This window comes from Saccostrea echinata, unplaced genomic scaffold, assembly GCF_033153115.1.
Source record: "Saccostrea echinata isolate AGI-Se365-2 ecotype Australia unplaced genomic scaffold, CSIRO_AGI_Sech_v1 ptg000047l, whole genome shotgun sequence".
NCBI classification, from domain to species: Eukaryota; Metazoa; Mollusca; class Bivalvia; order Ostreida; family Ostreidae; genus Saccostrea; species Saccostrea echinata.
Genome location: NW_026889796.1, coordinates 14,107,745 through 14,179,833, shown reverse-complemented (window position 1 = coordinate 14,179,833; position 72,089 = coordinate 14,107,745). Strand labels below are relative to the sequence as shown.

Sequence of the window (72,089 nt, the reverse complement as noted above, 5' to 3'; positions counted from 1 at the left end):
ACTATCCGTAAGCTAATTTTGTAGGAGGAAGCCTAGCTATGAAAGGGGGTGGTGGGTGGCTATATAGTAAAGCTTCCCCAGAGGAAGTCTATGGATTTGCCTATGGATTAGAAAATCAAATAGAATATTTGCTTTTAGTATTTTGCGCTATAAATATCATTTATATTACATTTTACAATTTTTTGAAAAATCATTTTCTCATTAAAAAATTATACATGCAATTATCCAGAATTAACATAGATTGAAATGATAATCCTTTGTAAGTGGAAATAGCTAATTTGCCTATAATTATTGTGACTGTATATGAATGATTTCTTTGCATTTGATTTAGTTTTAGCATACTAAGGAGATTTTAGTATTTACATTTTTTGAATATTGCAATATAATGGAACATTGCAGATAAAATCTATAATTAACATTCATAAATTTATAACTTTGTTGATTTCATGAGAGAGAGAGAGAGAGAGAGAGAGAGAGAGAGAACTGAGACTTATTTTTCAGTTTATTTGCCATGTTGCTGAGCTATACAAACTTTAAGGTGCTGTTTGAAATCGGGTATTTTGTAAAAGAGTTATGTGTTGTTTACATCAAAAGAAATAAAGTATAAATGCTCACAGTAAGGAGAGACCTTTGCTTTTTTAAGTAGTTTGTTACATCACGGTCACTTAAACGGAGATTCTTAGTAGATCCTACTTGATTTGACGTTCATAATTGAAACGAAGGATGTCATAACTGCTTTATATGACGTTTATTATTGGTAAAAGGGCGTGTTCTTTGAAAAATCATAAACTTTTTTTGTCAAGTATAAGAGCTTTGATTGATTCCTATATAAAGCCCATATCTATAAATCCCACAAACTCAATTTTCAGACAGCTAAGATGCATTTCTTCACTGTAAGTTGTTAGAAACACAGATTATGTATCCACTTATAGAACGGATAAATTAATTTCTTATTTTGTCATTCGAGTATCACAGGATTTGGAGCAGGTTAAGCACATAAACTGCACCAAACAATGTGATATTTTAATATCAAATTTAATTTTAATATTCTAATAATACCTATATAAATATTGCACAATTTCATTACAACTTGCTGTTGAATTTTTGTGTTCTACTGTTTCAGTTTTAAATTTTACTTCAGTCAGGAGTGCAACAAAACTGTTTTATAATTATCAATGAACTTTTTTAAAGAATAAATTGTAGAAAATGTTTGATACTATTTGTAGTTCAAATTACTATGTCTTTCAAAATATTACAGTGATTGTTTGGACAATTAACTGTTAATTAATAGAATATTTATCGTCACAAAACATATATTTTTAAATATTTTTAAATTTATACATTACACAAGCAAACAATCATATTTCGAAGTCTAGAAAATATGAAAAGTTGCCAGAAATGACAAATAAATATCAAAACGATGAGCTGTTTTACGAACTTTGAATGAGTTATTGTTTGCTATAATTTTTAAAACATGTTTAATAAAATACATTTCAGATGCTAGAAGTGCAACAAAATACGGTAAAATATGCTCACTTCAAAATCTAGTATTTTTTTGTAAAAAAAAACAAACAAACAAACAAAATAAAACAAAACAAAACAAAACAAAAAAAAAAAAAAAAAAAAAAAAAACCTTGTACATCAAAATTCTTTTTTTTTTTGGCTTGGATTTAAAGAATTGACTAAACTGGAAAAAATTGTAAGTTTCGTGGAATACATTGTTTTATAGCGTTTAAAAAAATTTAATTTCTTTAGATAATATACTTTAGAAAGTCTTTTTGGATTATATTTTCTATTTTCATTTCAAAATCTAGTATTTTATGTAAAAAAAATTGTATATCAAATTCTTTTTTGTGGCTTTTATGGTTTGGATTTAAAGAATTAAGTTTAATGGACAAAAAAGTAATTTTTGGGAATGCATGGTTTCATATTTTTTTTCGTATTAAAACTTTTCAAACCGAAATTGAAAAAAGTAAAATAACAATAAAAAGCCAATTTCTATCACATATACAAGAGAAGAAACTCAATCAATGTAAAGTTCTAATCATTTATATCCTAGATGCCATTTTAAAGCATAAAAAAATATAATTTCTTTTGATTATGTACTTTAGAAAATCCTTTTTTTATTTTAAGTTTAACTAAAAGAATTCTGAAACTTTTCATGCAATTGTCAATTATATTGCCACTTCCATAATTTAACTATGAACAGTATTAAGTTCAAAACATGTTATGGGTAGTTGAATTTTTTTTTTAAAATTGAATAAGGTGGTCATTATTTTTTAATTCACTCATATTTTTATATAAATAGATAATGAAGAGCTTATTTTGGTCTTTTAATGCCGGCCAAATTGTCAATGGAACTACATTTAACTGCCATTATATAAACTTTGGTGTGGAAGCTTCTTTAATGAGCACCAAAACTTTGGCTACAGAAAAAAATGCATACAAAAAATGTTGGCTACATTTTTTAACATTTTGGGTGAAATTAAAAAAATGACATTTCTTTGAAATGATCGCTGTATGAATAGAATAAACTGTGATGTTTTCTAAAAATAAATGGCGCTCATTAGTATTAGTTTTGGACGACACATCTCCGTTGCATCTTACAACAACGCAAAGGCAAAAAGAAGCAGTTTGGTACAAAACGTTAGATTTGTAAAAACATTTTTTCCATAAAAATTTGCTATCCCTGGGTCATTTCGTCATAATTTTAAAACGTTATTTGTGCAAATTTTAAATTAAAGAAACGAGCATTTTTTTATAAGATAGAGAGAAGACCCTGAGACCATAAAAATTAACTTTTTCAAAAAAAAAAAAAATCTGATAGTGTTAATGCAAAGCTTCATTGACGTTTTAAAATCCTTATTGTCTGTGTAGCGATGATAGCTCAGTAATATGCGTTTTCAGTCCAATGCACTCTGAAATCGAGCTTTTCGAAGTTTTTTGATCAATCCTCGAATGGAGCGTTAAATTTATTTTACGCAAACGATCAATTCGTTCCTCATTCAATCGAGCGGAACCACGTCTTCCAACCTACTGAAACTTCAACATTCATGTAATTGCATTTAACTATACCCTATTATGTTATTGGTGTTAATTATTTATGCGAAATGTAACAATGTCATCGTTACTATAAAGATAAGCGCACTTAAAGATTACAATTAAACATGGTATTTGAAAGAAAAAGTCAACAATGATTTGTGTAAGAGTTTGTCAGGGAATGCAAAATTTATGAAAATTTCCTTTTCCTCTCCATTATCTGACAAAGAAATTGCAATGCTTATTATTATTGTAAATCAAGCTTATAAGGACTTATGGTCTTTCTCCTGAAGGAAAATAGTTCATTATGAAATCTTGCTATGTAGTGCATAAACTATTTTAAGTGTGACTAACATACAAAAAATAGTCATTTTAGTTTTTCCCAATTTTTGTTAGAGAACTATATTAACCTATCTTTTTTCAGTACTGGCGAAGGAAAAATATGTAATTGAGTCAGATAATAGTCATTTTAGTTTTTCCCGAATTTAAGTTTGATTTTTATTATAGAACTATATTAACTTATAGTTTTTTGTAGTACTGACAAAGAACAAAAATATGTACATAAAAAATTTTGGTGTTTTTCTTTAAATAGTAAACTCTCGCAACCCCCATGAAGAACAAAATCCAGACTGGTAAACTATAACAATTGCAATAATCTCTATTTTTAAAAAGGAATTCCCAAGAATACAAGAATTGAAAGAAATGATATTTTAGTTTTCATTTTATATTATAAACAAATTGCATTATTTAAGGAAACTGTAAACACTAAAAAGATTACCGATACCTGCAAAATTTCTCCAGGAAAAAGTTCAAAGACAAAGGTGTATTAGTGAACAGAAATTACTGTTGGTTACTTACACTTGAAAAATGCATGAAAATAATATTTCAAGTTATCTCATCTAGATCTAGATCTTATATATTGATGAGAATACCTTATTCTACTTCACTTCGTGTTATTTTCTGTAGATTCAGATGCAGCTTTTTTAAATAGCGTCAATTTTCAAAATACTAGAACAAAAAAATGAGAACCGAAACTTTTGATAGACCTTTTGTACCTGAACGAGGTGGATCAGAAACCAACAAAAGAAAAGTATTAAAAAGACCATATTTTCGCATATTATAAAGTCGTCTTTTTGTTTGTGACTTCCAATTGATGTGTGTCAAATTAACAATAGCGTAAAATAATTAGTTTTTACTCGAATGAATCAAAACATCTGTTTTACCAAAAAATTATATTATTCAACGTATCATTTCCATTACGTTTTTCCCTTTTTTTGGAACAGTATATATCTAAAATTTTAAAAATATTTTCCGGTCCATTAGATTGGGTCTCGTTAAATGGAGAAAAAAATCTTAGTAATATGGAATTGAAATTCAACGTCCCATTGACTTTCTGATAACCGCGTTTTAGTGTATTCGGAAACAGCTTTTGAAGGGAAATCCTCGATTTGAAAAGGAGGAGAGGCTAGCTATATAGTGAGACTTCCACGAGGGGAGGACTATAAATTTTGCGTATGGATTCAAAAAGCAAATATAATTTTTTTGCATTCAGTGTTTTAACACAGTATACAAGGCATTCATATTAAACTTTTACTTTTTTCGACTTTGTTCGCAAAGTCATTTTTTGATGATAATCTATGAATGAAATTGGGCGGAAATTAGCTCATATAGAAATATTACTCTATAATAAGTGGAAATAGAACTTTGTCTATTATTATGGTGAATGTATGAATGCAATATTATAGAATTACTTTTTACATTTGAATCAGGTTTTAGCATACCAAGGCGATTTGAATATTGCAATATATCAAAATACATCACTGATAATATTTGTATTTAACATTCATCATTTATAAGAGGAACTTTAACTTATTTTTTAATTTTACAAGAGAGAGAGAGAGAGAGAGAGAGAGAGAGAGAGAGAGAGAGAGAGTTTTACAGTTATAAAATATTTTCAGTTTATTTGCCATGTTGTTAACATATACAATGGTGTTGTTTGAAACCGAGTACTAATTTTCTTAAATACATGTAGTAATTTGTTGTTTACATTTAAAATGAAAAGTATATATGCTGTCTTTTTTAATTATTCTGTCAAATCATGGTAACTAAAAAGTACATTCCTCGTAGATTCTACTTAATATGACGTTCATAATTGGAACAAAGGATGTCTAGAGTATTATATATGACGTTTATTATTTAAAAAAAGGCCCGTTCCTTGAAAAATCATAAAATTTATGTTAAGTGTAAGCACTTTGTTTGGTTCCAATTCTTGAAATAAAGTCCTTTACAAATAATTCTCCACAAACGCAACTTTCAGACAGCCAAGATGCATTTTATCACTGTAAGTTATCAGATGCATTTATAAAATATTCACTTGCAGAACGAATTAATTTGTTTCTTATTATTAGAGTGTTACAGGATTTAAGCAGGTTTAGCAATTAAATTGCGCCAAACAATTTGATATTCTAATATCAAATTTTATTTGTTTTATTTTTGGATTCTATCTAAAACCATAAATCGTTTATATATATTTTCAGGTATTCATTCTGGCGTGAACCTTATTTCTTGATGTTTCCTGCTTTTATGGTTGGTTCTTTGATAATTCTGACAATTGATGCCCATATCGAGTTTGGTGATTAAAACAAAAAACAAAAACAAAAAAACAAAACAAACAAAAAAAAAAAGCTTTATCAAAAATGTCAAACTTAAAGATTGAGCTTTTGTCTTTAAAGGAAAACCGAGGTAAATTTTACTGGTATCAAGAGGAAGCTGAAAAATTTTGGTTTGCAAATATAATATTTCGTGTGTTGATGTATTGATGTGTGTATTATCATTAACGCTTGGTTGCAAATCTCTCACCTGATGTTGTCTTCGACGAGGGCCAAAAGCCTTACACTGGAACTGTTTAAGAGGTTGTGTCCCAATCTTTGTTGAATTTCATGTCTACAAATGACAATAGTATTGGTATTTTGTTTCCTCAAATTTGGAAACAAATATTGTCAAATACCTGTAATTTTGTTTCAGTGCCCATTTATTTAAATGCACCTTTACGGTGATAATTTAAATTTGCATCTAAAAGGGTGGTATGCCACACCAAAGGTTTATTTGATGGATTCTTAAAGTTTCCTTTTTTAACAATTGAACTCAGAATTACTAGTGAAAGATCATTATAAGCTCTAGTTTTATATGATTTTATTTTTTTCAGTGAAAATTAAAAAAATTATTTCGATCGCAGATAAGAAACAGGAGCTTAAAATTTTCAGTTAATTAATGATAATTTAGTTTATGTAATAAAAAACTATTTATAACTATGTCAATCAGTATTAATTGATATTCTTAAAATTAAAATCTTAAAAAGAACTGTTTTATTATAGTGAGGAAATACTAGAAAACCATATTTTGAAATGAAATAGTGAAATTTAAAACAAAAGTCAATTTAAAATTTAAACCTTTCCCGATTGAAATTATACTGATTTCGACTTCAGTATATTTAAGGTGAAAAAGTTAACCAATTTCACAAAAATTTTAAATTCCATGCTTGTAATGTAGTTTTGAAATCAATTGAACATAAACTGGTCTTCCCCTGGCTATTGGATCGGACGGTAATTTGTTGATATTTTATTTTGCATTAATATTTATTGGGATCGATTTAATTCTCAGTCGGGCTTAGTGCAAATTTTATGATAAGCCTTTTTTCCCATTAAATTTCAATATTCCATTTTTTTAATCATCAAATTTTCTTTCTCTAAAAGTAAAAAAAGGGTCTTTTAATTCTATCGATAGAATTTAAATAAATATTAACGAATACTGATTATACTGATAAAGAATTTGTATTAAATAAAGTAAAATGTCGACCTACCTCCTGTTGCAATTTTTCATTAAATATTTATATTATGCATTAATCAACAGCAAGATTTAAAAAATGTCTTACTTTCAATCAAAACAATACTAATTATTTTTCTAAAAATACACACACACCCCACCCCACCCCCCCGCAAAAAAAAAAAATCATACAAAAATTATGAAGAGCTGATATTGGTCTTATAATGCCGAAACCATATGTCAAAGGAACTACATTTAATTGCCATTAAAGAAGTTTGGGTGTGGAAACTTACTTGATAATCACAAAAACTTTGACTACAGAAGAAAAAAAATCCATACAAAAAATTTTGACTATATTTCTTTCACATTCAAATTTAAAAAATAGAGTGTTTGATTAGATTGATTGATTGATTGTTCATTGCTTAAGTCCTAGTCGGCCATATTTCAGCCATATTTCGGCGGAATAAAAATGATAGCTATGCGTCAAAAAATCATTTCTTTCTCTTTTTTTTTGAGTTGACCATTGATTATTTAGGCAAATTCTTCACACAATTTTAGTACAATGTACATGTTTTCTAAAAATAGATGGCGCTCACCGGTATTATTTTGGGACGACACATCTCCGTTGCATCTACCAACATAGCAAAGGCAAACGAAGTGCATCTTCGAGATGGACTTATAGCCCCACTCACCGATTAATACAGAATACAAAGGATACTATTATGATTTTCAAAGTAAGTACGTATGAACAATGTCCATTTGTTAAAAATATTTTTATTTACTTTATCAAGGTAACTAGTTTATTTGTCGATCGTAAAAATATTTTTTTTAAATGATTCATTTCGTGAAGCTTTGTGTAAATTAAATCTTAATGCAGATCTATATAATTTATAGCTAAAATAATTTCATATATATACTTGTAATGAATTTTGTGAAAACTATTCAAAAGAGAGAGAGAGAGAGAGAGAGAGAGAGAGAGAGAGAGAGAATGCTAAGTTATTTTTTTTTAAATGAAAACAGAAAGAAAACTCAAATTTTCATTGTGAAGATAAAAAGATAAATGAAAATTAAAAAAATCTTAATGTTGGATTTCTTTTTCAATTCAGCAAATTAGAAAGTATCAATTACTAAGAGTCGGTTAAGCGGAAATGTGTGTCCCGGGGCAAAGAAAAAATCCCCAACAGGATACAGCGAATTAAGCTTCGACTGTATTGAGGGTTGTGCCAAAATTACAGATGTACGTATGGTAATTACAGTCTCTTGTCTAACAACTGTCACAAATTTGCTAACCGGCTGTCAGAAGTTCTATGTAGAAGAGGCACAACGTGACCTGATTGGTGTAAAGGAAGCTGTGATTATGTGGAATATAATTAGTTTTGAAAAAAATGAAGATGTTTACAAAACTTGATACATCAACAATACCGAAATATCATCTAGATGAATAGTTTATTTGTAAATTGCACAAATGTTATGTACATTTATTTTAGTAAAAATTGTGAAAAAGTGAAATTTGAAACACCAACTATCAAATAAAAATGAAAAAAAAAATCTTCATAAAGTTTCGTCTTCTTTGTTTTACAAATACATGTATATGATCCATGAAGTAATGTCTTATTTGATGCAAATCATACATAATAGATGGATGACTAAAATGTGCATTTTTTGCTTGTTGTGGGAGAATGGCCGGACAAGGCGCGATAATTATTCACCTATTCCATTTCAGGATAGACAGTACAATTTGCCCCCCTTAATCTTATTCAAGAAAATTTGGCTCTTTCAGAGAGGTACACTTCCGTGCTTTAGTGTATAATCTGATATTTAGAAATTGCGTAAAGGAATTCTGGTATAGTTTATAGTTTATGGTGAAACAGAGGCACCAATTAATGGAAGTACTTCCGTTTAACCACAAACCTGCCCCGCGCATGCGATGTGTCAGCCTCCGGAAATACTTCTGAGTTTCACTCTTTCTCCTAAATCACTTCATCTAACTGTTTACTTAATTATTTTTTTACCAAAATAATAAATACATTGCACTTAAGGTCAAACGTGGTGTTTAATGCTTGTTCTTTTTTGCATAATTGGGAAATATAAGTGGATAATTTGTGAAGTCTTTAACACCCAGATACTCTCTCTCTCTCTTTCCAGATAACATCTTTGATTAAAAAGTAAAATGTCATTGTAGAAAAATACTTTTCCCCCATAACTTAGACCTTTTGCTTACATAATAAACGGTCTGTTGCATAAACGCACATGTAAGAAGACTACGCACTATAAGTATACTATACAGTACATGTAAACACGAACATTTTACTGTAATGATTTTTTTTTTACCAACTGCAGCATCTTTTACTTGTTGGTGTTTTTTTTTGAAAATCAAAATATGTCTCGTGATCCTAAAAAAAATTTAAAAAAATAATAAAAAAAAACCCCGCAATGTTTAAGAGGAAAAATTTAATCGTTAAGTGACTGTGTCGTTTTAGACTTAAAACATTATTATGACAACATCAACTTTTGTTCTTTTAATACTTTCTTGTTCTTGAAAGGCACAAGATAGACCATTGAGTTACATGTAACTGTCCAGTAAGTTAAAAAAGAAATCTGTCCATTATTAGAAATCATGGAGTATATTTAATAACTTTTTGGATAGTTACAGGTAAGTTACTGGATTAAGAAAACACATCAAAGATTCAATAATTTTTTCAAGCAATGAATCTAACATGTTTCACAATGAAATATGTATTCCTAGTCACAGAAACATAGACTGAAACTTTGTATTTTTTCCAATAGATATTGAAATGTATACTCCAACTCAAAATGAATGTCATAACTTAAATTTGAAGGAAATATCTCCGAATTCGAGTAAAATGTAACTTGCAACAACATCATAAGCGGGAAAAATTACTTCTCATTTTAATGCCTTCCTGGCAAGGATCAGTATCTTCATCTTCCTTATAACTAGCTCTTTGGATAACTTTGCTTACTTTCTTTAGGAGCATATCCTTCTTTTCTTCTATTAAAGGAATGCAAGGGGAGTTTGGTCAATAGTCTTTGGCTCTTTTTCCGATTCGTTTTTGACTAGCGACAAAAAACTAATAAATTTGTTGATTTCTTTATCACTCAACACCTTAACGTCCTTTAGCATGAAAACATCAACATTGGGGACTGTGGTTATTGTAGTTACATTCCCTCTGTCAGTTAAAGAACACAGTCACTGCCCATTTACAGTTCTGCTCCGTTTTCTGCGATAAGTCTTTTCTAAATCATTTAAATTTTGTTGATTTAATTACGGAAATCTTTCTACTTTTCCTTCGTTTTTTCCTGCATCTTTGAATAACTTTGACCAAAAGTTAAGGAAAAAAACAGTCCTTTTTGAGTTCAAAGTTCATTTTCTTAACAATCTAACCTCAAAATCAAAAATATCACTTGAGAATGACATCTGTATTATAACTTTATTGCATCATCATATATAAATTTGTTTTGCATCAAACAATGATTTCTCCCTTGTAAGAAGACATGCTTTCAACATTCACAAGAATATAATGCTAAAATCTCAGGCCCTGTGGTTAAATATTCTTTTTTCCCCTGAAATATTTTAATTTCAAATTAGACCTATTTTAAACTTCCTCTTCCAAAAGGACAGAAAAAGACTCATGATTACAATATATCACATATTGTTGGTATAAAATGGTTATAAATCTCCCAAGATAATTCGGGAATGTTACACAGGTTAGAAATTATATATAAATTAAAACCACACTTGCATCAAATGTATGAAAAACCACTTTTCATTAGACGAAAAATTTCGACGTTCATTTGAAAAAAATAATCAATAAATAATAATTTTCAAGATTTATTATTAAGTTTGTCGATTCGAACATCGTCTCTGCAATTTTACCCAAGTTGGTGTAAGAAATCGTAGCTAGAAGAAAATGATATTGCATGAAAGGTTTGAAATAATAAGCTTGTATTCTTATAACATTTTAAAGTCGTAAATTTTGGCTGCTTTTTGTTCTTAGAAATTTTCAAAAGATAAGCTGAAGACCGGGAAATTTCTTATCATTAAAATACTAATAGATTCTTTATTTTGAATAAAACGCACGCATGATGCAGACAGTATTCCCTGCATTCCTTGGCCTCTTCACTGTCGTACAGAACTCTTGTAGCGTTTTTATCCTGAAGGCACTTCATTCCACACGCCATCATTGGGGTAATCAGTTGCATATAGCATAGTGCTGAAAGAAGAGAACGAACTAAACATCAAGAGTAATTTAAGATTTGTACATAAGTGTGTAGAAATGATTAAAAGGTACATTTTAATCTGATGATAACTCAAAATGATCTGTTATTGGAGATGATCCATCTATATACAGTACCGACCGGACACAACCTAACACCAGAGCGAATCCAAAGCACACCCCGGGTTCGCTTCCTGGGTTCGCTCGGGGTCCGCTGCGGGTCCGCTTTCAGAAAATTTGGGACCGCTCTAGGTGCGCTTCGGGTTCGCTCTGCGTTCGCTCGGGGTCAGCTCTGGGTCCGCTAGAGTGAACCCGGCGTTCGCTTTCCGGGTTCGCTTTACGCACTCATGCGTGAAGCGGACCCCGCTTTAATCTTACCGCCAGTAAGCCCCGCCCCTTGTATATTCCAAATACAGTAGTGAAATCGATCATTACTGTTTTTGTGGCGATCGAAACATGTACATGTAAGTGACAATATGGAGAACGTTGATAAATTTTCAAGAATTTCACCGTACATTCGACGTAGAATTATCACTTTTATTTCTCTTAACTTACAAGCTAAGTATATCTCGAAAGAAAAAGAAGAAAAGGTGTTAAATTTATTTTCGATGTATCGGATGAAGTGAAATTGATAAGAGTATCTTAATAAAAAAAGCTTTCAAATTCATTTGTTTCCATTATTCATGCGTTTCAAAATAAGTTGGAACTTCCAATTGTAATTGCAATTGCTAAATCGTAATTTAAATGTTTGAAAGACAAACAACTGAATTATGATCTTATCTTTGAAATAGCTGAGACATACTGTACACGTAAAATGGTAAGTTTTCATATTTAGCACTTTACATTTAAGCTAGGTTGTCGTCCATTACATGTATATGTAGGTCGTGATAATCACTAAAAATTCTCATACAGTGTAAAAAATTATTTTAATTTTTATTGAGTTTCGTTTTACAGATCATTTATAATTCACTTCCATGCTATAAATCATTTTTATAAGGCGAGTTTAACGGAAGACTTATTAAAAAAAAACAACAATCGAAAAAACAAAACAAACAAACAAACAAGAACTAATAACTGGTCCACTGATAAGAATATATTATTTTTTAAAGTTGTTTTCAAATATATGTAAATGATCATTTGAATAGTTTGTGTTCCTTACTGGTTCATGATCCCCCCTCCCCCCGCCCCACTACATACATGTACATACTGGAGCGGCAAGTTAACAAACAAAATTCTAAATGTTTAAAAATAAATAAAAACAAAAAGAAAACAAACAAAATAAGAATTCAATAACTGTAAACTCGCATGATTAAGTAGATGAAATTAAGATAATAACGCCCGATTTTTTTTTATTGTTTTATTTCGATGAGCCCCCCCCCCCCCCACCCCTCTCCGTACTCGAATTGTTTTCTATAGGCCGGTTGTAGCGATTTTAATTTCAAATAATATACAGTGCTCTCTCTCTCTCTCTCTCTCTCTCTCTCTCTCTCTCGTAAACCTGTTTTACTGATTTTCAGCATTAAGGTGGCAGCAAATTACATGCAACGTACTAAAGAACTATGACGTTTCCAAATTAAAAAAAAATAAGAATAATAATTGAATTTCTCATTGATAACGTGCCCAGACGAGGTACATGTAACTTAAGGGGCATCGAATGTAGGGGGAAAATATACTCAGGTATACCGTGACCATGGAGACAGTATACATCCAGCTAGCAAGTGTCAATTAAAAAAACCCCACCGCAATTGCTCTTAGCACCCGCAATATATTCGAAACAGGTGGATGATTACCGACACTTGATGACCTTGGCTTCACTTTGAAACTATAATTATTAAAGTGTTACATGTAAAATTAAATAATTATGACAATTTCAAAGTTAAAATACAGATACCTATGTAATGAAAAAAATATATGTACGTTTCGTATTAAGGTATCATTGCAAGTTCAATTTACAAATGTTGGAATTACGTGTACTTTTCATGCACAAGTACAAAACGTACACGTCAAGTATTTTTTTTTTATATCCATATAAAGTCTTTCGAAAATTACATGTTGTACATGTAAGAGGTTCGTGAACATGTAAACCTGTATATATATATATATATATATATATATATATATATATATATATATATATATATATATATATATATATATATATATATATATATATATATATATATATATATATATGGACGCGAAGGAAAATGATAAGCATTTTTGCGTTTTTGTTTGCTTGTTTGTTTGTTTGTTTTTTTTTTTTTGACTTGCAAGTAGTTACAAAAATTCAAAAACATACAATGTAAGGTCTACATGTAGGATAATTAGAATTGACAAAATAATCTTTCCCTATATACATATACATGTATTTAAATCAAGCTATTTACTAAATTTTGGTAAAAGATTAATTAAAAAATATCACAGTAGTTAAAAAATGAGATTTTATTCTCCAATTTACGTATTGACATAATGCACATTTATACTGTACAATGTACATTTATTTTTATTTTTTTTTTATGATCAATTATTAAGATCGATAATTTCGATGTTGATCTGGATAAATTAAAACGTGCATGTAAATTGAAATAATAAATAAAAAATAATTAAATTAAAGCACGTACATATTCTTATACTGTATCTTGAAATAATAAAATTCTATAATTTATCGAAGACCAGTTTTTTTTAATTCTTTTTTTTTTTTTAGTAACAATTGTTATAACCATTATTATCTTCTTTTTTCTATTATGAATTAAAGTACTTATTGTCTGATAAATTTATGCAATGTATATTTATACATGTATATTAATGGATTTTAAAAATATAAAGAAAATAAATGTGTAACGATACATGTAACATGCTACCTGGATAATAAAATATATAAGGTATTAATAGATTTTAAAGATAAAAAATAATGAAAATAGATGTGTAAATATTGCATTTTGTCTGGAGAATTAAAATATATAAATGTAAAATCATGTTTAAAAATCATATTAATAATATTTTTACATTGTACATTCACACGCTTTGCTTGTACAATGTTTAGATTACAAACTGGCATGTTGTCTGTTCGATGCGCTGATGGTCAACGCATTTTATCACTTATCCTGATTGACAGACCTGTTCGGCATGTTGATTGGTGGACGCGCTGATGATTTAATCGCTAATCCTGATTGACAGCTCTGTTACGCAACACCGAACGCGCGTTCGCTTTCTGGGACCGCTACTGAATTTGGGGTTCGCTTTCAGCGTTCGCTCTGGGTCCGCTCTGGGTTCGCTGCGGGTTCGCTACGGGTGCGCTCCGGGTTCGCTCGGGGTCAGCACTAGCGGACCCCAAGCGAACCCGAAGCGAACCCAGAGAGCGAACCCGGGGTGCGCTCTGGGTTCGCTTTCTGTTAGGTTGTGTCTGGTCGGTACTGTACATGTACTAATCATATGCAGGCATATATATTATGCTTTAGATTTAATACCTGATTTGTGATGACATGATATAGAGTAAAATTACTTGTGACTTGTGACATTTATTTCTCCGTAGGAGTAATACCACATGATCACTTTTTGAGAGATCTATTGTTATGAGTTGATATCTTTCCTAATAATTTTGCTCATACTTTCGTAAGAACACATTTCTTTCATGCTAAGATAGATACCTCAAGTAAATTATGAATACATTGCTAACGTGCTAAATTTTCTTCACCAATGATTTCTTTCAAATAATTATCCACTTTTTCTGTTGAATTTGCTAAATATTTATTTTTTCTTTCTTTTTCTGATAGCAAAGTAAATGACATATTAGGGCGTACACATAAAATGTGGATTTTAATTGATATTTTACTTATTTGATTTAAAAATGAAATATTTTTCAAAGACAGATGTAACCTATCATTTTAACACTAAAGAAGAAAGCAATACTCAACATTTGCATATATTTAACGGTTTTTAGGTCACCTGAGTCACTCAGGTGACCTATTGCTATCTCTTTTCGTCCGTCGTCGTGTGTCGTCCGTCGTCCGTCGGTCGTAAACTTTTGAACATTTTCAGCTTCTTCTCTGGAACCAGCAAACCAATTTCAACCAATTTTGGCATATAGCATCTATGGGTGAAGGGGAACAAAAATTGTAAAATTCGTGGCCCCTGCCCCCCTGGGGCCTGAGGGGTGGGGCCAAAACCATCAAAATTAATGCAATCTTTAAAAATCTTCTTCTTTACTCCTGGACATCAAGCAGTCAAACTGTTGGCATGATTGTAATAAGCATTGAGCCCTCTACCAAAATTGTGAAATTCATGGCCCCAGGGTCAGGGGTTCTGGTGCTAGGGAGGGGCTATATAGATCATATAGTGAAAGTGCATTATTTCTTTGAAAATCTTTTTCTCTACTCCTGGGTATTATTGAAACAAATTGAATACATAGTTATGATAAGCAAGAGTGACTCTACCAAAATTGTGAAATTCATAGCCCCAGGGTCAGGGGTTCTGGTGCTAGGGCGGGGCTATATAGATCATATAATGAAAGTGTATTATTTCTTAAAAAATCTTCTTCTCTACTCCTGGGTATTATTGATACAAATTGAAGACATAGTTATGATAAGCAAGAGTGACTCTACCAAAATTGTGAAATTCACGGCCCCAGGGTCAGGGGTTCTGGTGCTAGAGCGGGGCTATATAGATCATATAATGAAAGTGCATTATTTCTTTGAAAATCTTCTTCTCTACTCCTGGGTACAATTGAAACAAATTGAATACATAGTTATAATAAGCAAGAGTGACTCTACCAAAATTGTGAAATTCATAGCCCCAGGGTCAGGAGTTCTGATGCTAGGGCGGGGCTATATAGATCATATAGTGAAAGTGCATTATTTCTTTGAAAAACTTCTTCTCTACTCCTGGGTATTATTGAAACAATTAAATACATAGTAATGATAAACAAGAGTGACTCTACCAAAATTGTGAAATTCATAGCCCCAGGGTCAGGGGTCCTGGTGCTAGGGCGGGGCTATATAGATCATATACTGAAAGTGTATTATTTCTTTGAAAATCTTCTTCTCTACTCCTGGGTATTATTTAAACAAATTGAATACATAGTTATGATAAGCAAGAGTGACTCTACCAAAATTGTGAAATTCATAGCCCCAGGGTCAGGAGTTCTAATGCTAAAGCGGGGCTATATAGATCATATAATGAAAGTGCATTATTTCTTTGAAAATCTTCTTCTCCTGGGTATTATTGAAACAAATTAAGTACATAGCTATGATAAGCAAGGGTGACTCTACCAAAATTGTGAAATTCATAGCCCCAGGGTCAGGGGTTCTAATATTAGGGCAGGGCTCTAATTATTATATAGTGAAAATGCATTAATGCTTTAAAAATCTTCTCTTCACCTAGGCATATCAGAGGCAAAAAGAGTAAAAGTTTTAATAAGGAAGGGTTTTTTTTACCAGATTTTTGAACATCAGAACCATTTGATCAAGTGTTCTGGTCCAAGCCAGGGCTCTATTAATTTGTATTCTACTGAGAGGAGTTATTCCCCTTTGCCATTTACTTGTGATAATTAATCACTGTAAATAATGTACTTGAAAGGTTAATAGAAAAAGAGAATTATGCAAGAATTTTTATTGTATAATACAAAAAGAACTTTCATAGTTTTAATGATCAGGTAGACTTGTAAGTAACAGATAAATAAAAATGAGACAAAAATAACTTGTCTTATTAAATGTTCATCAAAGACCAAGAGAGGCCAATGTAAGAGATTTCAACAAGGAATTAAAAGAGTACAGAAGCCCTGATTATAAGTTTGTTTATATACTGTCTGGTGAGAGTGATAAATGGGGAACAGATTATATAATTAGAACCTAAATTTATGTACTGTTAATGAACACTAGATTAATTATTTTGTTGATCCTGATCACCCTATTTTTCTTGCTTTTGGGCAACAAAGCTTCACCTTTCAGTTCATTTTATACTCTATGGATCCTCTAAATTGTTGTATTATACTCAGGTGACCGTTAAGGCCCTTGGGCCTCTTGTTTAAATTAAAAATTGAAACCGATTTCTAAGGTGAAAGCCCCGTAAAGAACAAAACCAAATGGTAATCTAAAATTTCCCATCGTCAACGTTTTATTTCTTAAAAATGAATTTCAGAGATTAAAGAGATTAAATAAATGATGATTTTCCTTCTCATGTTGAATTATAAACCTCTAAAAATATTTTGATATTAGTCTTCCTTTGAAGTCCAAGACGGCTCGTAAGGAATTTTTAAAACCAGAAGTCTCTGGCGACACTGTAGCTCTTCTGCTGTGCACATTTAATAAAAGGAAATATATCTTAGTATATTCTACTTGTGTAACAAGGCTATTTGAAATACGACCAAAATTGTAGAAGGATTAATGTTTTGAAAGAATTTCAAAGATAATTCTATTTATAGCAACACATGCAATATCCATTCTTAAACACCCAATTTTATGTTAACGCCCCCAAAATCTACCTAATTCGAGATCAATGGTATACCGCCTGTCAATCATTAAAAAAAACAATAGCTTCTGATTTGATTGACGGGCCAGCTACGTCGGCAACCTGATAATCTGAGTTTGCATGTCTTGAAAACAATTACTTCGTCATGCGTCAAACACTTTAATGTACCGCGTGAAAGGTCGCTATGTATACACTCTGGTTAAAAAAAATCTTATCGCTGTTATATTGGTTGATAATTTTATTTTTTAAAAATAATTGAGAGTAGACAATTAAAACAGTGACTTCGTGATTTTTTTTTCTATTTTCACTGCTATTTTGTACTTGTTAGCGATATGACGTCCAAGAGAACTATAGAAGAAAAATTAGCGGATATTCAAGCCATCTCTTCCTTTAATAACTGAGATTCGGAGAGAGAAAAAGTTTCTTTAGCAGCACAGACCGATAATTCTTCGAAGCCCCTTATTCAACATGTGCCTTGATTTTAAGAATGTACGTACAAGTAATGCCCTTGTCGACCTTGGACTCGGGTACACAGAAATTCAATTCGCCGTAATTGGAAACAATCGCGATCGACCACCTCCCCCACCATTTGAAAATTATAACAAAATGCAATGGATTAAATAAGAAAAGATATTTATACTAATATAAATAAAGTATCTTGTATCTAACGACATGAATTACGAAAGATTCTTCTTATATCCAAACCCGTAAACAGGGCATAAGTACACGGACCTTCGGAAATGGCGAATATTTGGACACCATTGTTCGCCAGAAAAGTAAATAATATTCCGATCGTGGTAAATGTCCACACAATAAGTGGAATCTTCTATTTCAATATTCACACTTAATATTTTATAATAATTTCTTTTTATTGGCGATTAAAATATTGATATGATTGCTTTATAGTTTTCACGCGTTTATTTTTTTAATTTTACGATTTTAAAAAAAGATATGTCTTTTTCATTTTTTTTCTTCAAAAGATATCGACAAAAACTCTAAGTCTACAAATTTTATATTTCAGTACATAATTTCTTTAAATATTTTAACTCAAAATTATGCACAAAACGCGTAATGTTGACCCTGATTATCAAAAGCCGGACTTCCTGTGTAATGCAGCGTGTATAGGGATTTTTGACATCTTGAGTATTGGGGCTCTCCAGGTAAATAACATCAGTACTACCAAGACCACTCCCCCTCCTCAGGTAACCGTACGGTAAAAAAATTGGGTCTTTAAAAAAATTAAAAGAATAATTAAACTAAGTATAGCCTACGTGAATACCAAGTCTCATTCAAATCAAATTTAAACTCTAGGAGGGCTAGCATTTCAAAAAATTGTTCAGAATTTTCTATATTAAGTAACTATGGAAACACAGTTTATGGAAATCAATAACTGATTTACAGAAATATGTGTCTTTGTAAAGTTTATTTATGATACAAATCGGACCAAAACAATAGAAGGATTAGCGTTTTGAAAGTATTTCACAGACATTTCTATTTTAAGTAACCAAAGCAGCACCCGGTGTCAAATCAGAAGCAGACATGTAGGATATTGTATGTCAGTAAAGTCATATCTGTGATCCAAGTCTTATTTTCATCGGACCAAAATTGTAGGAGGAGTAGCGTTTTGAAAGAATTTTACAGAATTTTCAATTTTTAGTTTCCATGGTAACACCCTATGTCAACTCAGAAACCGATATGTAGAATTATGTATCTTTGTAAAGTCAACTTCCGTTTCATTTCTATTTATATTAACTATGACAAACCGTTTTTCGAAAGCAAAAACCGATATATAGAATGATGTATTTCGGAAAAGTCTACTGTTCCAAGTGTTATTGTAATCAAACCAAAATTGTAGGAAGAGTGGCATTTTGAAAGAATATCAAAGAAATTTCTATTTTGGCTACTAAGGCAAAACCGCTAGTCAAAATCAAAATCTGATACATGTATTTAGAAAAATGTATCTTAGAATAGTTTACTAGTGTTTAAAGTCTCACTGGAATCAGGAGGAGGAGCATTTTGAAAGGATATCAAAGAAATTTTTATTAAAAGTAACAATGGCAGTATCGTTTGTCCAAATCAAAATTCGATGCATAGAATTATAAGACTTAGTATAACCTACTTGTGTACAAAGTCATATTGAAATTGGACCATAACTGTAGAAGAAATAGGGATTTGAGAAGTTGTTTACAGAGAGACGGGCAGCTAGAGAGATAGATGAACAACGGACACCTTACTAATGAGATCTTTCGAAGAGCTTATAATTGAAAAAAAGGAAGAAAAGTTGTCAATGAGAAATGGACGTATGGAACTAAAAAACAGACAACTAAAAGGCTATTTGATTAAGCTACAAAGCATGAAAATATTAATTCACTGTAAACAGTAAAATATTGAAACAGCAATAATGGTAATATTTGGCTTACACTCAAATGAAATACAACGGATACAGCGCCACCGTATACTTAAGAAACTTATAAGATAAAAGAGTGAACAATTTCTTTTACATTTCTAGCGAAATATGTTCAGAAGTTCTCAATACAATCAGCAATGTCCATTAATTAGGATGTCATTTATTTTGACCTGACTGGGGGGGGGGGGGGGTTAAATATATACCGTACTAGAGCATGTTTCAGAATCTCGTCCTTTTGATTTTTCAGATAGGTTAATTGATTCTGAAATGATTTAACAATTAAAAATATAAACAACATACCTAAAATATTGGCCAAAAGCAAGAGAAACAAAATCTTTGCCATTCTGAATGTACTTAAATATCAAGTTCGTATTTTGAGGATCGAGGTTATCGATATCTTATCTTTGTCATTCTGCAAGATCACTCACTTTTATCACGGGAATAATCATAGCTCATTATTCCTTCAAGACTGACATGTTTTTTTCTCCCTATTTAAGGTTTGCCACATATTGTTTTTGCTCTATACATTAGACTTTCTTCCTTCTCTTCGTTCTTTCGAATTTATACAAACACATCTTTACTCCTCACTAAAATATTTACTATAACTTCAGGGGTACTGTACAACAGTATATTTGAGAAGTGGTGTAAATCAGATGTGGATATTTAAAAACTCAAAAGAACTTTTGGAAAATTTGAAATCACAAAATATTACTAATATAAATAGCATCAAAACATACGACTTTTCAACACTTTATACAACCATTCCCCACGATAAATTGAAGTCCAGGCTTTTTGACATCATAGACAGCTGCCTTTGCAATAAAAATGGAACTCGTAAATATACTTACCTTGTCATTGGTCATTTACAGAATTATTTTGTTAAAAAGCACTCTGATTTTACACACAAGTACAATGAAGTTGATATGAAAAAGATGCTTGAGTTTCTGATTGACAATATCTATGTAGATTTTGGAGATCAGGTCTTCGAACTATCTGTTGGAATTCCCATTGGAACCTATTGCGCCCCCTTATTAGCAGACCTATTTTTGTATTCATATAAAACAGAATTTATTCAAAAACTTCTACATGAGAAGAAGAAAATCTCTTGCTGCGGCTTTCAACTCGACATTTCGATATATCGACGACGAATTATCAATTAACAATAGTTACTTTAATTCATATGTCGACTCGAAATATCCCAGTGAGCTTGAAATAAAAGATACTACAGATTCTGACACATCTGTTTCATATTAAGATATTTTACTAGAAAAAGACGTTAATGGTAACCTAACAACAAAGCTTTATGATAAACGTGATGACTTCAACTTTTCAATCGTCAACTTCCCTTTCTTATGTAACAATATACCATTATCACCTGCATATATGGCGGTTTATGTTTCTCAGTTAATTCGATACGCAAGAGCATGCTCTACGTATGAACAATTTTTAAAACGAGGCAAGCTATTGACAAAAAGTTGGTTAAACAAGGATACCAACAGTCTCGTTTGAAGTCATCTTTTCGCAAATTTTACGGTTGATACAATGACTCAGCACATACAACCTATCATTGAGTCAAATGCTGACTGACGTTTTTCATACTAATTGTTAGGCAATTATTTATACACTGAACTGTCTACGGATTTCTCCGTTATTACCCTATCATGACAAAGAGCACACGGCGGGTGTGACCGGTCCGCAGGGGATACTCACTCCATCATGGCACTTGGTCCCACCTCTAAATTTTGAGGTCCTTGTTTGCTCTGCTTCAAATTTGTATCATTTCATTGGACTTCCGAAATTGAATACTATTCGTTATCTTCACATTTCATCCAGTGATGTGGAATGTTACTCATAATTGCTTTATGTACTGGTCAGCTTCCTTTTTATCACTGATAAGCATTTTAATGGATCAATTTTAAAGATTAATAAATTGATGCTTTTTGAAGAGGAAGTTCGAATTTTATACGAAAACGAATACCCAGACCTCCGACTTGATGATTTTAGTATCACAGAAACCGGTAGAATTGAAACCAAGAAGAATATTTTTTATGCTTCGGCCCTAGGACCACAAACTGAGGATTGCTGTTTCGTCCTCCTTCATTTATTTCATTACGTCTGCTTGTTAGAGAGCTTTAACAAACATTTCTTGTCAGATGCCTTTCAATTTTGTGCCAAAAATCTTAAAAATGGAATGTTGTATATATATACAATAGAACTGAGATTTTGGGTTGTGTTTATTGAAATAATTATGAAGGCATTTATAACTCTTTTCTGAATACTACAGTTTTTTCTTATAAGGTGTGTTTAGTGATACTGCATTTCAATAATTTAAATAACATTCTCAAAATTTTAATGTTTGTCATAAAAAATTCTAATTTTTTTCTCTACTGTATTATTTCATATCTACGAGTATTACAATAATCCTGCGAAGAAGAGGGATTATTGAGCACTGATTTACCTTTGTCTACATTTACATGTTCATTTCTTCAAAAAGATTAACCTTTTCTTCTTAATATTGGATTCCTAACTTCATCTGATTCAGTAATATTTTCCGATATCTCTCCGTTCTTTTTTTTTTTTTTGGGGGGGGGGGGGAGGGGGGTTATGGTGTTATTGATTTGTATGTCTTATGAAGTTTTATCCTGAATTTTTTTTGTATACGTGTGTTCCTTGTTTATTTTCTGCGTCTCAAGATCTCGCATGCATCCCATTTACTGTTAATCGGCACAAAAAAATTTCCTGAGTACCTCCTACTCAGGAAGATAAATGATTTCCTTTGAAGCTAATGGTATAAAATACAAAATATAAAAACAAAACCATTACAGTGATTGTTTGTTCTATGCACATTTGTTAAGTACACTGTACTAAGCACTTTCTATATAAGACCTGAGAAAAAGTTAAGCTTTTTTGTAACAATTATGTTCACAAGCAGATTTTCAGTTTTTCTTTCTTATAAATCCATATTTACAAAGTAATTTGTCCAGTTTGTAGATTTTTAATAAACTGTGCCTGAAATCCTAATCAAATCAAGCAAACAAACAAACTGTCAAAATTTGATATCTATCTTTGGAATTTGTGTGAATTAATTTCGATATATAGACGACGTATTATCAATAAAGAATAGTAATTTAATTCATATGTCGACTCGATATATTTACGTGAACTCCAAATAAAAGACAACAAAGAGTCTGGCGCATATATTTCATACTTAGATGTTTTACTAATTAAAGACGTTTATAACCAGCTTACAATTAAACTGTACAACAAACTGCATTAGTTAGGTTTTCTTAATCAACTTCTCCCATTTATGTAGTGACATTCCACTTACACCTGCACATGGTTTTTATCTCTTACAAAGAGCATGAATATAAATTTTTTAAGCAAGACATGCCATAAACAAATAAGTTTATGTTACAGGGCTTTTCACATTCTCCTTTAAAGTCAACATTTCGCAAGTTCTATAGTCTTCTTGGCAAATATGATACGAGCCCCCCCCCCCCCCCCCCGAAAAAAAAGAAAAAAAACGGAAATATTTTCTAAAGGTTTTGTTTTACTTATATCAGATGGTTAACATTGGTATGCATCATTATCAACATTTTTTTTAATACAACATATAAACTACAATAAAATATCTCTATAAATAACATTTTCCTCTCAGTCGTATTAATCTTACATGATTGTTGTCGTCGATACATCGACAATGATGTCGTTTCTGAATAATCACTGAATTAGCTAAAAAAAAAAAAATAGTGCACCATTTCTTTCGAATATAAAAAAATGATTTACGCAAGACTTCGACTCTGCATTTGGTTTTCAGTTAGTAAGCAAAGTACCTATTCTTGAAATATTAGAGGCTTCGAAAGATCGCGAAAATTGAATCTTTGAACAGACTACTTCCCAAATTTGATCATGAACTTCAACTGTGACGGCAAACTCTTGACTTTTCATTTGGTGGTCATATCATTGGTCTTTCAAGCGCCTCTACCAGCTGATAAATAGTCTAGTCGTACTTATTCCTCTTATGCCAGGTTTAAAACGATGTCCAAGACATGTGTTTGTGTCGTTCCATCGTTTCCATCTCATTTCCTGTATGAATAGGAGGCGTATCTCGCTCAATCCAGCACTGAACTAGTTAAAATTAATGCAAAGCGTCAAACCGGCCGTAAAAATATAAACATTGTAAAGTATTTCCACCAATAAATAAAAAAATAAATAAATAAAAATAAAAAACAAGTAAATTTTTAAACATGAAGCTTTAATTGTAATTTCTTTAGCATATAGAAATTGCAACATAGACAGACACAGTCCTACATTCATTTTCGTCGAATTTGTTAATTAAAAAAATGCTTAAAGTATGGGTAAGAATGGAGATAAAAGATAGAAATGTAAATAAATTTTATCATCAATCTGAAGAAGACGAATGAAATATATATCCAATATTTCAGTGATTTCTGATATTGTCAGTTGTCTTTATCGGTAGGAAAGGTTGTATAAAGTGTTGAACATTTTTTGTGTTTGGTTATTTCATAGTAATACTGTTGAATTTAAGCAAGATTTTAGTACAGATAAGGAAATTTTATAAGAATGTGCACAACATGTATGCATTTATCAAAATTTTTACCTGTTTATTCATCCATTTTATTTAGTTTTATAGTACTGATGATTGAATATATAATAAAAACATGTACTAATTTGGTGAAAGTATATGTTGTTGTCATATAAAAACAAGTGTAGTATAAAAACTTACAGAGAAGTGGCAACTTTTATTTTTTCAAGTTTTTTGTTACTTTCTTGACAGAAAAAGTAGGTACTAAATTACTTTATTTTTGTTGTTTGTTTGTTTTACGATCCTTTGATATTTTTTATCATTCCCCAATCACCAATCACCGGTGGAATGTTTTCAAAGGACATGTAAAGCAACCCGGAGAAATTCGGAAAATTTATGTCAAATGTAAGCACTTGGAATGATTCCAATTATCAAAGTATATTTATATATATTAATAATTCTTCAAATACTCAACTTTCCGACAACCACGATGCATTTCTTTACTGTAAGTTTTCGAATTAAATTTTACATGCATTATTTTTTGTATATCAATTTATCAGAATGTATCAGGATTTAGAGCGGCGTATACTACTCCCAACCATGTTATATGATAACATTTTAAACTCATGTCCTAAAATTTTATTCTCCGTGTAAAAAATGTTTTGATTTTTTAATTATAACTATTTAGAAAAGTACTGCAAAAACTAATCAACTATATTTCCAGATTTTCCTACCCACGTGTGCCTTACTTGTTGATGTTTCATGCATTAGTTGGCTAATAAAAGGAGACGATAGAGGATGTTCAAGGCGAGGTTGGTGTTCAATTTAATTAGCATTAATAAGCATTTAGCAAAAATTAGCAAATTCTATTGTATTTATCAAGACAGGTTTGTAAAATTTAAAGATTTTAAGAGGTGTGAGTTCTTAAAGAACGATAAAGAGAGATAATTTCAATTCGCCTCCAGAAGCTGTTGCTTGAAATTCCTTTTATGAACTGCCATAAGTCAATGCTTTAATAAGAATACCAGCATCATTATCATTTGATATACCTTGCGATTGAAACTGTCTTCAGAGTGGATCGAATCAGTTTCGAGAGCTTAAGGAAATACACGCTATATAAAAGCCGATTTTTTTTTATTACGGTCACCGTATTAATATAGATGATTTTACTTTTGTGCCTTTAATGCCTGAAGAGTTCATATAATATTTTATTACTAAGCAAAACGACGAACTATTGGCGGATGAACCGAGGTCCTAGTTGAGCCTACCTTTTATCCTCCTGCATCGTGTAGACTGACAATTGGAGTAAAGACTTTGAAACACGTATTAATACATGTAAAATGATAAATAATTAATTTTAATAAATTTAATTTAATTATTTATTTTAGGGTTGGGAATAATATTTTTTATGCATTTTTCTGCATGAACTATCATATAAGTAGTTAATAAATAGCTTACTACAGTTAGATTTATTTACATCTTTAATGAAGCTACAAAACAGGCGACACATGTGCGTTCCTTGGAACACTCTAATTTTCCAAAGGGTCATATTCCGCGAAATCATAATTTATGTTCAATCCACAGTAGAAAAATTACCCAGATTTCTAAGATTGCCGCTAGAGCCTTGAATGTGTGTTAAGCACGCTGGGTGAAATTTCCGCTGAATATTATTGACTGCGTACATAGCGGAAATTAATACCACGCGTAAAAAGTACTTCTATATATATATATATATATATATATATATATATATATATATATATATATATATATATATATATATATATATTTAATCTAGCTAGGAAGAGGATTATAGTACACTGATCTGCCTGTGTTGACATTTATAATTACATGTCCAATTTCTCAGAAAAATTAACTCTTTTTTTCTTAATAAGTATTAAGAAAAAAAGAGATAATTTTTTGTGTTTTTTTTTTTGGTTCCTACTTTTATCCGATACAGTCACATTTTCAGATTTCGCATCTTTCGTTGTGGTTTTTGGTGATTTTTTTGTCTTTAAGAAGTTTTACCTTGGAAAATTTTGTATACATGTTTCCCTTTTTTATCTTCCTCCTCTGAAGATTTTACATGCATCCCCTTTACTGTTAATGGGCACAAAAGTTTAGTTTCCTTATTACCTACTACTCAGGGAGATAAATGATTTCCTTTGAAGCTCCTATTATACAATATAAAATATTAGAAACAAAACCATTTCAATGAGTGTTTATGTTCTTTGGGCATTTGTTAAGTACACTGTACTAAGCACTCCCCATATAAGACTCGAGAATAAGTTACGCCTATTTGTAAAAATTATGTTTATTCATGAGCAGAATTACAAACAATTTTCTTTTTCATTAGTCCATATTTACAAAGTAAGTTGTCCAATTTGTAGATTTTTAGAAACTATTGAAATCCTAAATAAATAAAGCAAACATACAAACCTATCATATTTTGATATCTATCTTCGATATTTGCTTGAATTATTTCGATACATAGACGACGTTTAATCGATTAAATAAATTTTCATTCATTTGTTGACGCGATATATCCAAGTAAACTCCAAATAAAAGACACAAAAGGGTCTGGTAATTAGATACTTTGGAATTGATCTGCTCCACAACCTCATCTGGAAAATGTGGGTCAGATCCAGCATCCGAAGCAAGTTTGGTAGTGTCCATCCCTAGGTGCATCATCAATTAAGTTTGGTCCAGGGAGGGCATATAGTTACTTGGAAATGGACCTGCTCCAAAAACTCTAACCTGGTCACTCATCTAGAAAATGTAGGTCAGATCCTGCATCCGAAGCAAGTTTGGTAGTGCACACCCCTAGATGCATCATCCATGTATGTTTGGTGGAGGTAGGGCATATAGATACTTGGGAATGGACCTGCCCCAAAAATTTTAACCCGGTTTCTCATCTGAAAAATGTAGGTCAGATCCAGCATCCGAAACAAGTCTGTTAGGGTCCATTCCTAGATACATCATCCATGTAATTTTGGTCCAGGTACGGTTACACTTACTTGGACACTCATCTGGAAAATGTGGGTCAGATCCAGCATCCGAACCAAGTGTGGTAGTGTCCATTCCTAGATGCATCATCCGTGTAAGTTTGGTCCAGGTAGGGCAAATAGTTACTTGGGAATAGTCCTGCTCCAAAAACTCATCTGGAAAATGTGGGTCATATCCAGCATTCGAAGAGGTGAAGACTTTGTCGAGGTGAGCTAAAAAAAACATCCATGGATGGTATAAGAGTGCGGTAGAATCTGACAATCAAAGAAAATATGGTTCCACCACCCTCAAGTGAATAATTAAGTTGAAATTATTGGGAATAACTATTTATCATTTTATTAATATGTGTTTCCAACATTCCTTTGTAATAGATTTCAATCTGTCTTTAATGCCATTATGGAATACTAATCCCGATGTATTTTCATATTTAGTTATAAGTATGTGTTTTATTGAATATCATAAAGTTTCAAAGGCTCATAAACATGTATAAATGCAAATTCACAAAACCATGCCTCTCAAAATTCAAAAATCATAAGTTAAATTAAACTGCCCGGGGTATTTTTTGCAAAGTAGGTCAAAGGTCAAGTGGACTGTAATGCTAGTATCTTTTCATATTATTTATGACATAGAGTGCACTTGCTAAATAGCATAATATTACCTCTTAAATGTCAAAAATATGCTGTATATCGGCACTATGAATTATTTTCAAAAGTAGGTCAAATGTCAAGATCAAGATCAAAGGTTACGAGATCGGTAACCATGGTAATTTACAAACGCCATAGTGCTATGCACTATATGTGCGAAATATCAAATACATACCTCTTACAGTTCTCGAGATATAAGGTGTTACAAGCGAACAGACAGACAGACGCCGGGTAAAGTGGTCCTCTGCAGGCGACACAAAAAACATATTTTGTATAAAGTACTCTGGTATTCAAAATGTAAAGTAATGAAATATTTCGACCCCCCCCCCCCCCCCCCCCCAAATGGACGGAAGTATTTATTTCAGATCATGATTTTATGTTCTATAGATATTAATTTCTTAGTCAGGCAGGCTTTTGGAAAAGGTATTACTGATATCAGGTATAAAATGATGTCCTAGACACGTGTTTGTGTCATTCCATCGTTTCCATCTCTTTTCCTGCATGAACAGGAGTCATGTCCAGCTCAATTCAGTACAGCACTGAACAAGTTAATAAGGAAAAAATAAACATTTTCAAGTATTTTTGCCAAAAAATAAATAATTAAATCGATAAACTTATTAAAAAAAAACGTGAACTTTTAAAAATTAAAGGATGTATTCATAATATCAAAAGAATTAACCTAACGGAGAGAACAAATTCCCGGAAAAAAATACATTTAAAGATCCTTGTTTATTACTTGTTTTCTACCGTATATATGTCTAATTTTTTTCAAATTTGTATTTTGCACTTAAAATTTATTATTTACAACTTTAGAATAAACCTCCAAAGTTGGCAAAAACAACATTTTGTCCGTTAAAGCGTCGAATTTTGCATGAATTTTGTCCTAGAAGTCCTTCAGGGCAGGTCTGCCCCTAAATAAATTTGTGATATTTCGATAGGTTGGGATGTAAGGAATAATTTAAGGTAGGATTTTTTTTAGGGGCACCCCTGCCCTAGGGTCGAAATTCACAAAAAACCCAACAAAAAAATAAGGAAACCTGATTTTGACAATCTGCGTCACATTTATACAATGTCTTACGAAAGTCAGAATGACTCAATTGATATAAGTGTTGACTATTCACACCGTAGGTACTTTTTTTAAGTCCAGGTTTCGAATCCACCTGGTGCCACATTTTTAATGTTTTAAATTCTCGCCTTTTCAAAGACTATTTGAATTTTTTTAACAGGCTTGTGTATTTTCCTTCAATTATCTATCCTTTATGCATGTCCATTCTTGATATAAGAAACACTAGGGAGAGAGCAAATCGTAACATTTCAATGTACCTAAAACACAGTCAAGCGGAACTGCACCTCAGTATAGCACATTTCCTTTGAGGACAAAAATAAATCACTCTTTGTTACTCGATATGACCTACTCGATACAGGTATTCTCGGCTGCAATGAGCTGCGATGGATTTTGATTGTATTCATTAATTAGAATTTAATCACATTGCTTTTTTTCCGTTTTTACTACTATAGCTAGTGCTTGTCTGGGTTAATATGTTATGTATTGCTTGAATTATTTGAGCTTAATATATTAATTTGGTATAACATACATGTACTTTTGTACTTAGTCAATGTTCTAAACTCGGATCTTGAGTTTTGAAACAGTAGCGCTACATATTAGTTATTGCACTCCCTTGGATTTCATTTATATAATTTGCATACATTAATGGCATGTCTTTATTATATCCATGGAAATTAAATATGTTGTTAGATAAATACACACCAAGAATAGAACTGAGACTGTAGACATTACATTATGTACAATTAGAAGTGAAGAAAATTATCAATTATATAATTTCGAGATAACAAACTCAGAATGCGTTGACAATATCATGCTACATAGTTCATGTCTATGAAGGGTTCCTACTACCTCAACTTACTGAAATAATGATTTTTAGAAAACAAATTATTTCATGCATTTAGCCTAAAGTAATTAACAGGAACGGAAATCGACAAGCTTTTTGTAAACGAAATACCAATCCCGGCCCTATAGGTCATATCCCTATTTATATAGAAGTGAACCTTTATTCATAGAAAAAAAGTTTTTTTTCAAAACTTTACACAATAAACAATCAAAAATTGCAAAATAAACACAAGACTATTTTAATTCTCAGCGAATTTGTTAATCAAAATAAATTGCATAAAAGATGGATAAAAATGGAAATTATTGATTGATTAGGGTTTTACGCCGAGCCGGAAAATGATAATAAAAGATAGAAATGTAAATAAATTTTATCATCAAAATAAAGGAGACGAATGAATTGTATATATCCAATGTTTCAGTGATTTCTGACCATGTTAGTTGTCTTTAATTTATCAGTAAGAACGGTTGTATAGAGGGTTGAACATTTATCGTGTTTCGTTATTCCATAGTTATATTGTTGACATTTAAGCAAGATTTTCGTATAAATAAGGAAATTTCTATAAGAATGTTTACATGTATAAATTCATCATAAGTTTTACCCCGTTTATTCATCCATTTTGCTTAGTTTAACAATACTGATGTTTGAATAGAAGATAAAATATACTAATTTGGTCAAAGAATATGTTGATGTTATATAAAAACAAATGTAGTATAAATACTTACAGAGAAGTGACAACGTTTTTTTTCTCTCAAGTTTTCTGTTTATTCCTTGTCAGAAAAAGTAGATATTTAACTACTTTTTTTTCGTTTGCTTGCATTCAATAATTTTTATCATTCGCCAACCACCAATCACCGATGGAATGCTTAAAATCTAAGCCTTATCTTTAGCATTTGCATTTTTAAAGGACATGTAAAGCAAACCGGACAGACTCAGAAAATGCCACATGTAAGCACTTGGAATGATTCCATTTCTTAAGCAGAATAGGACCTTGAGATGAAAAAATTCTATAGTCAATCATTTTTTTTTCCAAGTTTGTATATGACTAATTAAGTATGTCCATATCTTAAAGCAGTTCTGTCAACAGATTTCTTGATTTATGCAAGAAATATCGCCGCACAATTATCGTGCTGTACAGTGTCCGTATGAAGTTTTGATTCTTCATATTTTCGGGTCCATTATTGAGTCTATAATGAGACTTTTTACGCACAAAAAATTAATATGTAAAAGAAATGTATCGTTTCAAATGTTTCAGAATATTAAGAAAATTTAAATCTTCTTAAAGCATTTCTTTTGTTTAACATTCTGTATGGATGGGATAAAGTACGTATCTGTCAAGACAATAGATATTTTAAAATTTACGATTGAATAAAGTCCGTTGTCGTAATAATTAATTGTAGCAATATCGAGAGATGAAGCTTAACCCAGTATCACACAGGATATCGTTGAACAAGATTAATAATAAAAACGCTTTATGTTTATATTTTCCAAGTTCGGGAAACACAACTGTGACGTCACGCAAAATTAAACAAGCGAAATGGAATATAAATACAGAGAATCTCTCCTCGATCATGCAAAAATAATTATTGTTATCCCTGCTTCAAAAAATCCATAACGATGTAATGATTTTGACCTGTTTTATGTAATTAAACTGACCATGTTATCAATATGAACAGCTGTACTGATCTCACTGCACTGAGAATTCATATACTGAAATGAAAAAGAAACGCAGGGTAACACAATATGCGATAATTTTTTGAGTGTCTGGCCAAAAAGTATGAAAACTGGTTGGAGGGGTATCTTGGTTACTGTGCACTGAACTCGGTGTTCAGAATTACTCAACTGTGAAATGTATGACGTCATTTAAGGAAAGTGGTAAAAAGACAAAAACACGTACATATTAATGAGGACAGGTGTTCAAGACAACTTGTAATACCATTTGATGTACTGAGGGCATGTACATCGTTTTTCGATATTTATAAACAGTTTGAATTTCTTGCAATCGTGATACGGTTGACGGAAGTTCCCTGGGGTATGTCTTTTGCATAGCATAAGTTAAGAAAATGACAAAACAGATTGCTGTTCAAATCGTGGGGAATTTTCCGACCATAGAGCGTCTTATCTGTCCTTGGAGAGGAATTTGAAGGGTTTCCAACCAACCGTGACGATGACGTTGGCACGTAACAACGTCACGTCAAGATTGGGATATCCATCCCTCCTCCCTGTAATTGACATCTCATTACCACTGAAACCGCTATTAATACGGTAGAAAATGATAATCATTACATTCACCCATTTACCTAAAGAAACCTACCGTATTTCGCAAATTTGGTTTGTGAGCTCGTCAACTTTACGTCGGTGTTTTTTTTCGACTCGTGCGCACGAGCGTCTTATGTCTTATTTTCCAGCATGTTTACCCCCGGCCAAATGTAGTGAGAGTTTTCCATGACTTTCTGTCAAACACTCACATTAACCAACTCGACTGGCCTTCGTTAAATTTATCTTTTTCTCCGATTGAACATCTGTTGGCAACATGGGTTTGGGACTTCGTCGAGGTGAGCTTAAAGCTAAAAAGTCAAAGCAAAGAATTGCAAATTTTAAATTCAGATTTGTTTTATCAATTATCCAACTCCAGAGTATCCATCGCTAGAAGTCGTGTAGTGGACATGTGTGTCCTGCGGCAAGGAAAATTTACCCTGCTGGCTACTACGAACCAAGTCCCGAGTGAATTGAAGGTTGCACCATAACAAATGTCGGTATGGTCCTTACAATTTCCTGACCAAGAACTGTTACAATCTCGCTAACCATCTGTCTGAAGTCCTGTCTAGAAGAGGTACAATATGTCCTATTTGTTATACTTGGAGCTGTAACGATGTGGAATAGAATTTACAATTGAAAGAATTGAAGACGTGATTAATTTACTAATTTTTAAATACTTGAGAAATGTACATTACCAATGTTGAAAATTATTTAGTTGATCAGTTAACGTATATAATAAACCTCATATACATTCATTGTGGTTGAAACGAAGATAAAAAATCTATTTTATTGCTTGAAATATGAAGATAACAAACAGTAATCAAGCTCAAACGTCCATTGAATCAATTCAAATCGGGAGCAGAGCAAACAAGGACCTCTAAACACATCAGAGGTGGGATCAGTTGCTACATGTATGGAGGAGTAAGCATCCTCTGTCGACCGGTCACACCCACTGTGTGCACCTTGAGATCGCACAAACGGAAAAATTCGAATGCGATTCAGTGAAAAAATTACCTAACAATTTTATGAGAAATGTCAGTCAAAATTCGCCTTAATGATAGACTGTGTTTGCTGACAACGTCATTGTATCCACTATAGAATTTGCAAAAATGCTGACTTTTCAATGAGACTGTTGATATTCTTGTTTCATCAACTTGTTTGTCAATAGCTTGCCTCGTTTTAGAAATTGTTCGTACGCAGAGCATGCACGTGTATATCGATTCACTAGGAGGTATAAACTACATATGCAGGTGATAATGGTATGGTGCTGTATAGATAAAGTAAGTTGACGATAGAAAAGTTTAAGCCATCCTGTTTATCATAAAGCTTTTTTTAATCAAGTTACCATCAACGCCTTTTTGTAGTAAAATATCAAATTTGAAACAGATGTGTTAGACTATGTGGTATCTTCGATTCGAGTTAAAAAATGATTTATCTAAGCAACGTGGGAATGAAATGAATATTGTTAATTGATAAAACGTCGACGATTTATCTAAATGTTGAATTGTAGGCTACGGCAAGAGATTTCTTCTTTTCATTTTAAAGTTTTTGAAAAAAAATTTCATATGAATACAAAAATACAAAACAGGCCCACCAATAACGGGGTACAATTTGTACCCATGGGTATTCCGACAGTTTGTTGGAAGCTTGCTTGTATGTTGTTTAACGTCCCTCTCGAGAATTTTTCACACATATGGAGACGCCACCACTTGCCGGTGAAGGGCTGCAAATTTATACCTATATTCGACACTCAGGGCCATTGAGCAGTGAGGGATCTTTTTCGTGCCAACACCTACTGCGACACGGGACCTCGGTTTATATGGTCTCATCAGAAGGACCGATCTCCACGTCTCCGTAGTGAATTCGAAACCGCGGCATAAGAATCAGTTCCTTCCTACGCGACTCTAGAGCAGACGCTCTAACCACTGCGCCACGCAGGCGACACGGTAAAATTTTCTAAAGGTTTCTTGGAGCTTTTAAATATCCACATCTTATTTACACGACTTCTCGAATATATTGTAGTACAGTAATCCTGAAGTTTCTCTTTCACTGCTGTTAATATTTTATTGAGAAGTAAAGAAAGAGTCTTGGTAGAACAGTTACTGGAACCCGCTATGTATCTTTTTTGTAATGTTATGTCTGTAAAAGCGATGTTTTGCATTTATTTTTTTTTTCTCTCTTTTCTTAAAGTATTGTTAAATTCATAAAGTTGTGCCGTCATACCTTGTGAGAAGTCAAACATGATCGAAAGGCCGCTTAAATCAAAACTTAGTGCATTGTCAGTTAATTGTTGCAAAATGACCTGAAAAAGCATGGTTCCATTTCAGAACAATCAAAAAGATCAATTTTTACTTTAGTTTCCAAAAGAATATCACCACATTAAATGTGCGATGTGGAGAAAGGATTCCGCGTTTGTAATATATTTTTTGTTGCTTGTTAGCTTTTTTGTTTTGTTTTGTTTTGTGTGTGTGTGGGTGTGTTTGTGTGTGTGTGTGTGTGATGGAAAATTTAATCTGATAATTTATGATTTATCACTCAGGTTTAATAGATTATACAGAATATGAATCTACTTAGTTGATTAATTAATTGTATGTTGATTGAATTTCTTGTTGTTGATTTCGGGATTTTTTGGCTAATATAGAGAAGTTATCTGTTTTAAGTGAAGTAATACAAATTTTGAATTAAGCATGGCACTTCTCGCGAAAAAGTTGTTTAAGGTCCCTTCGAGAATTTTTCAATCATATTGAGGCGCAACCACTTGCTTTTATTGCCGTTGGAGGGCTGCAAATTACACATGGACTAGGCACGTACGGCTTTTGAGGATTTAGGGGATCTTTTTCATGCCATCACCCACCAATGCACTTGAAAAATGTTTCTCGAATATAATTATGTAGTATAAATGCATTATCCTTGAAGCAAGTGCTTATGCCCCCCCCCCCCCACCACCACCACCACCATGTAGATATAGCTTTTGTGGTAGAGCAAGATCCCGTTGACCGAACTGGAAAGAGAAGTCTTCTTTCACAATGCTTTCTTATGTGATACATTAAACATATAATTTTCTGGTCTATCGACCGTCCAAAAAAATTATGAAAAATGTTAAAAGGCCCACTGTTAAACATTCTTGGTTCTTATTGTTTGAATATAACAACTTACAAACACTACGTCTCTCCTACAGATTTATCACATTTATTTTAAGATTAGAATCTAATTTTATTATATTTTTTAAATTTTGTCGCCACAAATAAATTTTGGAATGTCAACTTGAGCTAGACATTGTCATCAAATAATGCTGATACAGATCAACTTTCATGAAGGTTAATTTAAATGAAGAAGCAAAATAATAGTATTTTCAAAATTCATTTGTTTGTTTATTTAACGTCCCTTCGAGATTTTTTTTTACACGTACCACCTGCTGACGAGGGCTGCAAATTAAGACATGCACTTGGAACTTCTGGCCTTTGGGCAGTGACGGGATCTCTTTTGTGGCAGCTCCTACTGCGAGACTGGACCTCGGCTTTTAGGGTCTCATCCTTGAAGGACCGGTCTCCACGTCCCGCAATTGGACTCGAACCCGCGACGTACGTATCAAATAACTTCGCTACTCTAAATCAAACGCTTTTTTCACGAAACTACGCGGGCGAGTTATGAAAATTAAGAATCCAGAATAAATTTTAAAGAGGAAACTCTTTTACTTTCTGTCCATTATTACCCGATATGAAGTAATCACGATTTTATAATCTTAAAAAAAAATGCCCCCATCCCAAGTAACTATTATTATTATTATTATTATTATTATTATTATTATTATTGAACCTCATGCTATTTTAATGTATATAAAAGAAAGACCTTAGCACTTTGTCAGAATGGATTAAACGCATCAGATTTATGTTGAAATCTAGCATTGAGCTATTGAGGGGCAATATAAAAACCATATGTTCATCTGTCTTTAATAATTCAGAATAGAAAAAAAGGAATTAAAAAGATTATTTAATCAAAACGATGTACTGGTTCGTGCTGACAAAGCAGGTACCTATATAGTCTTTGTAAGGCTTATTATTTTAATTGTAATACAGAGGAGCTAAAATTTTATTCTGCGAGTGGTAATCCAATTTTTACCTGGTGTGCCGAATGTTCCCTTTCTAATCAGGAAATTCTTTAGAATCATAGAGCATTTTTTAATATTCCTAACATTCAAACTGAATTTGAATTTCTATATGTACATGTATACTCGATTCTTAAACTACATAAAAAATAATTAGAAACAGAGATACATAGCGGGTTCCAGTATATGTTCTACCAATCTTCTTTGTTACTCCTCACTAAAATATTGACAGCAATAAAAGAGAATCCCAGGAGACGTATGTTAATGGCTATCCATCCTCTGATTTCCACCCACATTCCCTCTATATATTTTTTTTAAAAACGCAGACAAAACATAACTGTTTTAAATCTAGACACTAAAAAGACGCCGTGACAACTTTTCATGAGGGCATCTTTTACAGTCTTCAAAATTATAAACATAATTTTTATGTACTTTATCAATTATCATTATTAATTATCATTTAATACTGAAATCTTTATTTATAAAAGAAATTGAAAAATAAATTCATAAATATGTGTTCAATTCATTTTTTAAAAGAATAAGGCCACACTCAACACACTGACAGGACAATAATTGACATAAGAAATAAAAATATATTTTTATATTCAAATTTCTTAATTAAAAAATATTAAAGTCACGCTTAAAAAAGTAATAGATATGAAACTAGCTGTAACATGCCCAAGAATTTTTATAATTGGGAGGAATGAATTTTTTCCCTGCTTGAATTGTGTTATTTATTATTAAGAGGCAAACAACACAAATATTCTTCCAGGAGAGGGGGGTACTTGGAAAATAAATATAGAGGGGATATGAAGATAACAAAGAGTATTTATGTTCAAAGCTCATTAAAACAATACAAATCGGGAGCAGAGCAAACACGGACCTCCAAAATAATCAGAGGTGGGATTAGGTGCCATGGAGGAGTGAGCATCTCCTCACGACCGGTCACACTAGTCGTTTGCTCCTTGTCATGATCGGGAAATAATTGAAAAATCCGTTGACAATTCAGTGTGTAAATAATATAATGGCCTAACAATGAGTATGAAAAACTTCAGTCAGTATATGACTTACTGATGGATTGTATTTGTTGACAAGGTCATTGTATCGACCATAGAACTTACGAAATGATGACTTTAAACGAAGCTGATATTCTTGTGTCATCAACTTGATTGTCACTAATTTACCTCGTTTTAGAAATTGTTCATACATAGAGCATACTCTTGCGTATCGAATCAACTGAGAGATATACACCCAATATGCAGGATATAAGGATATATTGCGGCATTAGTAAGGGAAGTTGACGATTGAAAAGTTAAAGTCATCATGTTTATCATAAAGCTTTGTTGTAGTTTACCATTAACGTCTTTTTCTAGTAAAATATCCTAATATGAAACAGATGTGTCAGACTCTGTGGTATCTTTTATTTCAAGCTTACTGGGATATATCGTGTCGAAATATGAACGGAAATAACTATTGTTAACTGATAATACGTCGTCGATATACATGTACCTAAATGTCGAGTTGAAGGCCACAGCAAGTGATGGATTTTTTTCTCATGTATAAGATTTTAAATAAATTAAGAGAGTATTCTCTTTATTTGGAAAAATAATCTACCAACACGATCAAGTGAAAACTGATCATACCAAAAAAATAATAATATTAATAATAAACTTGAATGCCATGTATTAATCGTTGAATTTTTTTCTGGCTCAGAAATATTGACGCTCAAGGTGTTAACTCTGTACGTTGGAACACAGCATCACTAAAAAAAAAACTAACTTCATCCTTTGTTGTTTTGAAGCCCATTTCTCATATAACATTCAGTTTTGGTACAATGTAAGTTGACTTTAATCAGGTAAAATCAGCAGTCTTGTTTTTTCCAGTTTTTATTTTCTACTTTCGGTTTTAAAGAAAAAGATCCTTTTTAAATTATTTAATGATTTTGCAGTTATTCTATATTTGGCATTGGATTAATTCTTGAATTATTAATGCAATCAAATGAGTTTTTCTCATGTTATCTCCTATACCCTAACAGCCTGAGGCACATTACCTGGCCCTGAATGCACACCTTTGTGTGCATTATATAAGTAAAAGGGTTAATATGCATGCACTGAATAAATAGAACAGCTAGTCAATCTTGTCAGTTCTGGGCATATTTATTTTTGGTGAGGAAAAAACGGCATGGCTCTGAAATAAGGGCGTGGCGCCGAGAAAAAGGGGCATGGCCCCGCGCCATGCTAGCTTGCTTAAGATTTAACACTTATATAAAGTGTAGTTTATAATGAAATCATCAGAAGCGGTGAAAAAGCAAGAGAACGGGGAAATTACATACAGTCTCATTTAGAGTCAAAAGAGCTGAGTATGCTGTCGAAGCGATGTTGTCAATACTGCTAGGAAACTGGGTGGAGAATTTTAAATTCTAGTTAACTATAAAAATCGACTTTTCTTGTTTTCTAAAAAAAAAGAACTTAACTACTTAAAGATGAGAGAGGACCTCTCTTTTTTATTTGAAAAAAATGTACGATGAGAATTCGAAAGAAGGACTGCTTGAAGAAAAGAAGATTCGAAGGTTAAATCCATTTCAGCTCTCACTGTATTATTCGCTGCTACGGGAATTCTTAAACACAACGACAAGGGCCTTTTTCAACGTTTTGACATCAAAACCTTGAGCTAAATCCGTTCTAAATCGCAAGAAATTTGTTAGGCGTAAGGGCACTAAAACTGCAAGAACAAGAACAATCCGTCCTTCATTGCCCCCTTGAAAAAGAGAGCTTTACCAATTTACGGCGTAAAGTTCATGACATTATTTTATAAAAAAAAAAAAAAAAATCTGCCTGAAATTTTTGCGTTAATATGAAGAATTTTAACGGTTGTATACATGTATTTTCAAAATATGTCCAACCGAGTCCCATCCAGTGGAGTCTGAATGCTTAGCCTAGGGGACTAAAATGTTCAAATTTTGGAAACAGTTGCTATCACTGTAATTATAAAAGCAGCTTGTCCGTTTAATGTTCTTTAGAAAAGAATATTTTAAAAGATACTGTCATTGTTTCTGAATATATGACCTACTAATCCCCACCATGGGGCTCTTCCTAAAGGCCAACCGGTTTCCAAAGTTATCTTTTCTCAATATTTGACAAACAGTCCATCCTGGTTCCTGCATCATAGGATGGGTGGGATTAAGTGTAGACATATTGTTCTATAAATGGTGGTTATTTTTAAATTCTAAATATTCTTTCATATAACTCTGATTCTCTATTGTGGCCCATCCTATCCCTGGGGACAATGATTTGAACAATGCACTATATGACGATGCATACATAGCCCCACCCTTCCTCTATGGTTTATGGTGTTAACAATTTTGAATCTGCACTATCTGATGATGTTTGCATAATAATATGAATAAGGAATGTTTAAAAAATTCAGAAATTCTGAAGATTATATTAATGTAAAGCTTACAAAAGGAACTTAAAGAATTAAGAAATCTAAAATCAGAAAAAAAACAGGTAGGCCTGCGTCAATATACTTTTCGCTCTTCAGATCATTATTACAATATCACTTCATATTACACATGGCTATATCTGCGCCGTAAAAACAGTTTTTTAAATGAAATTTTAATCGCATCTTAAGTTGATATTAAAAAAAAATACTTTTGTTTCTCATTGACAACATCTATGTAGTCTTTGGAGACCAGGTCTTCCAACAGTATGTTGGAAGTTTTGGCTTTATTTTGCTTTTTATTATCAGACCTAATTTTGTTTTAAATCTATGACGTAGAATTCAGTCAAACGTTGAAACACTTCCAAGACTTAGCGTGCCTTACAGGGAATGGCTTTTAATATGCATAGTATGCATCATTCCCTATATTAGATAAACTGGCGGGTAGTATCATGGAAAAAAGACAAAAATGTGTTAATGATTGATATTGATAATTATTAGATAACTTCAATTTTATTACGTTCAATTTGTAAATTGCAAAAAAATTATTGCTGAACTGAAAGAAAGAAAGTGTACACTTAATGATTGAAAATAAAGTCTCAAGCTTTTTTTGACAATTATGACGTCAAAATAGATGGCCAGTCGATTTAAAAATCATTATGTTTTATGTCTTTTAAACGATTCTGCGCAAGATGACTGAGAGATTTAAACATAAGAATTTTCCATAATACCTTTTGGACCCCTACGGAGGACTTTTGTGTTTTACATTCAATACATTGATTGAATTAGTACAGTCGTCTGAACTGTGTCTTAGTGTTAAAGAGCGAGAGAATGTTTAAAAAATCAAGAAATTCTGAAGATTATATTAATGTAAAGTTTATGAAAGGAATTTAAAGAATTGAGAAATCTGAAATAAGGAAAAAAATAATTTAAAAAAACCCAGGTACGTCATTTTTTTTTACTCTTCATATTATTATTACAATATAACTGCATATTACACAAGGCTACATGTATATCTGTACCGTAAAAATCCAATTTTTAAGAAATTTTGATCGCGTCTTAAGTTGACATTAAAAGGATGCTTTAGTTACTCATTGATAACATCTATGTAGTCTTTGGAGACCACGTCTTCCAACAAACTGTTTAAATTTTGGGCTTTATTCTGCTCTTTATTAGCAGACCTGTTTTTTTTAAAATAATTCTATGAAGGAGAAATTTATTCAAAACCTTCAAAAACTTTCATCCATATGGCGACTATCCCTTTGGATTAAAAATGAAAGACACCACAGATCCTGCCATATCTGTTTCATTTTTACTTTTTCCTGACATAGACGATAATGGCCAACTAACAACTAAACTGTATGACATTCGAGTTGACTTTAGCTTTTCCAATGTTATTTCTTCTTAATTATGTACTAATATCGAACAATCACCTGCAAATTGTGTTTATGTCTCCCACCTTCTTCGATATTCAAAAGCAGACACTGATTACGTTCAATATTTAAACAAGTGACAGGCTACTGACAAATAAGTTGATGTTATATGGATTTCAACAACCAGCATTTTGTAATTTCTTTGGTCATAAAAATGAATTTGTTAGCAAACATAACCTATCATTATGTTGTGTTTCATGCTAATTGTTAGGCCTTTGTTTTATGCTAAGTTTGACTAGGGAATATTTTGTCTATCTGATCGATACATAGAGCTCAAAGCGGACGTAACAGGTCGACAAGAGATGCTTACTCCTTCTAGGCACCTGATTCCTCCTGTGGTATTTCCGGGGGTTATGCCCTTTTCACCGACATGCATTGTGTTTATGTATATTTTTTAAAGATCGATCACTGTACGTTAACTTCACCTTTTCTTTTTCTTAGATGCAAATTTATGATGATCTACTGTTTGTATCTGAATTTCTTTTAATGTTACTCAATGATCTTACAATATATCAAGGAAATAGACATCGGTCAATTTCTTCATGCATTCTATAAACAATTCAAATCGTGAATAGAGCAAATTCAGAGACCCATGGAGTCGCCAGCGTGGCGCAGTGGTTAGAGCGAATGAAAAAGGGTGAAGATAACGAACAGTGATCGATCTCATAAAACCTTTAAATAATACAAATATGTGAAGAGGACATAAACACGGGCTCCTGGAAATTCAACAGGTGGAATCAGGTGCCTAGGAGAAGTAAGCATCCCCTGTTGACCAGTCACACCCGCCTTGAGCCCTATGTATTGATCAAGCAGACGGAACATTCCGTAGTCAAATTATATACGAAAACAAAGGCCTATTAATTGGTATGAAACAATTCAGCTACAATACGACCCAGTCATAGGTTATATTTGCCAAAAAGGTCCTTATAATGACCATAGAATCTACGAAATGTTGACTTTAAACGAGGTTGTTGAAATCCCTGCAACATCAACTTATGTGTGAGTTGCCTGCCTCGGTTTTAAAATTGATCTTACTCAGAGCATGTTCTTGAGTAGCGAATAATTTGTGAGACATAAATATCATATGCGGGTGATAGGGGAATATTCCTAGTACTACATAAATAAGGAAAGTTGACAATGGAAAAGCTGAAGCCATCCCGTTTGTCATACAATTTAGTTGTTAGTTGGCCTTTGTTGTCTATAGTCAGTAAAACATCCAAATATGAAAAAAAGATTTTTCAGACTCTGTGGTGTCTTATTTCAAGTTCACATGGATATATCGAGTCGACACATGAATGGAAAGAACTATTGCAAATTGATTAAACGTCATCGATATATCAGAATGTCGAGTTAAAAGCCACGGCAAGTGTTTTCTTCTTCTCATGTTTCATGTGTTTTCTTCTTCTCATTCTCAAGTTTTTGAATAAATTCTGCTTCATAGGAATATAAAAACAGGTCGGCTAATAAAGATGCACAATTAGTGCCCAGTGGGATTCCAACAGTTTGTTGGAAGACTTGGTCTCCGAAGACTACATGTTGTCGATGAAACTCCAACATCCTCTTATTTTCAGCTTCAGTGTACTTGTGTGTAGAATAAGAGTGATTTTTAGCGAAGTATTTGTTGATGACCAATCACAAGATGAGAAAATTTCCGAATTCCGTTTTTTTTTTTTTTGAAGAAGCAGTTGTCTATGATATCAAAAAGTCTAGTTTTTCAATTTATCGTGAGGAATAGTTGTATAAAATGTAGAAAAGTCGTGCATTTTGATGATATAGACTTGTGATCTTTACCTCGGGGGTTCGAATCCCATTGTGGGACGTGAAGACAGGTCCTTATGCAGACACAGGACCTCGGTTTTTGAGACCGTATAAACTCAGGTTCCGTGTCGAAGTAAGTGCTGGCACGGAAAAGATCATTCACTGCTCATATGATCAAAGCCCTTAAGTGCCAAGTATGGGTCTGAATTTGCAGTCATCCACCGGCACGTAGTGGCTTCTCAATATTAATGAAAAATTTTCGAAGGGACATTAAACAAACAAATAAACAGACCCATCGAAACACAAGAGGTAGAACAGAATCAAGTGCTTAGGATGTCGACCAGCCAGACAACCCCAAGCTCTTTGTTTTGATCAGATAGATGGGAGTAATCCGTATATAATTTTAACTTTAAACAAAGTTTACAATATGAATGAATCTTATCATTCAAGCGATAACCAACGATTGTATTTGCAATTAAAAGTCATTATATCGATATTTGCAAATTGCTTACTTTCAACGAAAATGTCGAGAGCCTTGTAACATCAAACTATTTACAGGTAGTCTTTCGAACCTGTTCTTGGATTTTGTGTTTAGGCATCATATGCATGTATTGGTTTTGGTAAAGGAACAAATAATGCATGAATTAAGTTTGCAATATCCTATTTTCTTCTGCAAATATCGCAAATACATATTATAAACTGAATGATTTAAAGTATAATTAAACAGGGCATTGAAGGGGTGTTATGTTTTATTTTTAGTATTTAAAAAACCCAGTAGGTTTCCCTATGCAAATTCTATTGAAAGACATCGATTTAATGTGTTTTATTTGTATTTCATAGTAGACGTGGAACATATTGCAATATGACTTTCAAACCAGTATCCAACTCTAATATATTTCCACAGGAACTACTTTCATTCACGAAGCGTTCTCATTTCTTTTTTTCAAAAAGAGGATACTTTCAAAGACAAGTAAATGGCTCCTTTGGTTAGTTTACTTCTTTTAATTATAATGCTAATAAATAAGCTCTTCCAAATTCAAAATTTTGTATTTTTATATTTTTAAATTTCCACAGGTCTCAGAATTATCGTTTATTATTGAACAAATAAGATACAATAAGCATTATTGAACTAAATACGAGGGTTGACCCAAAATTCCATAGACTGAGCTCATATCTATTGTAGAATAATTTTTATATAATTTTGTTGGTGTATAAAGTGTGTTTTTAGCCTATAAATTACGAAGTTTTAACATGATTACTTGAAAAACGTACGAGTAATTAGAATTTTAGTGTTAGCATTTCCTACCACCCGGCGCAATCTCTGACGTCAAAAAATACGTTAACGTCACTGGTACGGATTATTGGGGGGAAATGCACTTATTATCAGAAATATATTTACTTTATCATTCAACATCGTTGAATAAGCCAAGGATAAGTGCAAGCTCTATCTACATGCAATCCAATGAAAAGAAAACTTATTTAAAGTAGGAGCGGGTTACAAACCTTTACGTTTACAAAAAAACGTCTCACATTTTTAATGGTTAAATTGCTTAAAAAAACTTGTAATTATCGAAGAGATTTATCCCGCCAAAAATACATAAAAGAAGAGTTTGTATCTTGCACGTGGTCTACTTAATAGGTTGAATTCAATGACTACATAAGGGTGAGTATCAGTTCCTAATAAACATCGATCCAGTTTCCGTCAAGGGGAAGAAACTTTTAATATTAAAACAAAATCTCTCTTTTTTATATATATGCCTCACGTTTTATGAGAAAAAAAAACCAAAGCAGGAAAAATTTCTAAAGTTGCCTCTTTTTTCAAAAGTTGTCATCTTATCTTTTTGAATTTTGAAGAAATGTTTAATGATGAAGCTTGGTTTCTTAAGGTTTTATTTAAATAAGAAAAGAACTATATTTGGTATTATCTCGATGTATTTTCTCGGCCCCATCAGGTTCGAGATAACGAGGTATATTCAATATAATGATAAACGATAAACACACTATTTCTATATTTAAACATATACTTCACTCAAGTGAGTGCATCTAAAAACTATTCGATTTATATTTCAGTCGATTGAAGAAATATGTGAACAAGTAAAAGCTAGACATTGTCAATAAGTCAAGCGTGTGCATTCGTATTTTGAATAAGGAACAAAAGAAAAATCAATCATACTTAGCGGTCTTTTTCCGATCCATAAATATCCAACTCAAAAATAAGAGATCGTTCGATTTTTTTTTTTACACAATGGTATTTGTTTCAGAGCAAGAATTTCAAACAAATGATAGGAGTATGATTAAGACAAAAAAAATGAATTATGATTCAAAACAAACTTTTGTGGAGAGTTTTAGATTACTCATATTGCTGATAGGTATATAAATGCAGGGTGCTTTAGTCTTAATTTTTCATCTCCACCAAGAAGCTTTACGGACGAAATTTTTCCAGCCATGTTTGTGTATTTGCCTCTTTGTTCGCAAAATATTTCAAAACATTGAGTATAAATTCGAATGAGTAAAAAATAAGAAACAAACAGCAGAAACAAAACTGATATTATTAGTCCCCTACCGGTGAAACCGGAGGGGACTATAGGTTTCCTCTGAGTCTGTCTGTCCGTCCGTCTGTCTGTCCCTCTGTCTGTCTGTCAATCTGTCCCACTTGGTTTTCCGCATTTTTCTTCTAAACGCTTGCAGATATTGAGCTGATTTGGCATGTGTCTTTACCTTGAAGAGTTATAGATCAAGTTTGCATTTCGTTCCGCTTCATTGATTTTTGAAGGAATTATGGCATTTTCAATTCTTAACGGGAACCAGATTACACTTGCCGGTAGGGGACTAGTATTGCTAATGCAATACTCTCAGAATGCTTGTTGATAAAGTCTTTTGAATTTGATTTATTTTCTATTCTTTGAATATTCTTTCAGAATAGGCAACATTTAAGGTAGTACATTGTACAAAACACCCATGAAATCTGTTTTAACTAATTTCTTATAAGTACACTAGATAAAAAAGAATAATATCACTGTATTGTCAATAATTAATTATCTATGTAAGGAAATGAATTTCCTGTGACACGTTTTGTTTACATAATTATAACGTTTTTTGTGTCAAAAAACTACATAGATACTGTCAATGAAGGACATAAGCATTTTTTCCCCCCCAAAATTTAACTTTAGAGTTCTTGTTTGGAGAATCAAAATGATTTTGTTGAATGATCACAACACAGGAAATTTTCGCAGTTCCATCATCAAAAAGCCTGGTCTTTAATTTATCATGAGAAATGGTTTGAAAAGATGTCGAAAAGTCATGATTTTTGATGCTTTTGATTTGAAAATGTTTTGTATATATAATTCTCTAATTTTCTTTTCTTTTTGGGTTTGGGGGATGGGGAATGGTAGTTAAAACTCCGCTTTTAAGTAACACCACTTCTGGAATATGTTAAAGCACAATGTGGCTTTCTTCCATGTCCAATTAACAATGCCAATTCCTTTGTTAGAACTACTAATTTATGGGATTTCTCATTTTTACTTTTAGCCACGAATCAGCACGGTTATTGTAATATCTTCTAATTTCAAGATACCACCATCACTCTTCATTTTAATAAACCACACAAACACTTATGTATGTTGTACATGTGTATGTTGCAGCTAAAGTGACTTAAATTATTGCAAATTATCATAATTGATTATGTAATTTAATAAAAGTATCAAACTTAATAATATTAGTAATTTGCTACTGATATCTGTCTCATTAAACTAGAACATATTGAAGCCAATTATGATGAATATTATTGAAAATTAATTTTAATTTCACAATATGTGTCGTAAATGATTTTGTAATAGATCATCACATACTTCTTGTGGTCTGAAACGGCCTATCCAATGCCAGTGTACAAAGGCAACGCTATCTGACAAACCGAGACCAAATTATTCCCGAGCACCATTTCAATGGGCATCAAAAAATTTTCTCGTTTCAAAGAATCACTGGCATCTTTCCCTGCGAATTTGGCCATGTCCAAACTTCCGAGGACAATCCAAGCGCAATAACTCTTACTTTACCAGTGCATTCCAATTTCCATGAAAGATCTTAAGTAAACTGAAAAATCATTTCTATGATATCACAAGGCGTCGAAATGAAAAAAAAAAAATCAACAACAAAAAAAAAAAATAAATTAAAAAAAAAAATAAATAAAATAAATAAATAAAAAAAATCCAGAGACTAATATCCACTGGTTGAAAGGGTAATGTGAAAACTGTATTTAATATCAAGATCATTGAATTTTTTCTCAAAACTTTGCAATAAAGAAAACATGCTCGTGTGGAGGCATTTATACTTTATACCTACTTATCTTATATACATTTTACTTTATACATACAAACATACATGTATCTTATACATTTTTACTTTATACATACATATCATAAATTTTTACTTAATACATACATATCTTTTACATTTTTGCTTTATACAAACATATCTTATACACTTTTACTTTATACATACATATCTTATACATTTTTACTTAATACATACATATCTTTCACATTTTTACTTTATACATGCATATCTTATGCATTTTTACTTTACACATACATATCTTATACAATTTTACTTTATACATACGTATCTTATACATTTTTACTTTATACAAACATATCTTATACATTTTTACTTTATACGTACATATCTTATACATTTTTACCTTATACATACATATCTTATACATTTTTACTTAATACATACATATCTTATACATTTTTACTTAATACATACATATCTTATACATTTATACTTTATAGGAGATATTTCGTACGTCTTAGAATCTTTCGCCTGACATACAGGTAGAAAGCAAGGACTTCATTGTAGTAATATTGTTAGGCAAACACTATCTAAGTAAACTAGTTGAAAGATGTTAGACAATTTTTTTCTTTGTAAAAGTTTTCATTATACACTGGTCAGATGACAATTTGCTTTTAGCACTATACTTTTTGCACTTTGAGGAATAATTAAGATTTTGATATGTAAGTCATGCTTCTTTTTCAACACATTGAATGTAAAATCCTTTTTTCTATTATCACTTTAATTTTGGCTGTGCTGCTTTGAATATGCTTTGCAGGAAATGTCTGGCTGTCATTGGTACTGTAAGATGTGTCTACTTAAGAGATAATTGAAAAACTTCACAAAGGAATGGTGAAAGAGATATCTTTCTTTTATATCTTCTTCAGAAATTTTTCTAGTACATGATCTTTAAATAATGACGACATAACATTAGATGATCTCAGAAAGATTTCACTGTAAATTAAGGAATAAAACATGTTAACTACAAACATGTCAAATAAATAATTGTTATATTACGATAGCACTGTGAGTTATTATCAAAATGACAAATAATCAAATACATTATCTCAATAATATAAAAGTACAAAACAAGCTTGGCGTTGCAAGGGGTCAATAGTCCTCTAACTAAAGTGAATCAACATTGATACTATACAGAGCTCCTTGCAATATTTACTTGAGGGACGCTAAATATATACCAACCAGAACGCAGACAAACACTTAATGCAGTGGGCTGACAAAAATTGTTTAAAATAGATGATTCAATAGTTTACAAAACAACAAATAACTTTCATATAATTTTTAATATTCGGAGTGATTACAGTATTTATGAGATCGATCAATTTTCCTTATTTTCAGCTTTTTCATTACAGATTTTACCCTCCTAATATGAAATTATTTTAAGATATCTGAATGCATATATTTCCTTGTAAAAATGTTTATAACAATAAATAATTGCAAGGCGCTTTTAGATGTAATGCTAAGTATACCTACTGCGATACACATGAAGAAGAAAATCTGACAAAACAATTAAGAGCATCAGTCAACTATCAATCAGTTACTGATAAGTATAAGCTTATTATTATCTAAATGAACAACACCAAAAATTATTATATCAATTTAAGATGCATAAATTGTAAAGAGGAAAATACCACTTACAATGTGTAATTATGAATTGTATTTTCAGGCGTAAATAGAGGAAATTATTGCTGTCTGATGAATGTAGTGAAACTTCTCTTCTATGAATATCCGAAAAAGGTTCCGTCGATCAACATTTATCCTTTCAGGAGTAAAAGTTTTCATAGAGAAATGCAGGTAATAAATATAACTTGTTCAAAGTATTATTGTCTTTTCTGACTTTAAAGGTAACTAAATTGTATCGGATTAACATTTCAAATATCTTTTTAAGCAAAAATTTACCATGATATGTAGTCAAGTTTATAAAATTAATTTTGTCTATAGCAGGAAGACAAAAATATGAAACCGGTTTATTTAACAAATATCTAAAGCATTCAATTTTAGTGCAAAATGGTCACATAATATTTTATACGCATAACAAAATGCAAAAAAATGTAAAAATGTTGTTTTTGATACATGCCCATTCTGTGAATATATTCTAATTTGATTAAATGTTTGTGCAGAGTTTTCCAATTTTGTATTACCAGTTTATTGTCCACATTTTAAAGTGAGCAACATTTTAAAGTTTGCATGATTACCCTGTAATTTCCTCAGAAAAAAAAATATTACAAGAAAAAAATCTTCGTGAAACAAATTATCATTACTCAACTAAAAGATCTTTCAAAAGAGGTAGATAAGAAACTGTAAAAACAACAAGGGATCGTTTCAAAACGTTTTAAAGAATCATTAAATAAGAAAGTTAAATTCAGTTTACTTATTTCATTTCCTTTTTCGTCAATTAATATTGAGAAAAACAGCGTGGTCTTATTTATTTTTCAGACCAACTGATAGAAAATTGCTTGAATTATGTTGAATCATTTTATTGTTTTTAATACAATTTGTTTGAATGAATACCTTAGTCGTTAAGTGTTGATAAATCACCGAAGAAAAGCATTTCATCAATTCTTTTGGCGTGTAGTATATTATTTCTAAATGTAATAAAATACTTAAACTAATAATACAAATCTTAAGATATAAGAACATATTGTACTAATCCGATCGGCTGTAAATTCGATAACAGATAGACAGATAGACATAAAGGAAACACTTGTTCTGCAATATTAAAACATCTCATAACATATATGTTCATATACAAAATTTTTTGCTTTCGTTTTGTTAAAAGCAATTCGTATAATATTATACTTATTTTCATAAACTTTTTTATCAAAAAGATATTCGTACAATAAACAAAAACTATGGAAAGAAGGAAAAATATAAACAACTCTTCCCTTGTAAAAATACTATAGTAAACTATAGTTTACTATAATATTTTGTTAGGGTTGTTTTGAATAAAACAAAGTATTAATTACATAACTTGACTTTTTCTACAATTAAAGTTTTTGACTAACATTTCCCTTAATTGAAAGCTGATTGGAAATTTTATAGAAGGAAATTGGAAATGCTCACAAAATAAAATAAAAGCTTTTTCCTTTGTCTTAAGAAATTTGAAGATTAAGAATAAAACATGCACAATGAACTTTCATATTGAGCTCAAATGATGATACATGGAATGTCTCAAAATGACTTAAAATTTTGTCCTATTTTTACTATTTCATCAATTTTTAACGGATCCGTGCTACATGTAATGCCATGCGCTACTTCAAAAAATTAAAACTAATGACTGTGCACAACAGTGATCAACAAGAGATGTTGGATCAATAACTTTTCTTTCAAAGTAACCATTCATAAGTCTAAACCCGATTTTTTTTTAGAATTAAGGTGTTATAAATTATAGAAGGGAAACGAAAATGTCACAAATATAAAAATAATAAAAGAGCTCTGCCATCACGTAATTACACATACATGTATTATTCTTTAAATTGAAACATACAAGGCTTGTTGGAAAAGTTCACGGACAAGTTCTATTGTGAGCGCGCTATACGTATATGTATATACGTATAAACTATACGTATTTTCCAATAAATATGCAAAGATTTGATGTTTTCCGATAATCCTAAAAAAAACTTTATTATTTACATAAAACATGCTTCATGTACCAAGTCACTTGTCGCCTGATCGCTCATCCGCATAGACATTGATTTTAAGAGCTCACTAATATCCCAAAAGACATTTGAAGGAGAGAATGTATCATATCTTGATATAGTTATTCAACTTTTAAGTAAAAATAAAGATATGAAAAGTGTATAGAAGTGTATGGAAACTAAAGATTTTTAGAACTGTGAAAAAGAATAAGAGGTTTGGAATCAGATTAGCACGTCAACTAACGTCTAGTAATTGCTTCGTGAATCCTATCACCACACAGTCAAAAAAAAAACAAACAAACAAACATTTTTTTATTACCAAAATTTAGTAAATGGACCTGTTTTTCTTGCATTCTAATCAAGAAAAAGAGATAAGAATTTAATCAGACATACGTCATTTTTCAAAGTGCACAAAAATTTTCCGTAAATGAATGTGTACGCGTATTTTTCTAACAACCCTCATATTACTGAGTTCTTAGATCTATTATCCATTGCCATTTCATGCGCATGCTCAGTTTCTTGATATCGTTATCATTTATAATGGATCCAGGTAATTCCTATAATTCTTGATATTTTATAAATTTTACCTACAAAAGCTAGATGTTATTTGTTAGATGTATTCGATATTTGACAATCCAAATATTATTTTCATAAACTAGATATTCTGGTTTGTTCAGGGAAGTATTTTCTTGAGGATTATTGTCTTGTTATGAAATGTTGTACTCTCACAGAGTTCTAGCACAGCTACATTTAATACTTTTTTTTTCACTTTATGAAAATGGCTGTGCATGCATGTATCTTTGGGTTAAATGTAAAAAGTAAAAGTAACAAATGGTAATCACTCTATAATTCATGTATACAAAACGAATCATAAACAGGGCAAAACCAAGGATCCCTGGAAACATCAAAAGGGGAATCAGGTGCCTATGAAGAAAAATTAATCACATCTGTTGAACAGCTACACCCGCCAAGTATTTTTTTTATATAAATACCCCTACGAAAACTTTAAAACTTTATCGTTTCTTCTTAGTGATATGAAGGGGCTCGGGATTTGAATAAATCCAAATCCGCATTGCATGGAGACAATTCCGTATGAGTCTCTTCTTTATGTCATACTCTTCTGGGTAAAAAGAGAGTATTTAAATTTTCAGAAAGTGTAAAATAATGAATCAGCTTAAACTCATCAAATATCTAGATGTCTTTATTAGAACAAAAGCAAAAACAAATTGAAGGAGAATCCACATATCTGAAAAAAAAAGAAAGTGCTAATTTATAATGCTTAGTGTTTGAGAATCAATAATACTTGCCACAGGATTATAATAATTGTCACACTATGTATTGATACTCTGAGTTTACTACATTATCAAACAAGTCCAAATGATGCAACAGACATCTCTAACAACTGACTGACTTCTAAAAATGCATGGTATGTAACATCACATTGATTTGACTATTCCTATTCTCAAAATTTTCCAACATATTACTTTGTAATTTTTAATATTACAATAACCATTACCATTACTCTTATTCAATAAAGTACTTATAATTAATTAAATTACAATTACTTTGTTAAAGTAATGAATTACATTACACATTACATTTTATAAGGAAAAAATCCCACATTTTTTAACACACAATTTATATTTATAAATTGACTTCCTCACACTTTGTGCTCGGTCAATATGCTTTCCCTCAGATCTATAAGTCAGAGTGGTATTTGGTAGTTTGGATACATTTATCAAGTTCATATATTTTACCAATCTACAGTTGACAAAGAAAGTGGATCGGAACCCTTTCAATGTTGTAATTTTTTCAGTCTCTGAAGTTAGTTTCCTTTTAAATAAATGATAAACAGTTCATACCATATGTTATATATAAAGTGATATTCAATTAACTTATAATACACGATTGTAAAATTAGTATGTAATAATAATTTAATGAATTAATTAGCTGGCCAGGCATAATCAATGAAGACAATACAAATAAAAAAAATAACACAATCAAAGGTGATAATTTCCAGAATCTATAGATATGGGGTTTGAAGTTAGAGGTGACTCTCAAGCTACCAAAAATGTGTGAAAGACAATATATCAATATTTACATTTGGCCTTGTTTTCCCTTTGTGTCTTGAAGTAGATCACACTGATCTTGTATCTTGCTTACCAAGTCCCTTTACCAGAATGAACTTTGTGAAAGAAAAAAAAATACAAGTTGAAAAATATAGTTTGTATCTTAATTGGTAGTCACAGTTTACATGTATTAATCTCACTTGTTTTGTGGCTATCTTTGAAACCTTATGATTTCTTTTAATATTTTTTTCTGGCTAACTTCAATTGATTATATTATAATTGTCTTGCAGGAAGTTTTCAATGAGAACAATTATTTAGTATGTCTGTCAATCACCATTGAATAAATATTTATAAATAATGGTAAGATGTAAATTTTTAATTTTAAAACTTTCACATTATAATAACAATTTAAAAAACTTCTCAGTGACATTGATTTGTTTTAGAATCAACAATTAAAAGAGATTTTAAATACAAAATGTAATTGAAAAGTAATGGTCATTTCTGACATTTTTTTTTTTTTTTTGAAAATAATGCATTACATTACAATTACTTATAACTGAAAGATGGATCCATTACACATTACATCCCATTACTTTGAATAAATTAATGATTACAATGCATTACCATCACATATTACCATTACCCCAGGTCTGCTACGCTTAACATTCTGACTACGGAGTTTATTATTAAACTCCTATTTATTACCCTAAACGACGCTGAAGATTTTAATTAATATGCATCAAATATCTAAATCTAGAAATTGTTTGCATATTGTTGAGAGACAATGGGAATTTATGATATATTTGAAGGGATTGTACCAACACTGGGGATACTGTTTATATGTAATAACTTTTTTAAATATTTCATTGTACATAATAACAAATACCAGTTTTACAAGTAGACCCACTGAAGAAGATATCTGAATATTAATCAGGTAAACTGCAGCCCTTGTTAAGAGATAAAGGTTTTCAACATATTTTCTCTTTCATGATCTGCAATGTAAAATTAATGAGGTCACAACCTCCCTCTCATAGGACATAATTTGAACACATTTTGATACTTTTTTGATTTAGATCAATATTTTTATCAAAGCTCAACTCAAGCAAAAATGGTTCTACTTTTAATAATGTTTGTTAAAAATTAAACACCTAATAAAGCACATGCCTAGTCTATGTAACTCTACATTCAGCATATTTCAACATTTACCGTATACAAAAATTACTCATTTTCACTTTTGACTCCTAAAAAAGCCCCACAGCCTCTTGGCTCTTCAGTGGGTGTTGAATAGTGACTATTACAATAGCAACATGACATGTTTGAAGTCATAGTTAAAACAATTGCATTAATTACATTTATCTTTAAATTTTAAATGTGAAAACAGAAATTGACTGGTTCTTGACAGATATGATTTCTCAGATATACTGTGCACCTTCTATGATATTGAAAATTTGTGTATAGGTTGTTTATTAGGAATGAGGATATCGAGGTGCTGATTTCTTTCTTTCTTATATATTTTTAAATAAATAATATCAGAGAAATTTCATGGAGGAAAAAAATCCAATAAGTTTGTGTCATTTTCAGAAGGGACTCGATTACTTTAGAAGGTTCGACTCTGATTTCTTAACAAATTTTTGTCTGGACCAATGTTTATAAAATTTTGCATCATATATCATTTTTAAAAATGTTTTATTTTTATTCTACAAAGCCAATTAAACTATATTCCATATAAATACGACGATTAAATTTCATACAAAAAGAAGTAACTGAGGAAGTATATTTTATGGCGGGAGGTTTCTCTTTCAAGGTATTTACGATACACATCTACGTCATTGCATAAATTGGTAACAAATGTGAATATGCATCTCCAAATGAATGAAAGAGAAAAAAGTCATGTTTTCTAAAATCTGATTCTCTGCTAGAAGTAACAATATATATTCTTCGTATCATTAAAAGACACCTACATTTACATTGTTTAAATAATATAATTTTTTCAGGAGATGGAAACAGTTTCTACAAAATTCTAGGCAAGAAAATTTATGGTGATCAAAACATGCACGTTTATATACGTCAGTCCATTCTCAACTATATGGAAAAAATGGAAGATCAATACAGACGATTAATCCAGTGTGGTCGAAATGAGGAATATAAACAATTCCTAAGGTTTGCTCAAGAACTAAAAATTTATCAGCAAAATTAGTTTGATATTAAACACAATGAACTATATGTTGTTTCTCAACAAACTGCCTCCAAGAAACATAAAACTTAAACTTTTATGAATTAAAGGATTATATATATATATATATATATATATATATATATATATATATATATATATATATATATACCAGAGAAAAGTATATATAAGATTTAAATAAGATTTATTTTTGTCATTAAACAGTCGCCACAGACGAGATGGTGAGATGCCTGACAGCGCTATCTTTCAAGCTGTAGCTGACTATTATGACATAAGTATTGCCATAAGATATAATGGAAATGCTCATTTTACTCACATTGTTAGAAATGGATCGGGTTCAGGTAACATCACTTGGGTTTTTGATTTATCCCTAACAAAAAAATATTATAGTTAACTATCAAAGTTTTTACTATAGTAAATCAAAGTATTTTTAAAATGGATTTCAGATGTTATATTTTACATTCCCCAATTTAAACATGTATATTTTTATATTAGATGGAATTATCACTTGTTTATTTACATGTTATTTCAAAAGTTTACATCACTAATATCAAATTTAAGTGAATTGCTAATATTTTAGCGTCTCTTCATATTCTACTTTTAATCAACGTTATTTTTAAAGAACATAGAAGACATGATGAAATTCGATTTGTCGAATTTGTATATAAAACCATATATACAACTCATACTAAGTGGTCATATTTTAGTGCATCATTACCAAGGTAGAGACAGGATATGGTCTACCTTACGTGTACTTGGTGTTACAAAAGTAATACCAGTTGATGAAGAGATGGACATGATGGATCAAATTTAGGTACAAAATTATTTACAGGCTTTTGGTAGTCAAAGTATAACATTTTGCTTGCATGATAAATCTTCAGGAACTCAATAAATCGAAAAAAGGTATTCAAATATAAAGCTGTACCTTGAGTAACATGATATTCATGTTTACACAACTGTTCTCTTGATTTTTTGACAACTTTGTAAATGTATGTATTGTATATATATATATATATATATATATATATATATATATATATATATATATATATATATATATATATATATATATATATATATATATATATATATATATATATATATATATATATATATATATATATATATATATATATATATATATATATATATATATATATATATATATATATATATATATATATATATATATATATATATATATATATATACAGTACCGACCAGACACAACCTAACAGAAAGCGAACCCAAAGCGCACCCTGGGTTCGCTGCCTGGGTTCGCTTCGGGTTCGCTTGGGGTTCGCTATAGCGGACCCCGAGCGAACCCGGAGCGCACCCCGAGCGAACCCGCAGCGGACCCAGAGCGAACGCCGAAAGCGAACCCCAAATTCAGTAGCGAACCCAGCAAGCGAACGCGCGTTCGGTGTTGCGTAACTGATCTGTCAATCATGATTAGCGATAAGAGTGTTAACCAATCAGCGTGTCGACCGATCAGCATGCCAGTTTGTCATTCGATGTAAATAAAACATTCTACAAGCAAAGCGTGTTTATGTACCGTGTGAAATTATTATTAACACGATTAAAAAAAAATATTTATATTTATAAATTAATATCTAGGTAGCATGTTATATTTACACATTTATTTTCTTTATTTTTTTTTTTTAAAATCCATCTATTTATATTGCGTAAATTTATCAGACAAAAAGTTCTTTAATGTATAAAAGAAAACAATGGTTTTCACAATTGTTACTAAAAAAAAAAAGAAAAAAAAAGTATTTTGACAAATTATAGCATTTCATTATCTCAAGATACTGTACAAGAGTATGTATATGTACGTGCTTTCATTCAATTATTTTATTTTTATAATTCTCATTTACATTTTTGTTTAAATCCAGATCAACATCAAAATTATTAATCTTCTTAATTGAAAAAAAGTAAAAAAAAAAAAAAAATAAATAAATAAATAAATAAATATATATAAAAAATGAATAAAGAACAGCATAAATGTACATGTACAGTATGTCCAATCGTAAACTGCTATGGTATTATTTTGATTTATCTTTTACAAAAAAATAATGTAAAGCTTGATTACCTTGTTATTATTATTATTATTATTATTATTATTATTATTATTATCATTATTATTAACTGAAATAAAAAGGAAAAAAAACAACGCGCGATTTACATGTACATTATTGAACGAACTAATTATCGGTAGTAAATAAGCAATATAATAAGTCGTACAGTATTGTATTCTTTTAAAAAGCGTAACTTTAAATGATAAAGCGTATATATAGTTAAGATGTTTAACGATTTTTTTTCTCTGATGATGGGTCACGTTAACTGCTTATTGTGGTCATGATATTTTTATATCAATACATCAGAAATGTACATTTTTACAAAAAAATTATTAATTCCCAATACTTACATGAATAATTAGTCGACAAATGTACACGACATGATTGTCGGGGTTACTTTTTATCCCTGATACTTATTATTATTTTAATTTCTGCAGATGAATGAATTTTAAAAAAAAAATGCTGATTTTTGAATTCATAAATGGAAAGATGAATATAAGTATTCATTCATTATTTAGGCCACTTTTTAAAATTTTTTTACCCCCATACTGCATATCATAAAATCCAATAGAATCAAAACTCACAGTCAACCTATATCATATGATAGAACATGCTGCATTCGATCATAAATTACATTTTTACGTATCAAAAAGATAAAAAAAAATTTAAGTCGGAGAATTACATTAATAATTATTTGTAATCTAAAATTCCTATTAAATCTTATTTACATGTAGTTTCAAAAATATTTTTTTTTTTATAATTTTTTTTCCCAGTTTTCCAAAGTCGATTAATTGCAGCAGTAAATATTTTTAATCTAAAATATCTATTAATAATTTTTTTTTTTTTTTTTTTTTTTTTTTTTTTTTTTTTTTAAATATCCACTCCTAAATATTTTTAACTATTTTGTGTAAAACGTGATCGTTCGTATATGTTGTCAACAATAACATTGCAGCCACTGCACATGCACATGTATCGATTGCCACTAAAACAACAATGATCGATTTCACTGCTGTATTTGGAATAAACAAGGGGCGGAGCTTACTGGCGGCAAGATTAAAGCGGGGTCCGCTTCGCGCATGAGTGCGTAAAGCGAACCCAGAAAGCGAACGCCGGGTTCGCTCTAGCGAACCCAGAGCTGACCCCGAGCGAACGCAGAGCGAACCCGAAGCGAACCCAGAGCGCACCCAAAATTTCTGAAAGCGGACCCGTAGCGGACCCCGAGCGAACCCAGAAAGCGAACCCGGGGTGCGCTTTGGGTTCGCTCTGGTGTTAGGTTGTGTTCGGTCGGTACTGTATATATATATATATATATATAAAACGAAGTCAAGATTGATAAATTCTATTTATATTACTACATTATTATATAAGTGCTCCACCTACTGTTTATGCCTTATTTTTCATTTATTTCTATCACTGAAAAAATATCTTAGATCGGTTTAAATCCACATTTTTTAATTCTTTTATTATTTAAACACTTTCTTTTCTTATAGTTTGAACGACACACTTTATCATAATTCATTTAAGCGTTCTTGTTTTGTCCTTCTAAGCTTCATTTTACGTTTGTTTCATTCTTCTGTGCAAAAAGTACTAAAATTATAGTTAAATTCAAACACTAAATCAATTCAATTCAGTACAAAACAATACATCACAAATGATTTATTTTAAAAATATGGGCTCCTGAGTGCATAATACAAAACACTTAATTACAAATATGCAGTCACAAATTCGTACATTCATAGTGGAACAGCAAACTGAAGGTACCAAGGGACAATGCAAAAGGAACAATATGAAAAATAGATTAGCACACTCTTCTTATTTATTATACAAATATTAGTTGATATTATCAGGTCTGTTCCTTCTCATGCCAGGAATTGGGGCTTAAGAATATTTATTCAATGATTAGGTGAACTGTAAACATAATTCACTCACAGTACAAGTTGAATCATTCAGAGACAGTACTATTCGAGGGTTTTCATTATTCATCAAACACAAGAAATTTCCAAATGCCGTCAATTATGGAAGTTAGTATATTCTTCTTTGATTATTTGTAACTTTTTTTGTCTTTCCTCATTAAACATATCACATCACAATAGAAAATGCATTTTGTTATCTAAATTACAGTGTGAACATATTCGAAGATCAGTGGATATATCCAGATTTTTTTTCCAATTTTAATGAATTACTTAGTGCAAGAAATTTTAAACCTTGAACAATTTCTAAAGAATTTGTTTTTATTAATTGATATTTAAAAAAAAAAAAAAAAAAAAAAAAAAAAAAAAAAGATATTTCAAATAAATGTATGTTTGAAGTGTTGAAATCTAAAATCTTTTCTGACTTTCTAAATCCCATTGAGAAAAATATAATGATTTAAGGGCAATATTTATGTATCTATTATTGTTCTTGGACCTCTGTCTACATACTGAATGAAACTGAAAGGATATTGATGAATCTGCATCAAGATGTGTTTCTTCTATAAGTATCAAGTAAAAATTTTCAATTTACTTCAAAAAAGTGGGACCATGACTTTTGAGCTCACCTGGGGAGTTTAAATTGTTAAAATGAAGGGCCAAGTACCCTAACAAGTGTATATATTTAAGAAAAGAAAAAAATAGGGTGGGGTCATAAAAAAATCATCTCAAGAACCACTGGGCCAGAAAAACTGAAACTTATGTGAAAGCATTATGGGATAGTGTAGAATATAAATTGTTTAAAGCATGATCCCCAGGAATAGGTTTGGGCCACAATGGGAATCAAAATTTTTACGTTGAGATATATAGTAAAAATATTTAAAAATCCTTTTCTTAGGAACATCTGGGCCAGAAAAGCTGAAACTTGAATGGTAGCAACCTGGTATAATGTAGATTCTAAAGTGTTCAAATCTTGACCCCTGGGTCAATAGAGAATCAAAATTTTACATTAAAATATATATTAAAATTTTTTTAAAAATCTTCTCAAGAATTTCTGGGCAAGAAAATCTGAAACTCATGTGGAAGCATTCTGGGGTAGTGTAGATTCTAAATTATTCAAAGCATGAACCCCAGTTCTAGGGTGGGGCGACAGTATGGGGATTAAAAGTTTTACATTGAAATGTATAGGAAAAATCCTTAAAAATCTTTTTTTTTTTCTGAAGAATCACTGGGCCATGGCCAGGAAAACTTAAAAATGTTTTAAAGCATTCGAGAATAGTGTAGATTTTAGTGTTCAAATCATGACCCCTGAGGAAAGGGTGGGGCCACAATGGGGAATTAAAGTCTTACATTTAAAAATATCTTAGAAAAATCTTTAAAAATCTTCTCAAGATCTACTGGGCAAAAAAAGCTGAAACTTATATGGATGCATCCTGGGATAGTGTACATTCTAAATAGCTCACATCATGACACCAGGGAGAAGGGTGGCGCCAGAATGGGGAATCAAAGTTTTACATTGAAATTTATAGGAAAAATATTTAATTTTTTTTTCTCAAGAACCAGTAGGCCAAAAAAGCTGAAACTTATGTGGAAGCATTCGGGGGTAGTGCACATTCTAAATTGTTTACAGAATGGACCCGACGGGTAGGGTGGGGCTACAATGGGAAATCAAAGTTTTACATAGAAAAATATAGGAAAAACATTTGAAAATCTTCTTCTCAAGAATTACTGGCCTAAAAAAGCTGAAACATGAATGAAAGCATCCTGGGGTAGTGTGATTTTATAGTGTTCAAATCATGGCCCCCATTGGATGAGTGGGGCCACAATTGGGAATCAAAGTTTTACATTAAAATTTATAGGATAAAGCTTTAAAAGGCTTCTTCTCAAAAACCACTGGGCCAGAAAAACTGAATCATATGTGGACGCATCTTGGGATAGTGTAGATTTTAAATTGTTCAATTCATGACCCGTGGGGAAGAGGGGCCACAGTGGGGAATCAAAGTTTTACACTGAAATATTTAAGAGAAATTTTTAAAAATCTTCTTCTCAAAAACCACTGGGCCAGAAAAGCTAAAACTTATGTGGAAACATCCTGGGATAGTGTTGACATTAAAGTGTTCAATTTTCGACCCCTGGGGGAAGGGTAAGACCACAGTGAGGAATCAGAGTTTAACACTAAAATATCTAGGAGATGTTTTGAACAATCTTCTTCTCAAGAACTAATGGGCCAGAAAAACTGAAACTTATGTGGAAGCATTCTGAAATAGTGAAGATTCTAAATTGTTCAATGCATGAACCCCAGGGGTAGGATGGGACCACAATGGTGAATCAAATTTTTACATTGAAATATAAAGGAAAAATCTTTAAAAATCTTTTTCTCAAGAACTCTTGGGCAAGAAGAGCTGAAACATATTTGGAAGCATCCTGGGATAATGTTTATTCAAAAAAAATCAAAGCAGGATCCTGGGGGGAAGGGTGGGGCTAAAATATTAGGAATCAAAGTTTTACATTGAAATATATAGGAAAAATCTTTTTCTCAAGAACCACTCGGCCAGAAAAGCTAGAACATGTTTGGAAGCATTCCGGGATAGTGTAGATTCTAAAGTGTTCAAATCATGACCCCTGAGGGAAGGGTGGTGCCAAAATGAGAAATCAAAATTTCACATTAAAATAAATAGGAAAAATCTTTTAAAATCCACTGGGCCAGAAAAGCTGAAACTTAAACAGAAGCATTCGGGGATAGTGTAGATTCTAAATTGTTCAAATCATGGTCCCTATTGGAAGGGGTGGGCTACAATGGGAATCAACGTTTTACATTGAAATATATAGGAAAAATCTTTAAAAATCTTCTTCTCAAAAACTGTTGGGCCAGAAAAGCTGAAACTTATTCAGAAGTATCCTAGGATAGTTTCTTTTCCGATCCTTTTCCAATCTCATGGCTTCTATTTCAAAATGTTCTGCGAAAAACTGTAAAACCTGTGACATTTTGATAATTTACTCTTCTTTCACCAGTAATCTTACTGGACAGAGCTTCTTTACCAAAACTTGGGAAAATTTGAACTGCAAATCTTCTAATGTTGTCTACGGAATAGAATGTAATCTTTGTGGACTTGTTTATGTTGGCGAAACCAAGGGATCACTTCATAAAAGAATATCAGGTCTTAGGTTTCATATAAATAATGGGGGTAAACAGCTTTTATACAAGCATTTTAATTTACCTGATCATTCTATTTTGTCAATGAAAGTTTGAATTCTAGAAAAGATTTACCACCACACAAACAGTCCATCACTGAGTACACCTTTCCGTAGACAACGAGAAGAATTTTGGATTAGAAAACTAGGGACAGCCTTTCCCTATGGATGTAATGACAATGTCGATAGTGTTGGAAATCTTTCCAGTCCACAGTGTAACAATGTAAATGTAATGAGACTTTTTGACCATACACAGAGACGTAAGCGTAGTCATGGGCATCGGTCTAACATTAAACCTTTAATACACGATGTCTCTTTTGATTCATTACTACCTTAGGTAAATCAACAGTTAGGTCTACATCATATTCGCACCAAACTTTACTCTGTCCATTTGAAACCTTTAAATAGTCTTCTTGGAAAGGTCACGGAAAGTCCATTTTTTGATTCCTCGACACCAGAATATAAGCTCGGATCTGTGATTATGGATATTGCAAATCATACGCTTTTTAAACCCCCACGTTTTACTGAAGAAAATGCAGCTAAAACAGTCCGTGTTTTCCTTAAACTTCAATATGCCAACAAAGGAATTGACGAGGTTAATATAAGTAATATTCTTAATCACAAAAGGGTCCAGTTTTGTATTCCATGGATTAAATGTATCAGATGTATGTTAAAATCGCGCATTAAAAGATTGAGGAGCAATATGAGAACCATCTATCCTTCTGTATTCAATAATCCAGAAGTGAAAAAAGAATTTGATAAATTACATGATCAGTACGTACTGGTTCCTGCTGACAAAGCAGGTAACAACATTGTTTTTGTTTGTAAGGTTCAATATATATTAAATGTATTTGAGAGGAACCTGGATTTAATTCTACAAATGCTAATCCAACTTATACTCATAGTTCCCTTACTAAGGAAGAAATTCTTCAAAATAATGTCAGTTTTGAATATTTTTAATATTCCAAACAACCCAAATGAATTTGAATTACCATATCTTTATTGGATTTCGAAACTTCATAAAAATCCTTACAAACAAAGGGTTCCAGTAAATGTTCAACCAAACCTCTTTCTTTACTCCTCACTAAGATATTAACAGTAGTTAAGGAGAAACTTCAAGAGTACTGTGCAACAATATATTAGAGAAGTGGTGTAAATCAGATGAGATACTTAAAAATTCCAAGGAACTTTTGGAAAATTTGAAATCACAAGAATTTACCAAAATCAACAGCTTAAAAACTTACCACTTTTCAACTTTCTACACAACCAGTCCAGACTTTTTGATATCATTGACAGCTGTTTTTTTCAATAAAAATGGAACTCGCAAACTTACCTACCTTGTCATTGGTCGTTTGCAAAATTATTTTGTTAAAAAACATTGATTGTACACACAAGAACTCTGAAGTTGACATTAAAAAGATGCTTGAGTTTCTGATTGACAATATCTATGTGGCTTTTGGAGACCAGGTCTTCCAACAATCTATTGGAATTCCTATGGGTACCAATTGCGTCCCGTTATTAGCAGACCTTCTCTTGTATTCATATGAAGCAGAATTTGTCCAAAATCTTATACGTGAAAAGAAGAAAACTACTTGCTGTGGCCTTCAACTCGACATTTAGATATATCGACGACGTATTGTCAATTATCAATGGTTATTTCCATTATTATGTCAATACGATATATCCCGGTGAGCTAGAGATAAAAGATACCACAGTCTGACACATCTGTTTCATATTTGGATATTTTACTTGAAAAAGACTTTAATGGTAATCTAACAACAAAGCTTTATGATAAACGTGATGACTTTAACTTTTCAATCGTCAATTTTCCTTACTTATGCAGCAATATACCTTTATCACCTGCATACGGGGTTAATTTCTCTCAGTTGATTCGATACGCAAGAGCATGCTCTACGTATGCACAATTTCTAAAACGAGGTAAATTTTTGACAAACAAGTTGATGAAACAAGAATATCAGCAGTGTCGACGTCGTTTAAAGTCATCATTTTGTAAGTTCTTTGGTCGATACAATGACCTTGGTAATACAATTTATCATTGAGTCAAATGCTGACTGACGTTTTTCATACAAATTGTTAGGACATTATTTACACACAGAATGGTCGACGGATTTTTCCGTAATAACCCGATAATGACAAGGACCACAGTGCGGGTGTGATCGGTCGGCAGGGGATGCTCACGCCTCCATGGCACCTGATCCCATCTCTGATGTTTACGAGGTCCGTGTTTGCTCTGCTCCTATTTTGTATTGTTTAATGGACTTTTGAGCTTGAATACTGTTCGTTATCTCCATATATTTCATAGTGTATATTCTAAATTGTTTAAATCATGACCCCTTATGGAAGGGTGTGGCCACAATGAGGAATCAAAGTTTTACATTGAAATATCTAAGAAAAATCTTTAATAATCTTCTTCTCAAGAACCAATGGGCAGGAAAAGCTGAAACTCATGTAGAAGTATCCTGAGATAGTGTAGATTTTAAATTCTTCAAATGTAGACCCCGAGGGAAGGGTGGGGCCACAATGGGGAATCAAAATTAAACATTGAAAATATATAGGAAAATTTTTTAAAAATCTTTTTTCTCAAGAACCAATGCGCCAGAGAAGCTAAAACATGTGTGGAAGTATCCTTGGTAGTGTAAATTTTTAATTGTTCAAATCATGACCCCCCATTGGAAGGGTGGGGCAACAATGGGGAATCAAATTTTTACATTGAAATATAAAGGATACCTCTTTCAAAATCTTCTTCACAAGAACCACTGAGCCAGAAAATCTGAAACTTATGTGGAAGCATTCTGTGGTAGTGTAGATTCTAAATTGTTCAAAAGCTGACTTGGGGCCACAATGGGGAATCAAAGTTTTACATTGAAATATGTAGAAAAAATCTTTTTTCAAGAACACTAAGCCATTAGGGCTGAAACATGTTTAGAAGTATCCTTGGGTAGTGTAGATTCTAAATTGATCAAATCGTGGCCCCCATAAGAAGGGTGGGGTCACTATAGGGAATCAAATTTTACATTCAAATATTTAGGGAAAATCTTTAAAAATCTTCTCAAGAACCACTTTGCAAGAAAAGCTGAAACTTATATGGAAGTATCCTGGGATAGTGAACATTCGAAATTGTTCATATCATGACCGCTGCCGGAAGGTGTGGCCACAATGGGGAATCAAAATTTTACATTGAAATATAGAGAAAAAAATCTTTAAAAAAAATCTTCTTCTCAAGAACCAATGGGCTATAAAAGCTGAAACTTATGTGGAAGCATTCTCGGATAGTGTAGATTCTGAATTTTTAAATCATGACCCCTTGGGGAAAGGTTGGGCCACAATGGGGAATCAAAGTTTAAGATTGAAATATCTTTAAAAATCTTCTTCTCAAGAACCACTAGTCAAGAAAAGCTGAATCTTACACGGAAGCATCCTGGGATAAGGTAGATTCTAAAATGTTCAAATCATGACCCCTGGAGGAAGTGTAGGGCCACAATGGGTAATCAACTTTTTACTTCGAAACATCTAGGAAAAATCTTTTGAAATCTTTTTCTCAAGAACCACTGGGTAAGAAAAGCTGAAACATGTGTGGAAGCATCCTGGGGTATATTAGATTCTAATTTGTTCAAATCATGGTCCCCATTGGTATGGTGGGACCATAATGGGGAATCAAAGCATACCCTGCTGACCGGTCACACCCGACGTGTGCTCCTTTTCATGAACGGGAAATTACGGGAAAATCTGTCGACAATTAAGTTTGTAAATAATGACCTAGGAATTAGTATGAAAAAAGTCAGTAAGCATTTGACTCAATGAAAGATTGTATTTGCTGACAAGGTCATTGTATTCACAATAGAACTTTTGAAATGATGACTTAAAAGGAGAATGCTGATATTCTTGTTTCATCAACTTGTTTATCAATAAATTACCTCGTTTTAGAAAGTGTTCATACGTAGAGCATGCTCTGGCGTATCGAATAAACTGAGATATATGAACTCCGTATGCAGGTTATAAGGGTATATTGTTGCATAAGTAAGGGAAGTTGACGATTGAAAAGTTAAAGTCATCACGTTTAACATAAAGCGTTGCTGTTAGATTACCATTAACGTCTTTTTCTAATAAAATATCCAAATATGAAACAGATGTGTCAGACTTTGTGGTATCTTTTATCTCAAGCTCACCGGGATATATCGTGTCGACATAAGAATGGAAATAACCATGGTTACATGTAATTGACAATACGTCGTCGATATATCTAAAAGTCGAGTTGAAGGCCACAGCAAGTGTTTTCTTCTTTTCATTCACGTAAAAGATTTTGAAAAAAATTCTGCTTCATATGAATACAAAAATAAGTCTGCTAATAACGGGGGAGGGGGGGGGGGGCAATTGATACCCATGGGAATTCCAATAGATTGTTGGAAGACCTGGTCTCCAAAAACCACATAGATATTATCAATCAGAAACTCAAGCATCTTTTTAATGTCAACTTCAGCGTACTTCTGTGTACAATCAAATTGTTTTTTTTACAAAGTTATTTTGCAAATGACCAATGACAAGGTAAGTAAATTTACGAGTTCCATTTTTAATGAAAAAGCAGCTGTCAACGATGTCAGAATGTCTAGACTTTAATTTATCATGGGAAATCTTTAGGAATCTTTTTTTTTTTCAAGAACCACTGGGCCAGAAATGCTGAACATGTTTGGAATCATTCCGGAAAAGTGTAGATTCTAAAGTAATCAAATCATGACCCCTGAGGGAAGGGTGGGCCACAATGGGGAATCAAAGTTTTAAAATAAAACATATAGGAAAAATCTTTAAAAATCTCCTTCTCAAGAACCACCGGGTCAAAAATCTGAAACTTATGTGGATGCATCCTGAGGTAGTGTAGATTTTAGTGTAGAATCATGGCTACCGGGGGTAGGATGGGTCCACAATACGTATTAAAAGGATGAAAATCTTTTGCAGAACAGCTGGGCCAAAGATAGTCAGGTTAGCATTGTGGCTCATAGGCCTCTTGTTCAACTTACTTTGATTTTACTTCCATTACGTTCCAGAAACACATCTTGACGACAGAACAATGGCTAATAAGAGGTCTATGTAGATGCATACATATTTATTTCCATTGAACATGTAGATGTACAGAATAATTTTTAAAATACATCAGCTTGTTTTCTTTTTTAATATTTAACTTCATTTCAAAAACGCTTAACTACAATTTTAAAAAAAAGAGTGATTATATTGGCCTTATCATTTTAAGTTTTCTTATATTGAGTAATCAATCTATGGTGAATGCAATCTCCAAGTGAAATACATGTACATGTAATTGGTTAACAAGGAAACGATTTCTTTATGATAAAAATCCAAAAGGTAAAGGAACATCAGAAATTTTATGCAATCTTTTTTTTACAGATCTTATCACAAGCAAAGACATTCCAAAGAAAGTATTTAGTGTATGGTATGAAAGACTTTCCTTCCAAGATGAACATTTAAGAGATATTGTGTTGTAAAAATCTCAAATATTAACTATGGACTGAGCAAAATCAAAGATAAAAAAAATTGTTAAACAGTATATATAGCATAAAAATAGAATAAAATTCAGGAAAAAAATCAAAATATTTTGGCATTTTTATATCTCAATGTCAAAAAGGGGTACATATTCTTTAACCTTAATTATGTCGTTTTCTGAATGGGAGGAGACATGTATAGCTCAATTTTTTTTAACCTGACATTCTTTCGTGAAATATCTAAATGCACATTGGGAAAATAATATTATTGTTTAAGAAGGACGTAAACAAAAGATAGGAATTTTGCAATTCTATTAAAGTTTCTACATTCATAATTGAAATTTCCTTTTCAGATATTGAGTTGCTCTGTCTATTGCACGAAAAACAGAAAAACAGTCTTAATATCACTAAGTTTAATAAGAATTAAGTTTTCAAATATGTTTTAGAATTGAGTACTATTGAGAAGCGCTGAAGTGTCTTCAGTATGTCATTTTTCCCATTGCCATTTCTTTTACTTATATATATATATATATATATATATATATATATATATATATATATATATATATATATATATATATATATATATATATATATATATATATATATATTAGGGATGTCAAATCGGTCAATTTTTGATAATCGGTTACTCGGACGTTTTTCCGATCAAGTACCCGGGTACTCGGTAAAAATGTAAATACAAGTGTGTTAATTTTCTTGAGCTACGTTAAACCCCAAAGCTGTTTTATCACGTTTATTAATGTATATAAACACTGATTCCAACGTGAATGATTTTTGGTACTAAATTTATTTATCAAATAAACACAAAAGACATAATTATTACATCAAAAATTACAAATGGTTAACAGTTCTTGTTTAGAATCTATTTCATCAAAAGGAGGACAATTTGTTACGCAGGTTTGTGATGATTAGACTAGCGAAAGAGAAGGAACGAACGTTATTGGGATTGCTAGTCTAATATTATAGTAAGTTTTTACTTCGCAAACTGACTTTCAACATTTTTTTAAAAATATTTAGTTATTTCTAAATATTTCTTCACTTTTGAAGTGGGTAGCGGCATTTCTATGCATGTCCGATTTCGCTGCCGTATATTACTAACTAATTTAAAAATGATTTGAAGATAATAGACCATTGATATTCACTGATAACAATCATTGAAGCCATCCAAAACTTAAGGACTACAATAGGTGAGAACGGCTGGGTGATTGGTCATTAATTAGTGTATATACACAGCCAAAGGCGATAATGGATGTTTTACAGGTGTAGAAGACTGCACGCTTTAATTACCGTATACAAATTTAAGCTAGTTTTTGATAAAAATAAGTACTTTGAATTAAGAAAAAATACATATCCGAGTAACCGAGTACCATTTTTAGTATTCGATACTCGGACGTTCGATCGAGTACCCGGTTAACCGGGTACTCGTTGACATCCCTAATATATATATATATATATATATATATATATATATATATATATATATATATATATATATATATATATATATATATATATATATATATATATATATATATATATATATATATATATATATATATGTATGTATGTATGTATGTATGTATATACGTATGTATATGTGTATATTTATGCATGTATATTTACTAGCAACATACGTATTTCCAAAATGTGCATTTAATTAGTTCACAGAAGCATGGTATTTCGAGCTGTAGATTTTATCTTGGCTTTTCGTAAGGCAGTATGTTCATCTGTCTGCCCTCTTTATTTCTAAAATCGTGCCAAGCCATACTTATCTAACCTTTGATTGGAATTCATTCATGCTTTAGTATGTTGCTGCACTTCAGAAAATCACATATTATCTTGATTCAAAGTGCAATAAAAATGAGATACGTGTATTGAAATAGTATCCAGGAGTTTACAACGAGACTGTTGAGAGTTTACAACTAGACTGTTGATTGAATTAATTCAAACTTGCTTAATATGTTGTTACGTAGGACCCAAAGGTGTGTTTACTTTTTCTGTTTAACCTTCTAACTATTTCGAAGAGGACAAATGCTTTCAGGTGCATTTCTTTGACATATATTTACCATAGATAACGATACCTTACTATAGTTTACCGTTGTATATACTTCATTACTTTGATAAACTATGCATGTGCTTTGACTAGATCTTTGATCCTTTACGAAGACCTTTTAATTTGAGAATAACTGAAAGGAAAAACAATAAGCAAATTTGAATGTCGTGGTAAAATTACTTTGATTAACTTTTGAAAAAACTTGATTGTGTTTCTTAATTTGATACTATAAGATCCATACTATGTTTTAGCAATCATAACTTATTTTAATTATGACTACTGATGTGATTTCAGAATGTATATCTCATTGCCTATTTAAGTCCAAAGATATTAAAATCCTTGTAAATTTACACTCCAATGTAAACTCAAAAACAATACTTTTATTAAACATATGCTTACAATGCGCAGTGCAGATATAAAGATACCACATTAATGTTAGCTTGTGTATTGTCTAAATCTTAATAAAGCACTCAAATTTCATGCATATCATAATAATATAGAACTACTAGCTCCAATAGAAGAATTTCACCTATCAGTTAACTAAACCCATTCAAACATCTTCATCAAATTATCATCAAACTATAAGGATTATGATATGACCTTTGCTCAATACAAAGCTGTCTGTTTTTCAAAGCATGTTCCATGTTCTGTTGAGTCATTTGATTTCGTGGTGGCTCAACATTCGTTGAAATTGTGGCTACCAAGCATCCAAAAACTCGCATCCTCAACGAATTTATAATTAAATTTTGGGGTTATAAGAGTCATCTTTCTTTTTGCAGATTTTCTGTGACAGGAGAGTAGGATTCTACCAGCACTTTTCATAACATAGTGATGTTTTTATATAATTATTTTTGGAAAAAGAAATGATTTATCCCCGGGGTAGTGTTGAACTTTTCACTTTTTCATTAAGGCATTTCTTTCTATTTATAGACGTCACATGATGACGTCGTAGTGGAGTGCTTCTTTCAGCCTAAGACTTTATGACGTCTATGCAATAGATAATAATAGTAATTGTTTTATCTATGGCTTTTCCGATAAATCAACGATTTAATCAAAAAGTCTAAATTCGCCGAAAAATGATCTGGGTACTACATGTACCTTGTTATACCTGTGCACCTAAAATTATGTTCAGTTTGACCGGAAGTAAAGTCGATTGTCGAAAATATTGTCGGACGTCTCCAATGACTTAAATCATTCAATTTCGTGCCAATGACTGCAAAAATAAGCCTTTTCTGACTACTTCCGGTTTGATCTAAACTGGCGTCGATCAACGAATATTGAGATCAGACCCTAAATCACCTCATATCGTGTAAAAAAAACTGTAAAATATCATTTTTGACTACTTACGGTATGACCGGAAGTGACATCATAAGACGGTTATTGATGATCTAACTACCTGCCACGTTATTCTGAACAACTTTGCTATAACATTAAAAAGTTTCAATAGTTATTGAAATATTCGGAAAATACTTCTAGATCCCTTATTTTTGGGGCCGGTCCCTTTTTGTTGATGTCAAATGAAAGAACTTGTAATTTTGCACAAATTTTGTTCAATATGTCTGAACAAATTTTTTACGCGTAAAGAAATATTGCAGAAAAAAAAAAACGCTGAAAAATTTGAAATGTTTGATATTGTTTTTTTTTTTTCGCACAATGGCGAGCGTGGATGTCGGCATTTCCTGTAAAATTGAAATACCTTACGCACATCTAAGAAATCTCGTGCAAAAATCGGTAAGAAAAAGAAACCAATACTAGTAACTAGAGCAAAGCTAATTGCTGGACAAACAACCAGGTCTTCCGTCCGATTCGACGAAGAAAATAAAGGACTAATGATGGGAAATCGGGATTTTTTTTTATAATCGATTATCGAAATACTCGGATGCACTATAATCGATTTATAATTAATTGATTTCAAGTATTAATTTTGTTCATTTTTGAATGAAGAATAAATGGGTAAAAAATTCAGGAATGATTTCTAAAATGCAGTTTTGATGTATTTTGTATCATTGGACA

At 31.5% G+C, this 72,089-nt stretch overlaps 1 protein-coding gene and 1 long non-coding RNA gene across 2 annotated transcripts; one reads left to right on the top strand and one right to left on the bottom strand.

Annotated features, from left to right (window-relative positions):
- Positions 1 to 10,725: 10,725 nt before the first annotated feature.
- Positions 10,726 to 20,333, bottom strand: LOC133202731 (uncharacterized). The gene is made up of 3 exons (XR_009723286.1): positions 20,269 to 20,333; positions 10,961 to 11,093; positions 10,726 to 10,780 (listed from the first exon to the last, which is right to left on the bottom strand). It is a non-coding gene; the product is annotated as an uncharacterized LOC133202731 (long non-coding RNA).
- Positions 20,334 to 25,244: 4,911 nt separating this feature from the next.
- LOC133202730 (uncharacterized) lies at positions 25,245 to 68,069 on the top strand. Its single transcript, XM_061338603.1, has 5 exons — positions 25,245 to 25,326; positions 55,116 to 55,281; positions 55,520 to 55,656; positions 56,023 to 56,129; positions 67,908 to 68,069. Exons 2-4 carry the CDS (start codon positions 55,172 to 55,174, stop codon positions 56,127 to 56,129), a joined length of 354 nt encoding a protein of 117 aa, XP_061194587.1. The 5' UTR covers positions 25,245 to 25,326; positions 55,116 to 55,171; the 3' UTR covers positions 67,908 to 68,069.
- The last annotated feature ends 4,020 nt before the right edge of the window (positions 68,070 to 72,089 follow it).

Excerpts from the sequence above, each read along its gene's own strand:
- LOC133202730 (XM_061338603.1), top strand. The coding sequence starts at position 55,172 with ATGCACGTTTATATACGTCAGTCCATTCTCAACTATATGGAAAAAATG. Across the intron at positions 55,282-55,519 it reads GAATATAAACAATTCCTAAG|TCGCCACAGACGAGATGGTG; the intron begins GTTTGCTCAAGA and ends GTCATTAAACAG. Across the intron at positions 55,657-56,022 it reads TAGAAATGGATCGGGTTCAG|TGCATCATTACCAAGGTAGA; the intron begins GTAACATCACTT and ends GTCATATTTTAG.